The sequence below is a fragment of the Curcuma longa genome, chromosome 2, assembly GCF_044706935.1.
Source record: "Curcuma longa cultivar G26 ecotype Majalengka, Jawa Barat chromosome 2, ITB_CL_G26_1.1, whole genome shotgun sequence".
In the NCBI taxonomy this organism is placed as follows: Eukaryota; Viridiplantae; Streptophyta; class Magnoliopsida; order Zingiberales; family Zingiberaceae; genus Curcuma; species Curcuma longa.
The window spans coordinates 8,786,847-8,847,794 of NC_133862.1; the positions used below are offsets into that span (position 1 = coordinate 8,786,847).

The 60,948-nt window shown below is 37.0% G+C and overlaps 7 protein-coding genes, 1 non-coding gene and 1 pseudogene across 9 annotated transcripts; 4 read left to right on the forward strand and 5 right to left on the reverse strand.

Moving 5' to 3' along the window:
* The first annotated feature begins 6,767 nt into the window (after window positions 1–6,767).
* LOC141820913 (receptor-like serine/threonine-protein kinase SD1-8) lies at window positions 6,768–9,846 on the forward strand. The gene is made up of 7 exons (XM_074708281.1): window positions 6,768–8,103; window positions 8,180–8,296; window positions 8,389–8,528; window positions 8,610–8,820; window positions 9,019–9,256; window positions 9,330–9,480; window positions 9,574–9,846. The coding sequence occupies exons 1-7, from the start codon at window positions 6,768–6,770 to the stop codon at window positions 9,844–9,846; spliced, it is 2,466 nt and encodes an 821-aa protein (XP_074564382.1).
* Window positions 9,847–16,965: 7,119 nt separating this feature from the next.
* Window positions 16,966–20,329, forward strand: LOC141821108 (G-type lectin S-receptor-like serine/threonine-protein kinase At4g27290). Its single transcript, XM_074708479.1, has 7 exons — window positions 16,966–18,268; window positions 18,345–18,461; window positions 18,553–18,707; window positions 18,786–18,984; window positions 19,192–19,429; window positions 19,503–19,653; window positions 19,747–20,329. Exons 1-7 carry the CDS (start codon window positions 16,993–16,995, stop codon window positions 20,044–20,046), a joined length of 2,436 nt encoding a protein of 811 aa, XP_074564580.1. The 5' UTR covers window positions 16,966–16,992; the 3' UTR covers window positions 20,047–20,329.
* A 1,533-nt stretch (window positions 20,330–21,862) lies between these two features.
* On the forward strand, window positions 21,863–24,428 carry LOC141820984 (vesicle-associated protein 4-1-like). Its single transcript, XM_074708358.1, has 7 exons — window positions 21,863–22,233; window positions 22,639–22,709; window positions 22,796–22,877; window positions 22,956–23,074; window positions 23,652–23,729; window positions 23,829–23,948; window positions 24,040–24,428. Exons 1-7 carry the CDS (start codon window positions 21,954–21,956, stop codon window positions 24,097–24,099), a joined length of 810 nt encoding a protein of 269 aa, XP_074564459.1. The 5' UTR covers window positions 21,863–21,953; the 3' UTR covers window positions 24,100–24,428.
* A 953-nt stretch (window positions 24,429–25,381) lies between these two features.
* Window positions 25,382–26,874, reverse strand: LOC141817712 (serpin-Z2B-like). The gene is made up of 2 exons (XM_074705350.1): window positions 26,398–26,874; window positions 25,382–26,215 (listed from the first exon to the last, which is right to left on the reverse strand). Exons 1-2 carry the CDS (start codon window positions 26,872–26,874, stop codon window positions 25,382–25,384), a joined length of 1,311 nt encoding a protein of 436 aa, XP_074561451.1.
* A 3,265-nt stretch (window positions 26,875–30,139) lies between these two features.
* On the reverse strand, window positions 30,140–31,565 carry LOC141817168 (serpin-ZXA-like; annotated as a pseudogene).
* A 1,315-nt stretch (window positions 31,566–32,880) lies between these two features.
* LOC141821541 (ADP-ribosylation factor GTPase-activating protein AGD5-like) lies at window positions 32,881–42,175 on the reverse strand. The gene is made up of 10 exons (XM_074708938.1): window positions 41,901–42,175; window positions 39,165–39,223; window positions 37,878–37,968; window positions 37,710–37,764; window positions 37,525–37,615; window positions 37,082–37,403; window positions 34,776–34,961; window positions 33,971–34,213; window positions 33,842–33,900; window positions 32,881–33,368 (listed from the first exon to the last, which is right to left on the reverse strand). The coding sequence occupies exons 1-10, from the start codon at window positions 41,949–41,951 to the stop codon at window positions 33,230–33,232; spliced, it is 1,296 nt and encodes a 431-aa protein (XP_074565039.1). The 5' UTR covers window positions 41,952–42,175; the 3' UTR covers window positions 32,881–33,229.
* A 640-nt stretch (window positions 42,176–42,815) lies between these two features.
* On the reverse strand, window positions 42,816–49,446 carry LOC141816875 (secretory carrier-associated membrane protein 3-like). Of its 2 annotated transcripts, XM_074704601.1 has the most exons (12): window positions 49,238–49,446; window positions 47,636–47,758; window positions 47,075–47,137; window positions 46,299–46,332; window positions 46,079–46,201; window positions 44,651–44,713; window positions 44,452–44,545; window positions 44,157–44,202; window positions 43,999–44,066; window positions 43,870–43,918; window positions 43,328–43,393; window positions 42,816–43,074 (listed from the first exon to the last, which is right to left on the reverse strand). In XM_074704601.1, the coding sequence occupies exons 1-12, from the start codon at window positions 49,295–49,297 to the stop codon at window positions 42,988–42,990; spliced, it is 876 nt and encodes a 291-aa protein (XP_074560702.1). In that variant the 5' UTR covers window positions 49,298–49,446; the 3' UTR covers window positions 42,816–42,987. The 2 variants fall into 2 exon arrangements, with proteins under 2 accessions (XP_074560702.1, XP_074560708.1); XM_074704607.1 differs by lacking the exon at window positions 47,636–47,758.
* Window positions 49,447–51,643: 2,197 nt separating this feature from the next.
* On the forward strand, window positions 51,644–51,716 carry TRNAR-CCU (transfer RNA arginine (anticodon CCU)). Its single transcript has one exon. It is a non-coding gene; the product is annotated as a tRNA-Arg (tRNA).
* Window positions 51,717–52,478: 762 nt separating this feature from the next.
* LOC141822053 (succinate dehydrogenase [ubiquinone] flavoprotein subunit, mitochondrial) lies at window positions 52,479–60,209 on the reverse strand. The gene is made up of 16 exons (XM_074709470.1): window positions 60,022–60,209; window positions 59,387–59,551; window positions 58,636–58,723; window positions 58,237–58,383; window positions 57,999–58,139; window positions 55,157–55,242; window positions 54,989–55,081; window positions 54,841–54,904; window positions 54,509–54,652; window positions 54,218–54,405; window positions 53,966–54,140; window positions 53,715–53,885; window positions 53,547–53,616; window positions 53,352–53,472; window positions 53,237–53,274; window positions 52,479–52,895 (listed from the first exon to the last, which is right to left on the reverse strand). Exons 1-16 carry the CDS (start codon window positions 60,112–60,114, stop codon window positions 52,793–52,795), a joined length of 1,887 nt encoding a protein of 628 aa, XP_074565571.1. The 5' UTR covers window positions 60,115–60,209; the 3' UTR covers window positions 52,479–52,792.
* Window positions 60,210–60,948: the final 739 nt, after the last annotated feature.

Below are 60,948 nucleotides of genomic sequence, written 5' to 3' on the forward strand. Positions count from 1 at the left end.
GCAAGGAGCTACCGATCGAGTTTCTTCGCCGGCGACGTGCCCAGCCTATCGCGGTGCAACAGGACAAGCGAATCGGGTCGGGAGATTAGGGCGGCGAGCGCGCCGGTCGGGAGATTAGGGCGGCGGGCGAGCTGGTCGGCGAGCGAGCTGGTTGGGAGATTAGGGCAGCGAGAGAATGGGCGGGAGGCGAAGAACGCGGTCGCGAGCGCAAAGAACAGAGGCGAGGCGAGGAACGAAGTGAGGTCGCGGCGAGAACCCTAAGTCGCGACTTAGGAACGAAGTGTGAGAAACCTAAGTCGCGAAAATCGCGAAAAGGCGCATGTAATGGGCGGCAGAGCGAAAATTTTTATCTTTTTTATTATATTTTTAACAGCGTATTCTCTATTCACGCTGTTAATATTATTTTTTTAACCCTCTTTTAACAGCGCAGAATTTTTAAATACTGTAAAAAATACTATTCACAGTGCACGATTATACGCACGCTGTTAATTTTAAAATATAATATATTTTCTACAGCGCACTTAATTATGTGCGCTGTAAAAAGTATTATTAACAGCACGCTATAAATGTGTGTCGTTAATAACGTACTACGGAAAGTCGAGTTTGTTGTAGTGGATGCAAGCTAGAGGTCGAGAGAGGACAGGAGAGGCATGAAAATAGGGCACGCGGGAGAAGACGAGCTAGAGGTGCGAGCGGGAGAGGGACGAAAATGGGGCGGGAGAAGAGAAGATGAGGCGTACGCACGAAGGAAATCGCGGACTCGCCCGATAAAAAACCTGGATATAAACCCTCTAAACCCTCAACGACAACGGTCAACGACAATACTTTTTAAAAGCATTGTCTTTGGCAAAACACCCGCTAAAAGACAACGTTTTTTACAACGGTTTTTTAAAAGTGTTGTGGTTGACCCAAAATCAACACTAATAGACAACGCTTTCTGAACAAACGTTGTCTTTTGGTTTTCAAAGACAACGGTTTTGACTAAAAACGTTGTAAATTGAAAAACCACAACGCTTTTGCTAAAAACCGTTGTCTTTGGGGCGTTGTCTATTAACATTTTTCTAGTAGTGAAAATGTCATAATAATCTTCATAAGATACGAACCAATGGCGTAATTAGGATTTTGAATTGTACTGTGCTAAATTAGTAAGATTTAACTAATTATTTAATTTTTTAAATTTCAATTTAACAAAATAAATAAAAAATTACTGGGCTACACTGGGCTGAGCCCAGTGCAGCCCAGCCACTGGCTACGCCAGTGATACGAACATTATCGACCGACCTCATTACGAGGTCGGCACTTGATAGGATACCTAGGCCGACCTCTTTCTCACCTTGGTCTATATAATCCAATCTCTCACAATCAATGGCAGAGCCAGATTTATACTTGTGTCCGGGCTAAAATGGTTTAACGAAAAATCTACCTGGGCTATAATTGAAATTATTATTACTTTTTTAATTTTTTCACTTGCAACCTCTCTTTCATATAATAGAAATTATTATTCCTACCCGGGCTAAAGCCCGGGTAGGAATATGTGTGGCTCCGTCGTTGCTCACGATAACCTTAGCGTCAAGCTGACTTCATATACCGACCTTATTACGAGAGCATCACGCGCCATAGTACTTAGAACGATGATATATAAACCTCACCCTTGTGCAATAAAGCTCAACCAAGTATAAACATCATAGGCCGGCCTCAGGGCTTGGTCCCGGATTCACACACCGCCTCATAATAGGGTCCAGGCATCCGATGCCGACCTCATGAGTAGGTCCTAACCTCACGAGATTACCTTGCGACGTGGTCCCAGCCTCATAGTTAAGCCATAGGGACACACCGATAAGCTCGGATGCGCATCCAGGGCTACTTGGCTTCAATATCATACAATAATCTCATTCATACACTTCAATCAGATCGGACGCGCATATAAGAGCTCGGACACACACCTAATTCAGCTCATCAACCCCTATAAGCTCATGGCATACCTGCACATCCTGGTCACTCATACAAATCAACCATTACCGACCACCGGTAGCTGGACAGATATCAATGGGCCATCCCGCTGACCTTTTCGTCGGGCTTAGTAATTAACTTATCTACAAAAATCAGGATATGGACCAAGGGCCCTTACTTGGTCCCGGACTATCTTAGCCGTCAAAGGAGGATAACTAACATTGCTAAGTCGTTAGATGTTTGGAACTTATCAAGAGATCGGTTCGCTGATCACGCCTTCACAGCCAATCGCAAACAATGATATCCGGGAATACCGCTCCTGCTATCTCTATATAAACCCCACAGATATGACAATTAACCATCTTGAATGCTAGAGACATACTTCTGCTACAATTTTCTCTATTTCTGACTTGAGCTTCGGAGTGGCCACGTCGGGCATCCCCGACGCCTTGCTAATCCGTGCGTTCAATTCTTGTTTCTTCAGGTCCTTCTCGTCGACGGGTAACCGAAGGTTGACGTGACATTTTGTTGACTGGTGGCCTGACTGTCGTCGGCATCGAGCAAGAACAATATCTAACTTTTAGTGAAAAGTAAACCAAAGGAAACTCTTATATTTGAGAGGTCAAATTACTTCACCTCCATGTTACTCAGATAAATAATTTCATTAATGCAGTGAATACATGTTTATTATTAGTCCGTTTATATGGTGGCCGGGTAGAGTTTACTAATAACATAGGTGAATATTTCTATAATGTAGGAGAATTTGAAAATTTTTATTATTATTTGTGATAATTTTTATATTTAATAATTTCAGGATTTTTGATATTTAAAGTAGTTTTTAAAATTTTTATTTTTTTATATTTGAGAATTTTAAGTTCGTTTAAGATTTCGGGTCTGTTAAAAATTTTTCCTTTCTATTACGATTTCTTTTCTTTCTTTACAAGTTAGGATTTTGGATCTATATAAATATCTTGTTAGTTGATGTTTAAAAAAAAATTAATTTACTAATATGTTTTCTCAGTGTCGTTTATTTCTTTATCTCTCGGTATTCTTCCTATCTCCTAGAATTCTTCAGAATCAACAGATATTTGAAAATTGATTTCCAACGTTCATAGTCGATCAACGAAATTAATATTGTCTGTAGGATAATCGCTATCTCATCCAGTATCAATTGGTATCAAAGCTCTCAGATCGGATAGATCATCGTCATGGTTGTGACAGACAAGTTCCGGCTGAGGAAGTCTCACACCATGATCGTAGCATCTGAGACGAGATATTTGAAGATTTACAGAGACAAGTCACAGAGTTATTCCAATGTCTAGTGGCGTAAGATTTTGAAGATCGTAAGATATATGGTCGAGGTTGTGATACACAGGTTCCGACTGAGGAAGTCTCACACTGTGATCGTAGTATCCGAAATCTTAAAGATCGTAAGTTTTTTCTTTTTTACTTGAATAAATTTTTTTTGAGAAAGATATGGACGACAAGATCGAAATAGTCGATGATCCAATTTATGATGAAGATGAAACAAGTTAATTAGTGAGTCAATATATGACCAAATACTTTATGATGATGATCATGAAACTTTAGTCGTCCGTAAAAATATATTGACTTATAAGGACAATTTGAAAGATGTTGAAGTCTCAAGGACACACCCTTATCAATCATGATGGACACAATTGTTTCTATATTAGATAAAGCACAAAGAAGACGGTTAGCCATGCGTGTTACACCTACTCAAATAAATCAGGGATCAAGTACATTGGCTCCTAGACCCAGGGGCGGAGCCAGGATTTTTACCGAGGGGGGGCCATTTTTTAACCCCGCATTGTCACACTAATAAAACAAATTTTGAACGAACTTAAGAAATAAGTTACATTCAACGCAATTTAAGTTGCGCTCTTCGCTTTTTCATAGACTCAAATTCATCTATGACAGAATTGACATCAAAATTGCGAGCAATATCCTTCTCAATATACATTATCAAATAACTTGATAAGAAATCATCTTCCATTTTGTTCCGCAACCTATTCTTCACAATTTTCATTGCAGAAAATGTACGCTCTGATGTTGCAGTAGAAACTGATAGAGTCAAAATAAGTCGAATCAATTTGTCAATAAGAGAATAACTTTTTAATTTTCCTGTCTTCGATAAAACCTGATACAAAATTATGTGCATATTAGTTAGCAATGACTAACCTTCAATAAAAAAATATTATTTTTTATATAAAAAAACATACCTGGCATAATTCAGAAATAGTTGAGATATCCTTAAAGTTTACATTTTTCTGAATTTCTATTTCAAAAAGCTCCAATTGATATCTTAAACGCATTTTTTCTTGATTTGTAAAATCTTCTGGATAGAACTTTTCAGCTAATCGGCAAATTTCATGAATATCGAATGATTCATAACCATTTTTCGGATGAAGTGTTGAACTGAACTTGAGTAATTCCATCATCTTTCCATTGAATCGGATCTTCATCTCTTGTAATATACTGTCTATTGTGCCAATAAAAATTTCAACCCGATAATAATGCTCTGATGTAACTGAATCAGCCTTTCGTGGACGACCTTTACTCGACAATCGTCGATCATTCATGTCAGGGACATTCACATCATGCTTCTCACAGAATTGCTTTACATTTTCTAACAACTCATTCCAACCTTTTTCTCAAAAATTTTCAAAGTTTTCTTTGGTATTTGCTACTAACTCAGTAGCATTCAAGATCTTATATTGTATCTCACCTCTTGATCTTGTGAGATTGATTTTGAAGAACCTATCCAATGGACCACAGTATTGAGCTTCATCAATCTCTTCTGCAGAAGAAGCTTCATCAATCCCTGCAAAAATAATAGCAAGACAATATAATGGACATAATTATATTATTAGCAAATTAGTATGAGCAGTTGATCACACAACAACAACAACAACAACAAACTCAATAATTATATTAATGCAATGAAACGTCTATCAAACTAAATGATGGGATATAAAATCATAATAGCATACATATAAACTCAAATAATGTAAAATCATTTATCAGCTAGTAATAAATAATTATTATGGGAAAAAGAAATACGGTGAGAATGAAATAGGATCAATGTTTTTCTTTTTTCTACATTTAGTTTGTATTAATTGCCTAAGTAATAAGATTTTTTTTTGAAAATAACAAATCTGCAAAACTGTAATAATAATTACTTGAGTAAAAGGAATAATTATCTTTTTCTTTTTATCAAACTTTGAATGTTTAACTGACTGCTGATTTCAGTTGTACCTTTTGGATAAATACGAATATATGGCACATGAGAAATGTTCGGCCAACCTTGGAAGCGATCCTAATTGTACGCCACTGTTCAGGGGGGCAGGGGGGGCGACCGCCCCCAGGCGCCCCCCCTGTAGCTCCGCCTCTGCCTAGACCTCAATCAACACAATATCTAGGAGATTATACCCTTGGTTATAATCTGTATTCGTCCAACAATAACAACTTCGACATCGATTAGCATAAAAGTCTCATTTTGTATGAAGTCATTTTAGTAAAGAAGATATATATAACAAGAGAAGTATTCTAAGAAACGTGGAAAGACACGAGCTTAGAAGCTAAAGAGCCTCAACATGGAGATTGATGCTATCTCGAATTATATGGAATCGGTGAAGAAGTATTTGAGGGACACAATATGGACAAGAGCAACGCCCACGATATTGTACTCGTTGACGAATCAATGAAGATTTCTAAAGTCCAACAACTACTAGTAGATTTTGCCGAGTTGATGTCAAATAATCTTCCTCATGAACTACCACATGATACTATTCTAAACTCGAGGGCGAGCTCTTTCAACCTGAGACAATTGATATAGGAGGATATGAAGATTTTTATTACTTTTTTGATAATTTTTATATTTAGTAATTTTTAAAATTTTTAATATTTAGAATAGTTTTAAAATTTTTTATTTTTTTATATTTGAGAATTTGAAGTCCATTTAAGATTTTTAGAATTTCGAGTATGTTAAAAAAAATTATTATGATTCTTTACAAGTTAAAGTTAAAATTTTGAATCTATATAAATATCTTATTAATGTTTAAGAAAAAATTTTAGTTTAATAATATTTTTTAATAGTACCGTTTATTTCTTTATCTTTTGATATTTTTTTGAATAATAAATTTTAGAAGATTGGTTGTTGACATTTATAGTTGATCATAAATATAATATTATTTGTAGGATAATTATTATCCCATCTAACATCACTCTCTTTCTTAAACTAATATAGTCGGCCATACTTTATGAACATTCCCCTTTCCATGACTAGTATATCTACGTCAACGAATGGCTGTTTGCTTTCACCAAAACATAGGTGACTAAGATGAGCACCTTTGATGATAAATAACCGACTTTGATATATACCACTGATTAGGTCGACTTGATTCATAACCATGGTACTAAATATCCTATTTTGATCAATTAGAATGGCTTAGAGCATCCGCAATGCTAACATATCATAACACTCTAATTTAATAATTAAAAAATAAAAAATAAAAAAAATTTATGTGGGGTGGGTCAGTCAAGGGCTTGGCTGGCCCACCCATGCCACGTGAAGAACGTGTTCATGTATAAAAAGAATAAAGAAGTGTTAACTAGCGTTGCAAATGCTTTTAGACTCCACAACAATAACAATAATAATAATATAATATTAAAATTACAATCTTCGAAGAAACTTCTTATCTTGAATGACTTAATAGGCATCCAATATTTAATTGTATTAATGATACTTGTGACGTTAATATGAATAGACAAAGAGAAAAGTTATCTACGATGATATCATGAGAAAAGTTATCTTAATACAAATCTCTGTTTTTCTGCCTAAATCATTTGAATCGGCCATGAAAACAAGGATTGTGCCGTTCTGCTCCTTCCTCTTCTTCGTCGTTACAATTCTCTGCTCCCGCTCCAGTGCAAGAGACACCATGACTCTCTCTACTCCTCTCCTTGACGCCGACGGAGCGACCTTGATCTCCGACGGCGGTATATTCGCCCTTGGATTCTTCAGCCCCGTCGGCTCCAGCAATCGCTACATTGGCATATGGTACCACAACATCAACGACAACCAAACCGTGGTATGGGTTGCCAACCGCAAGCATGCTATCACCGGCCGGTCCGGCCGTCTCTCTCTAATCACCGACGGAGGACTCACTGTCACCGATGGAAACTCAACTGCTGTTTGGTCCTCCCTCTCGGCGACGGTTCTCGAGAACCCCGTCGCGCAGCTCCTCGATTCCGGAAACTTCGTGGTCAGCAACGGCAGCTCTGTAGCGTGGCAGAGCTTCGAATTTCCGACGGACACGTTCATCCCGGGCATGAAGATAGGGTGGGACCTGACGACCGGGCGCAACTACAACCTCACAGCATGGACGAGCAAGAGCGACCCGGCGCCGAGTGGCTACACGTTCGGCATCGACCAGAGCGGCGACCCGCAGATGGTTATAACGTACGGCCCGCGACTGCACTGGCGGGGCGGCCCGTGGAACGGCAACCGGTTTAGCGGCATCGAGGCCATGCAACGCGACCGCGCCGCCGGCATCGGCTTCAACTACGTGACCAATCCCCACCAACTCTTCTTCTCCTTGTACCTGATCGACACATCGATCATCGATAGGGTTATGATCAGCACCTTCGGCACCGTGCAGCACTACATCTGGATCGAAGACCGGCAGATGTGGACGCTCTTGGGGTTCGGGCCGCGGGACGAGTGCGACAGCGTGGCCCGATGCGGCCCCAACGGCGTCTGCCACCCGGACGGGTCGAAGATGTGCACGTGCCTGCAGGGATTCGCCGGTCGGAATAACAGCGTCGAATTAGACGGCTGCGTCAGGATCACGGCGTTGGACTGCGTCAACGGCACGGACGGTTTCGTGAATCAGAGCAGCGTGAAGCTGCCGGACACATCGACGGCGACGGTGGACTGGAGCATGGTGAGCCTGGAAGAGTGCAGAGTCCGCTGCTTGAGGAACTGCTCCTGCACCGGCTACGCGCAGGCCAACGTCAGCGGCAGTGGCAACGGATGCGTGCTCTGGTGGACCAATCTACTGGATATCAAGTTCTACGCGGGCGGAACAGGGCAGGATCTCTTCGTGAGAGTAGCAGCAGCCGATCTCCCAAGTGAGTTCGATGCAGATTTCTTCGATTAGATACTGTTTGAATTGTTCCTCCATGAACCTTGTCATTTCTTGGGCAGGCACAGGAGCAAAGCCTGGTCATCGGAGTAGTGTGTTGGCCGTCATTGTGGCCCCTGCTCTGGCTATTTTTCTACTGGCATTCATTGTTTATTGGGTTCGCTGGAGGAAGAAGAAACGTACACCATTAAAATCTTTGCTGATGGCTAACTACTGCTTTTAAAATGAATTTAGCATAATCACTAATACAGCTCCAATCATCGCTTGGCAGATGGCAATTATTTTGATGATGAGACTCAAGAGGATGATTTGGACCTACCAATATACGATCTACACACCATTGCAGAAGCCACCAACAACTTCTCAGAAAGCAACAAGCTTGGACAGGGAGGTTATGGACCTGTATACAAAGTATCCTTTTGGATAAATTTTACTATAGCCGTTGACTAACTAAATTTTAACTGAATTGGAGTTCCAAAATGGTGGTGACAGGGTAAGCTGAGGGATGGACAAGAGATAGCTGTGAAGAGGCTATCTATGACATCGACTCAGGGTGCCCATGAGTTCAAGAACGAGGTAATGGTGATTGCTAAGTTACAACATCGAAATCTTGTTCGACTTCTCGGATGTTGCATCGAAGCAAGGGAAAGGATGCTGATCTACGAGTTCATGCCTAATGGAAGCTTGGATGCTCTTCTATTTGGTTAGTTTGTTTTTGGTGGTGTGCATTTCGGTTGAGCATGCCACAATTCTAACTGTTTCTAAGGCACAAATCTATCGTATTTACAAGGAAAACTTCGACTACTTCAAATCCTTCTTATACATTCTCTTGTAGAGACTCTTCTGCTAACCAACTCTGCAGATGATAATGAGGGTGCTGTTATTTTGATTTTGCAAGCAGATAAAGCAAAAAGTGGATTGTTGGATTGGAAAACACGATACAACATCATAGTTGGGATCGCTAGAGGATTGTTGTATTTGCACTATGACTCTCGGCTAAGAATCATCCATCGAGATATGAAAGCTAGTAATATTCTTCTCGACAAGGACATGAATCCTAAAATATCAGACTTTGGAATGGCGAGGACATTTAGAGGTGACGATGCAGAAGCTAATACAATGAGAGTTGTTGGAACCTAGTAAGTTTTATCTTACGATTGTTCATCATTTTTTATCACACCAAATATTGAGATTTGATTTCCATTAATACAGTGGATACATGTCACCGGAATATATCATGAATGGGACGTTCTCAATGAAATATGATGTATTTAGTTTTGGTATATTGATACTTGAGATCATAAGTGGTAGAAGGAATAGAGGCGTTTATAACTCTCCATTCCACATGAATCTTGTTGGTGATGTAAGTAGAACGGAATTATACAAAACAAATATCATAATTTATTTAGTTTTTTGTTATTTATTCCTCTAATTCATGAAAATTACCTCATTCTAGGTATGGAACTTGTGGAAAGATGGTGAAGCATTGAAGCTTGTCGATGAATCAATTGCACATTCATTTGTAGCAACTGAGGTATTGAGTTGTATAAAATGCGGACTTTTATGTGTTCAAGATCAACCTAAGGATAGACCAACGATGAATACCATACTGAAAATGCTAGACACTGATGTTTCTCTTTTGTCAGAACCAAGTCCATCTCGATTTGTAAATTTTAGAGGCCCTTTGGAGTCTGATTCCTCAACAACAAGCAAATCAAAGACACTATAAGACTTCTCTTGGATTCCCTTTCTTTGTGGTTATTTTCATCTAGTCATAGTTATATGAAACTAGACCAGACAGATTCTAATTTCTCAAATAGTTACCCAGACAACTTAGGACAAGTCTATTCCAATGCCTAGTGATTATTTCTATTTACTAGTGGGCATCAATATACTGTTGGATATTATCTCAATTTAGTGGACTTTCATGTATTTGTGACAAATGAATTTATGCCATTAATATCAAATCTGTTATGTAATCTAATTAATATGGAGGATTTGAGTTATTGGATGTGGGGTCTACAGGTGTAGAACTCGTTAACCTGCACCATTATCATTGATAGACTAATAACGAATTGAGTTCATTATAAATAGGGCATGATCCCCATAAAGTTAGGTATTTTGACAAATCTCCACGCTACCCATTGGTGTGGAGACTTTGACGTTGTCAACATAATCCCTACGGAAGACCAACCCCCTTTTTTACTTTTCTCCGCCTGATCAAATTTGTGGACGATGCATATAAAGACAACAGCTATTCCGCTACATTCAAGTCCATCATCTTATCTTCTATATTTAATTTTTATCGTATAAAATGTGTAATTAGATTTTTATGCCAGATTTGTTTTCCTCTTTTGAGTTCTTATGCTTTGGAATTCATGCAATTACGAAAACATAATTCCTAATAAGTGGCATCAGAACCACGGTTGTTTCATCGATTGATTGTATGGCATTAACGTTTAGATTTTTCATCAATTTTTAATATTTTATGCTAGATTTTGATTTACTAGTTTAATATATGTTTGATCGTCAAAAATTTATAAAACAAAACCTAGGATTTGTGTTGTTATCGAGTTTTTTGCAATTTTTCACAAAGAACAATGGTAACTGTCGTTGTTTTTTTTTATAACCGTCGAATTTGATCTGTTATTAGTGAATAGGATTTTGGTATGACACGACCGTGTTGAAAAACACATTCAGATCATTTGGCGTGCTGGAAGATACATCGGGTCAAACATAACCGTGTTGCCCAACACGACAAGGTCGTGTGGCATTCTGATTGGGCCGAACACTGCCATGTTGGACAACGTGGTAGGGTCATGTGGCATTCTAGCCCGGTCGAACACGACCGTGTTGGACAAAAAAACCAAGTCGTGTGAGGCCAACTTGTCCACCTACAGTGCTGACGCTGGTCGTGTATGGTGATATAGGCAGACCATATTAGGTCCTGAAAACTTTATTATCGCTCCGCTACTTGGCTTCCCACTTGGGACTCTCGGGAACCATTAGCTATAGTGGATTAGTTATGTTCGATCAAGTCTCCTACGATTTTCTTGAGTGTATTTACATGTATATTATTAAATTTAACTAATGTGTCGACACAAAGGAAAACAAGGTTGGTAGGTTTAGTACATTTTGTGTTAATGACATATATCTATGCTGAAAGTAAAATTATTTTTAGGCTAGATATATATTCCATAGTTGTTCAACATTAAGAAACAAATTTCTTATTGAGATCATGCTCATGTCGACTTAAAGAAAGACATATTACGTAACTGATTAAGGTTAGTTATAGACTCATATAGCTCATATAAAGTATCAATTATGCGCATAATGTGTCAGCCCAAAGGAAGGCGCATTATGTGATCAATTAAGGTTTGAGCTATAATAGAGAATAACGCTAAGAAATTACATTTAGTCCAAATATTAAAATGTAATAGTGTATTTGGTATCTCATAAAAAGCTCATTCACATGTATATTTTATTACATAATTTCTTTGGCTTTAATCATGAGCTTACGGTATTTACTCTTTTCAATTCTATTGCTATCAATAAATGCTAATATTAACATCCCCCACATTTATCGAATCAAACTTTGCCCAATGAAAAGAATACGTCATCGTAGTCTTGGGCTGTGACTTGGGCTATGCATTGAGGCAAGATCACCTGACAGCCCTGACTAGTGCTAGCACTGTAGAGTAGATGGTTGAATTTCATAAGTGGGAGCGATCGAATCATATGAGTTTGAGCATCATGAAGATCTCGATTCCAAAGTCGTTAAAGGGCTCAATAACTGAAGAGGATGATATATGAGAACTTTCTTAAAGCAGTTAGCATACCGATTCGTGTCAAACAAAAAGGTTGAAACTGCCACACTTCTCTCGAAGTTGGTGTCCATCCGGTATAATAAAAAGGGTAATATATGGTAGTACATTATGGAGATGTATAATCTCGTTACAAGACTAAATGTATTGAAACTCGAAATGATTGAGTATATGACGTTACACTTAATTTGTCTTGATGTCTCTGTCTGCATAGTTCTCTGCTTTTAAAACATCCTCTAATACTCAAAATGAACAATGAATTAAATGAGTTTATAGCTCAGTGTGCGTAAAAGGAAGAGAAACTAAGGCGTGAGACATCTAAAAGTGTTCACTTCACATTCGTTACTCAAGGTTTAAGCATGAGGAGAAAGAGGACTTATATAATAACAAAATCAAAGGTAGACAAACTACAGATTTTGAGATTTATGGCCATAATGAATAAAAGAAACAAGATAAGGAATCTCCTTGTTTCTTTTGCATGAAGAAAGGTCACAAGACAACCCCAAATACTCCATCTAACATGCTAAAAAATGTACATTTCTTAACTTTGTTAGTTCGGAAGTCAACTTATCAATTGTGCCAAATGACACTCGTGGATAAATATCGATATTACTACTTACATAAATGTCACTATACAGGAGTGTCTCAAGAGTCGGCTGCCCCTTGATAGTGAAAGATATATTTATATAAGGAATGATAAGAGGGTTAAAGTAAAGTGATCCATAGGTGTTTATAGGTTTTATTTAGGAACTAATATTTTTCTGGATTTAGATAATGCATTCGTTGTACCGTCCTTTAGACGGAACCTAATTTTGAACAAATCTGGTTATTCTTGTCCATTTAGAAATAAAATTTATAGCATTTTTAAAAGTTAGTATTGGTTAGCAATGGTTTCTTAATTGATAAACTATATAAATTAAACACTTTAACTTCTACTATTGACAATGAAATAATGCATAGTATAGACACAAAACATAATTTGACTGACAAGAATTTTTCTATGTTGTGACATAGACATTAGGACATATATCCAAACAACGTCTGGAAAGATTAATGTCATATGGAATTCTTGATTCCCTTAATTAACATATCAGACTTTGATGTCTACTTAGAGTGTGTTAAGGAAAAGACGAATGATAAAAAAATAAGGGTGCAAGTTATTATAGTGATATGTTGGAACTAATACATACAAATATTTGTGTATATATCGTTCCCTAAATCATCTTAGAATGGGCGCACATATTTTATTAGTTTCATATACTACTATTCTCAATATAGTTATTTATATCTTATTCATGAGAAATAATAATCTTGGACATGTTCAAAATTTTCAAAATCGAAGTTGAAAATCAACTAGAAAGAAAATTAAGGTCATTAGATCTGATCGTGCATCACGTGATAGTGAATACTATGGTTGGTATGATGAATCAGGTGAACAACATCCTAGACCTTTGTGAATTACCTTACAGAGTGTGAGATCGTACCTCAGTATATCATGTCTAGTACTCCTAGTCAGAATGATATAGTTGAACGACGAACCATATCCTAAAAGACATGGTAAGAAGTATTAATGATTTTTTTTCAGTTTACCTACTTAATAAAATTTCTAGTTAAGATAGTGACCAAAACTCCATACAAGATGTAAACGAGTAAGAAGTCTAGCATTAGACATTTATATGTCTGGGGTTGTCCAATTGAGACTAGGCCTAATGAAAAGAAATTTGACTCAAGAATTATGAGTTGTCATTTTGTGGGGTACCCTGATAAGTCCAAAGGCTATAAATTTTATAACCACTCAAATAGGTCCTTTTTCGAGACGAAAAATATCAAGTTTATTGAGGACAATAGGAGTACTAAGGTGAGGGACATATCTTTTGAAGAAAGTATTGATGATCCTATTGAGGTTATTATTATTGTAATGAGTAATGGTATGGCATCCATACATTACATTATGGATATTGCACGTCCAATTGGAGTAGTGAATTAAGATATTCTCGTGTTATCTCCAATGCAATTGGAGGAATCTTCTATTGAGATTGAGGCATTGTCTCGTATTGATAAGCAACTACCTCAACCATCTAAACCACAAATATCTTTAAGGTCGATCTACAAAGGAATGGAGATTCATGATTTCTTGTGATTATGTTTATCTTCAAAAGCATAATTTTGACATGGGATTTCCTATGATTATTTTTAAGAAGTCAAGCAATGCTTGAGAGATGGATCGAAGTCATGAAGGATGAGTTAAAGTCTACGACAAACAATGATATTTGAGAACTTATCGAATTGCTTAAAAGTAAATAATCCATTGGTTGTAAATGTATATTTAAAATCAAACAGAATTCAAAAGTCAATGTCAAAAAGTATAGATTCGCTTTGTTGCCAAAAAATTTACTCAGAAAGAGAATCTTGATTACAAGAAGATTTTCTCACATGTATCGACGAAAAACTCTCTTAGGGTAATCATAGTACTTGTAGCTCATTTTAATTTGGAGCCACAACATATGAATATAAAGACTGCATTTTTCAATTGTGAAATTGAGAAGACTATATATATGGTACAACTGGAGAATTTTGAGTCTGACAACTCAAAGCATCTAATATTTAAATTAAAGAAGTTCATTTATGGTTTAAAATAGATGTTCCATCAATGGTACCAGAAATTTGATTAGATAATTACTTCATTCGATTTTAAGGAGAACCTCCTTGATCAATGCATATATGTCAAGTTCAGTGTGAGCAATTTTATTACACTTATCATGTATGTGGATGATATATTATTAACAGACAATAATAAAAGTCTGTTGTAAAATTAAATCATTTCTATTATGTAATAAAGTTCGAAATGAAAAATCTTGGTGAAATATCTTTTATTTTAGGCATACAAATATGTCATGATCATTCAAAATGTATTTTTTAACTTTCACAAAAGACTTTTATTAAAAAGGTGTTTATATAGTATGGCATGCAAAATTATACATCTAGTGACACACCCGTGTCTAGAGATGACATATTCAATTTGCATTAGTGTCATGGCTTGAACTTAAAATAAAGGAGATATGACAAATCCCTTATGTGTCATTTGTGGAAAGTCTCATATATGCATAGGTTTGTATGCGCCCAGATATTACATATAGTATGGATATTATGCAGGTATTTGTGTAACCTAGCTAGGTCGGCACATTGGAAACTGATAAAGAGAGTGATGCGGTATTTACAGAAAATTAATTTGGAACATATGCTCATGTATCAAAAATATAATCACTTGAAAGTGATTGGATATTTAAATTATGATTTTATTGGATGCTTGAATAGAAGGTCCACTTTGAATTATATTTTTATATTTATTAGAGGGATTATATTGTGAAAAAAATATCAAATAGATATTAATAATCACTTCTCTATTATCGAGAGTTCCCTTACAAACAATTCGCGCTAAAATTAATCATTGTTCCTATACCCTTCGAACTATTTATGGAGTATTAGGCATCAAAATTTGGATATTTTGGGAGGAGCAATAATAGACTTTTTTGTCTTTCCTTTCTATTAAGTGATAGAACAAAAAATCACAAACTTGTTCATTCTTTTTCCATTAAATCAAACAAAAATGAGCAATTCCAATTCTATAAGGTTGAATAAAAATTCGATTGACCATTTGTTAGAATTGCTATGCTTAGTGTGTGACTCGTTAATTTTTCTTTAGAGTTAAGAGTTGGGATTAAAAAAAAAAGACTGACCCCTACTTAAACTTAATAAGTTACTTAAACTTAACTTAATAAGTATAATAAAAAAACTAATAACTAACTTATTGCTTCGTAGTATCAATATCCCAAGAAACAGTCACTATATGAGATGAGTAAAATTTGCACAACTACACGTGCCTAGACATGACAAATTCAATTTGTAACATGTGGCCATAGCTTAAGGAACATAACCTCACATATCGGAGATCTGATCACTTGTATGTGATTAGATATTCAAATTATGATTTTGCTGGATGGTTGGATCCAATCAGAAAAGAGGACTATATTTTCATACTTGTTGAGGGGTTATCGTGAAACAATATCAAGGCAGACGGGACTAGTTACTTCTACTATGGAGTCAAAGACACGAGCATATTTTTTTTTCAAATAAGGAGCAGTGGCAGAGGTATGGAAGAGGATCATAGCATGACTTCACATGTACCGGAAGATGTCCACGTATGAGAAATGCTCAAAGTCTTAAGAGACATTATAGAAGAAGTTGTAGCTTAATGAAGGCTTGACACTTTGCGATTTCACTCATGATTCATCGTGAGCGTCACCTGAAAACGACCTAGAAGAGTTTACTAGCTCCGGCGATTAGGTCTTACTTTCAGCCAGCACAGGCCTTACTAATAACCTACGTCTGTTCATATTCAATTATTGTTCCTAGAGAAATACTTAGATTCTAAGGACTGAGGAAACAGTCAAAATAATGAGCTTCTCTTGATTAGAAGATCCTCATTCATGCCCCCGGGGCATAAGTTTTTGCAAATTTACGTTCGAGCGAAGCCAGGCAATACCTCGTAACCAACTGCACTTTCTCGATTTACCTCCTCACAGATGGTCGTGGGGCCGAAAGGTGGCGGATCCACCTCTTGCAGAAGAAGGGTGATTTTCGGGATATAGTTGATTACGATGCAACAGAGTTGCAGAAGAGGACATTCGAAACAATACTGCGTCATGATCAACTGCTTTACAGAAACATAGTACAGCAAAATTGGAGTTAAATTACTTCAAAATTGAAAGAGTCAGAAAATAGGAAATGTCACCGTCCCTAGGTGTTTATGAGCAACTCTCATGGCCTATATAAACACCAAAAAATGTCACCGTCACTGCGTCTGCAGCTCCATCACCATCACAAATTAAAGAGGTTGACGAAGACGCGTAGTTTCCATAAGGATTTCCTGTTCCTCTGCTGACTGATATCTAATCTCTGTAAATGCTATAATATCATGGAGAAGGCAACAAAAATTCTGTAAATAGCTGGGCGTTCTCTTTTTTTTTCTGCCTAAATCATTGCAATTGACCATGAAAACAAGGATTGTACCGTTCTGCACCTTCCTCTTCTTCTTCGTTGCAACTCTCTGCTCCCGCTGCAGTGCAAGAGACACCCTGACTCTCTCTACTCCTCTCCTTGACGCCGACGGAGCGACCTTGATCTCCGACGGCGGTAGATTCGCGCTTGGATTCTTCAGCCCCGTCAACTCCCGCAATCGCTACATCGGCATATGGTACCACAACATCAACGACAACCAAACCGTGGTATGGGTTGCCAACCGCAAACATGCTATCACCGGCCGGTCCGGCCGTCTCTCTCTAACCATCGGCGGAGGACTCACCGTCACCGATGGAAACTCAACTGCTGTTTGGTCCTCCCACTCGGCGACGGTTCTCGAGAACCCCGTCGCGCAACTCCTCGATTCCGGAAACTTCGTGGTCAGCAATGGCAGCTCTGTAGCGTGGCAGAGCTTCGAGTTTCCGACGGACACGCAAATCCCGGGCATGAAGATGGGGTGGGACCTGACGACCGGGCGCAACTACAATTTCACGGCATGGACGAGCGAGAGCGACCCGGCGCCGAGTGGCTACACGATGAGCATCGACCAGAGCGGCGATCCGCAGTTGGTTATAACGGACGGCCCGCGACTGCACTGGCGGGGTGGCCCGTGGAACGGCAACCGGTTCAGCGGCGCCCCGGGCATGGAACGCAACCGCGCTGTCGGCATCGGCTTCAACTACACGACCAATCCCCACCAACTCTTCTTCTCCATGTACCTGATCGACACATCGATCATCGATAGGCTTGTGATCAACACCTCCGGCACCGTGCAGCACTACATCTGGATCGAAGGCCGGCAGATGTGGACGTTCCTGGGGTTCGCGCCGCGGGACGAGTGCGACAGCGTGGCCCGATGCGGCCCCAACGGCGTCTGCCACCCGGAAGGGTCGACGATGTGCACGTGCCTGCAGGGCTTCACCCGTCGGAATAACAGCATCGAATTGGACGGATGCGTCAGGATCACGGCGTTGGACTGCGTCAACGGCGCCGATGGGTTCGTGAAGCAGAGCAGCGTGAAGCTGCCGGACACGTCGACGGCGACGGTGGACTGGAGCATGGTGAGCCTCGACGAGTGCAGAGTCCGCTGCCTGAGGAACTGCTCCTGCACCGGCTACGCGCAGGCCAACGTCAGCGGCAGTGGCAACGGATGCGTGCTCTGGTGGACCAATCTACTGGATATCAAGTTCTACGCGGGCGGAACAGGGCAGGATCTCTTCGTGAGAGTAGCAGCAGCCGATCTCCCAAGTGAGTTCGATGCAGATTTCTTCGATTAGATACTGTTTGAATTGTTCCTCCATGGACCTTGACATTTCTTGTTCAGGCACAGGGGCAAAGCCTGGTCATCGGAGTACTGTGTTGGCCGTCATTGTGGCCCCTGCTCTGGCTATTTTTCTACTGGCATTCATTGTTTATTGGGTTCGCTGGAGGAAGAAGAAACGTATGCAATTAAAATATTCTTTGCTGATGGCTAATTTCTGTGCAATGAATTTAGCATAATCACTAATACAGCTCCAATCATCGCTTGGCAGATGGCAGTTATTTTGATGATGAGACTCAAGAGGAGGATTTGGACCTACCAATATACGATCTACACACCATTGCAGAAGCCACCAACAACTTCTCAGAAAGCAACAAGCTTGGACAGGGAGGTTACGGACCAGTATACAAAGTATCCTTTTTGGATAAATTTTACTATAGCCCTTGACTACCTAAATTTTAACTGAATTGAAGTTCCAAAATGGTGGTGACAGGGTAAGTTAAGGATGGACAAGAGATAGCTGTGAAAAGGCTATCTATGACATCGACTCAGGGTGCCCATGAGTTCAAGAACGAGGTAATGGTGATTGCTAAGTTACAACATCGAAATCTTGTTCGACTTCTCGGATGTTGCATCGAAGCAAGGGAAAGGATGCTGATCTACGAGTTCATGCCTAATGGAAGCTTGGATGCCCTTCTATTTGGTTAGTTTGTTTTTGGTGTCTAAGGTACATTTCATTTTGGTTGAGCATTCCACAATTTTAACTGTTTCTAAGGCACAAATCTATCGTATTTATAAGGAAAACTTCGACTACTTCAAAACCTTCTTATACATTCACTTGTAGAGACTCTTCTGCTAACCAATTTTGCAGATGCTAATGAGAGTGCTGTTACTTTGATATTGCAAGCAGATAAAGCAAAAAGTGGATTGTTGGATTGGAAAACACGATACAACATCATAGTTGGGATCGCTCGAGGATTGTTGTATTTGCACTATGACTCTAGGCTAAGAATCATCCATCGAGATATGAAAGCTAGTAATATTCTTCTCGACAAGGACATGAATCCTAAAATATCAGACTTTGGAATGGCGAGGACATTTAGAGGTGACGATGCAGAAGCTAATACAATGAGAGTTGTTGGAACCTAGTAAGTTTTATCTTCAATCGTTCATCATTTTTTGTCACACAAAACATTGAGATTTGATTTCTCATTAATGCAGTGGATATATGTCACCTGAGTATGCTATGAATGGGATGTTCTCAATAAAATCTGATGTATTTAGTTTTGGTATATTAATACTTGAGATCATAAGTGGTAGAAGGAATAGAGGTGTTTATAACTCTCCATTCCACATGAAGCTTGTTGGCGATGTAAGTAGAAGGGAATTATACAAAACAAATATCATAATTTATTTAGTTTTTTATTATTTATTCCTCTAATTCATGGAAATTGCCTCATTCTAGGTATGGAACTTGTGGAAAGATGGTGAAGCATTGAAGCTTGTCGACGAATCAATTGCACATTCATTTGTAGCAACTGAGGTGTTGAGTTGTATAAAATGTGGACTTTTATGTGTTCAAGAGCAACCGATGGATAGACCGACAATGAATACAATACTGAAAATGCTAGATACTGATGTTTGTCTTTTGCCAGAACCAAGTCCACCTAGATTTGTAAATTTAAGAGGTCCTTTGGAGTCTGAATCCTCAGCAACAAGCAATTCATACTTCACAGTGAACACCCTTTCTTCTACAAAAAGGTGAAATCCGCCACTCCAGCGGCCCCACACGGTCGGCCCCACAACCATCTGTGATGAGGTAAATCGAAAAACTACAGTTGGTCACAACGGAGAAGGATATTACTCTGCTTCGCCGAGATTCGAATCCTTACAGTAAACACCTTTTCAAATACAATATGTGAAGGTCGTTGATGGATGCAAAACTAGTTTGGACATCCTTTTACTCCAAATATTTTTGTGAACATTGTTGTTTGATAGTTTGGTAATATGATTTTAAGTTAAGTGTGTATTTGTACTTATTATGTCACTTGGAGTTTTAAATAAATTATAATAAAATTGTGATTGCTTAGGTAGGAATTAAATTATTTGGAGCTTGATTGTTAAAGTAAGTTGTATTTGTAAATTATGTTTCTAAGTTTTTTAATTATAAATTAGTGAATTAATGAATTCTATTATATCAAACTGGTATTTGATTAGAGTTATTAGATGGCTCCATCTGTGACTGAGCGGGGGCAGGACAGATCATCCAAACGGATTCAAAAATTTTCAATCTAGTCCAATCTAACTTAAGATGGATTATGAATTAGACGAATCATTAAAAAAAAATTAATCTCTATCATTTATTAAATTTAATCTTTTCATAACTAAACATTTATAGAAAAATCTACAATTGATTAACTTTTACTAAAAATACATATATCACTATAAATTCATAATCTAATTTTTTTATAAAAAAAATCTTTTTAATCTACGCACTAATCTGAGTCTGTCATAGACCGACCTATCTGACTCACAACATGTATAGGCTGACCCATTTAGGTTATTTTTAAATGGATGATAAAATTTTAATCTAATTTGTTTATATTATTTGATGAAAGAGATCAATATGATGGATTCAACCCAAATTGATAGTTTTATATTTAATAGAGTAATTTTTTTAAAAAAAGTAAGTTATTTTTTACAAAAACTAATTGAATTAAATATATATATCTTTTATTTTAAAAAATAGATATTTTTCTCAACCATGTTGATCTATCAAATGGTTACATGATAATAGGGGTGGTATACCATATGGTATTAAAAATTTTATATCATATCATATCATATTTCATATTTCATATCAAAAATTTTAATATTTAAAAAATATATATCGATACCGTACTAAAATTTCAATATATCGAAGCTTCAATATGGTTAAATTTTATATAGTTCATATCAAAATTATTTAGTATTTCAATATTTTTGATATACGAAATATATAGATATATATATTTGCTCAATTTTCAACATATGTTAGATTTTAAAATACAACACCATATGACATAAACGATATTGAAATAGCATATAAAAAAATTTATTTGATATATGTATATATTGACATACTAAAAAATAATAAATCTATACCGATATCGATATGGAAAAGTTTAATAAAACATAATATTATATCAAAATTTTCAATATGTATGATATATATTGATATAGTACGTACTATATATATATCCAAATTTTTAATATTTTACTCCCCTAACCACTACAACCTTTTTTATATTTAAATTTAAATAATTTATTTTTAGCGTTTATCAGAGAATACTTTAACGGGATTTATTAGTATTTTCAATATATTTATTAAATTCCTAAAACAATTTCTTATACAGAGTGCAAATTAGATTTTTGGTATTATCTCAGATCAACTTATTGGATAGAGTCTGTAAGTCAAACTGTTGACTAAATAATGTTATTTATTTGATTTTGGAAAATTCGCGTGCTGAAAAGTCAAAGTCTTGGACGACTTCATCTCTATATTTTGCGAAACAGATCCCGGACGTCAACTCAATCTCGCCAATGCACTTGAATCTTTCTTTCTCAGGTCCGTCAACTCTTTCTTTCCCTTTTCTTCCTTCTCCATTGTCTCAGTTCAGATAAGCGCCGGCGATGGGATTAGCTGACGGGAGGGCCGAGCCGTCGGACAGTGGCAAGGCATGGAACCTCTTCCGGATGCCCTTCTGGGCAGGCGCCTCCTCCTCCGCGGCGGCGGTGAGTCACCGCCACGTCAGCCACGATCGCGCCGCCCGGGCGGCAGAGGGATCCGACACGCAGTACCCGACCTCCCGCGGCGGAGGCGGCGGAGGATCGGTCTCGTCGGTAGCCAAGTCGCTGCTGCCCGCCCGGCGCCGCCTCCGCCTCGACCCCTCTAGCAAACTTTACTTCCCTTGTGAGTTTAGTTCGATCAATTTCTTTTTTCTCGTCGCGAACAAATTACGGATTTTGGCAGTACTTTCTGTCAAAGGAGGAAGATTTTGATCTTCTCTGGTTCCCCGAATGATCAATCTGCTTAAAAGATTGCATTTTTATGGCGCAATTCGACGTTAAATCTGTAGGACAAAAGTGGCGAATTGACGATTTTCTCTTATTCATTGTTGTTTATGTGATCTTCCTGCAGTGTTTGTTAGAATAGTGCCATGCTTGCTTTCCTACTTTGCAAATAAGTTCCTACATACTCGTTTGGTTTGTGTTTGATCTGATCTTTGTCGCAAAAGTGGAAGTGTAGAATATACAGCTTCTTGATTGGTATAATTTATTCTACCTTGCCCACTGCTACTGTTCTTTAATGCTGAAGATGAACCCGGGAAGCAAGTCAGGAGTGCGATCAGGATCAGGAACACAAGCAAATCAATTGTAGCATTTAAGGTTCTTCCAGCCCTTTAAGATCTTTGTGCTCCAGTTGTGCATTGTTTTCCTTGCATCATATTGCTGATGCCCATTTCTGATATTAGTTTCAAACCACATCGCCGAAGAGCTGCTTCATGCGCCCTCCTGGAGCAATACTTTCTCCAGGCGAAAAAATCATTGCAACTGGTACATTCCTTCACGTTTTAGCTACATGGATGTCAGATGTGTAGCATTTTGGTCTCACCGCAAGCTTCGATTTTGCAGTTTTCAAGTTTGTAGAGCATCCAGAGAACAATGCAAAAGCAGTAGATCAGAAAGCCAAGGTTAAGTTTAAGATTGTAAGTTTGAAAGTCAAAGAACAAATGGAGTATGTGCCTGAATTGGTGAGATCTTGTGAACTAAATCTTTTCTTGACCTTTTGTCATAGTCGTATATTATCAGACAACCAACGATTTCACGGAACCATTGTCGACTTATTATGTTTTGGTAAATTTGTTTCTACACATAAACCATATGCATTAAAGAGTTGGATACCAATTCATGACCATCATAATTGTATCTGTGACCGGAAAACACTGGCAACTACATTGAACAATTTGACTCAGAAGTTTCGGATAGTATTGAGTAAATGTGTCAGTGATTAGAGATTAAAGGGAAATCATCTGTCCTTTAAATCTGAATCTAGTGTTGTAATGAGAAGTTACTTAAAAACTGCCCATGTTTCACTGATCGTCAAGTACCTTTAGTAGGCAGGCAATATGCAAGATTAGCATGGAAGGTTTTAGTTCGTCGAGATAGACTGTTGTTAAGATGCACTTTCATATGTTGGTTACTCGACGCAATGCTTTCCTTGCTCATATTTTTGTCAATGCTTTCTTCACAAATTTTTTTCGAATTCCTGCATGATTGCATCCAACTGGAAGTGATCTTCTAATGTATGGTCATGTTCATGCCCGACAGTTCGATGAGCAGAAAGATCAGGTTTATGTGGAGCAAATCCTAAGGGCTGTATTTCTGAATCCTGAGCGTCCGAGTACTGTAAGTCAATTAAGTTCAATTGTTCTACACAAATCACGTACCCCTCTTTTGTTGAAACTTGCTGCATAATTTGGCTAAACATGTTGATGCACTTTGAAGCAATTGGATAAAATGAAACGGCTGCTAGCCGAGGCTGATGCTGCAGTTGAGGTACGAAAGAAACCACCCGAAGACAGCGGCCCAAAAATTCTCGGTGAAGGCCTCGTTATCGACGAATGGGTAAATTATTTTCCATCAAAAACAACATTATGATCAGATTGCAACCCTCTGGGACAACTTTGTTGGTCATGTAAAACCTTTTGTTTCCCAGAAAGAGCGAAGGGAAAGGTATCTGGTTCGGCAACAGATCGAATTGGTCGACTCCTTGTAGTGTGCTATTCCGGTCGTCCATGACATCTTGGTGGAACATCATCTACTTCGCTCCAACTTAATTTCCCAGCCTGTTGGTGATTGCAGCACGCAAAATAAGTTTCTGCCTGCTTGTCGATAATCAGATTTTGCTCATGAAATAAACTACAAGTGCACGAAATGTTCAGCTTTAGTTCAATGTATAATAATTGTCTTAGAAACTCTAGCAAGTGTTTCTCGTAGCGAAACGATTGCAGCTTCTGCTTGTGGTGCGAAACGATTGCAGTTTCTGCTTGTTTCTCGAAGCGATTTGGTGTTACAGAGTTATTTTCACAGTTTGTGCTTTGATCTTCTCGGTGTGAATTAAATATATCGAGGATATGTGTTTATATTCGGTCAAAATTTTTGTATTATTAGGGCAAATGCTAGAGCAAGAATACAATTTTCCAAGATCTGATCATGGATTAGCCCGTCAGATCCTGAAGAACATACTTTCTACCAATTGGACAAGAACGAAGCCGGTCACAAGCGTTCTCTCCAAAGCGTCTCCTTTATCTTTGTTGCCTCACAATGCATATAAATATGCGATCGATATGCCATAGCAGGACAAGAAGAGTTCTCTGAGAACAGGAGGAAGAGAGCATTAGTCTCCATGGCAAACAATGCATCTACTAGATTTTACATCTTGGCTCTCGTGGTGGCTCTCCTTCTCACGGTCTTCTCGGCGGAGGGACGTTTAGGTAAGGTTCAATTCGAACTCGCCGTTAATACGTCTCTTGTCGCTAATCTCGTGTTTGGTGATCCGAGGTCCAGTCGCATCGCCTGTAACTCCAGCTCCGACATGCGACACCGTCCATGGAGCAGAGGAGGGTGACACATGCTTTGCAGTGGCTCAGGAGTTCAACTTGACACCTGCTCAGTTCAGCGCCATCAACCCAAACATCAACTGTGACGATGTGTTTGTCGGCCAGTGGCTCTGCATCAAGGGGACTGCTTGATGATCTTAGAACACGTATCTGCTTCATTGTGGTTGCGCAAATAAAACTGCACTTTGAAAAGTGCAGGAATCAAAGTTTGTACTTGCAATATGGATTAACCTAAGAATTGATCTAATGTTTAATTTGCGTGTTCTGCTCATGGTCGAATTGAAGTTTTATGAAGTTCATGAGTCTAAATACATTCTTCTTAAAGCTTAAAGTAGATATATTACTTGATTCCATTCACCAGCAGATTAATACGAGATTATTCCAAGTACATATTATCTTGCATCCAAAAACTAGATTCTACGAGTACTTGACTGTTTATTAACAAGCGCCTTGCAAAGGATTAACTACGTGACCCAGGAACAACAAAGTTCCACTCTTCTCGTCCACGATAGCAAAGATGAAGGGATGATCTGCTACAAACTCAGGCAGCACAGGCACAGTGTAAGGGATGGAGACGGCGCCGCCATATTGAAGAAGGCGAGATACACTGGATGCGACTGTGCCAGTCTCGTTAATCCCAATGGTCGATTTGTGAAACATGGCCTTCACATATAAATTATCAACAAGCTTCAGATCAGGACGAGGCAAGTACTTTAGCATGCCCCAGAGGTCTGCATCGCTCTCTGAAAAGGGAAGGATCAGTTCTAACTTCTTCAACGCTTCAGAAGGCTCACAATCGAACGAGAACTTGAACTTAGGAAGCAGCAATCGATGAAGCTCCGACGCCTTGGTTGGAGTATATTGCTTCAGGAAGTCCGGCGTGGAGAGTATTTCATCCATGATTTCGTAGAGCAGATTGCTATCATTGGGAAGAAATATAAGCATAGAGAAGAACGTTTTGGCATCGGGATGTTGCCTGTAGGGTAACTTGAGGATTTTGAAGCGATGAGAGAAGGAAATGTAACACTCTTTCTTTATCTGATAGGAACTCATGAAGGGTACAGTGATGGTGCTTCCATCGAGAAGATAAAACTTTCCATTGTTTGTTTGCCGTTTTTGGAATGGTTCGTCCCATAAAGCTTTGAAGTATAGAGCATTAGCAAGAAGAATGGTAGTTTTCGGATCAAGACTTCCATTAGGAATGATACTGTTTATCAGTCCATGTGTCTTCTCCTTGGCCCAACTATTAATTCCTCTGACTACTTGATCAGCCTGTAGCATCACAGAGTGAAAATAACATGATGAGAGAATCTATAAATGTTTATCATATAAAATTAAGGACTATTAAACTCTAAATTAAATAAATATAAAACTAATTATACAAGTTGAAGAGAAGAAGTGCATGAAGTAGATTAAATTAAGCAAGAGTTTGTTTTTTTTTTTTTTTGCATTACGTTGTTGAGAATGTCCACAGTCTTGACGGAGGCATCGTAGCAAGAGGACACAGCGTGGGCGTAGGCAGGATGCAAGACGATACGCCTCTCGCAGAACCACACGGCGTTGGCGAAGGAGACACAAGGTGGAGTGCCGGGGAGGTCGGTAGCATCTTCCGCCCCTACGACCAAGGGGGTACCAAGCCATTTGGAGAGGTTGAAGGGGTCGCTGGGTTCGGGTGCAGCTTCGTCGGTGGAGATGGAATGGAGGAGGCGGTGGGTGGCGGCGCGAAGGTGGGAGACGTCCGGGGACCCCAAGAATGAGAGGAGCTGCTGCAGCGTCTCGCCGCGTGCGCCTTCGGCGACGAGGGCGAGAGCAGCTTGGATGGACAGCGGGGAGAAGACGAAGTTGGATCCCTCGCCGGCAGCTTTCTTCCCGACGAGCAGGGCCAGCCGGAGGCAAGAAGGCGCGTTGGCGACGGAGTCGGAGGAACTCATGGTGAAGCCTGAAGAGAAGCTTGTTGGTGCAAACTGAAATGTACGTATAACTGTATAAGTTGTGTATTTATATAAGTTTTCGAAGAATTAAAATGTTTAATGAAATTAATTATCGACTCTCGGACTTCTACGTGGTGGGATTAACTGATGCGTTAATGAATACCTTTGACTCTTAGACTTCTACGTGCGGGATTAATTTGATTTAATTACAGGATTTAAGTTAATAGATCTGCCTACTTAAAATATGGAATTGGAATAAATTAAGAAGTGTAGACGTACACATGGCAGCTACAGTTATTTCCTTAAAGAAAATAAGGTACGTGGAAACGAATAGATGTTCAGTGAATTTTTCTAACCAGCTCAAAAAATATTTTATTCATACTTAAAATTATCTCAAATTTAAAATTATAATATTTTATTTAATTATTCATAAATCATTCGGAAACTATTAGAACGAAACTTTATTTATTTTTCCCATAATTTTAATTTTAATGTAAATATACTCAGTCGAACTCGATTTGGTTAAGTAAATATAATTTCAATGTAAATATAATTTTGAATAAAAAATTAAATTATATTTATTATTATATATATATACACACTATTAGTATTGAAAGATTAAGTCTTTGATTGATTAATATGAGTTAAATAATATTGCATATCATTGCGATTAAAAAATAAACTCAGCATGTAATCTAATATATTATGTATATTATAGGGGCATTTGATTAGGGATAATAGTTGATAATCTTAATTATCTATCTAATGTTATCAACGATAATTTTATTTGATTCAGATTATTATCGATTCCCAAATAATGCAATATCATCGCACATTAACAAATAGATTATAACCTGAGAATTTGATTACTTTGGCAGCTTAAGATTTCTACGATTCCGAAAGTTAATGAAATTTTTTCATAATTACCCTCTAATTTTAAAACTGAGTTATGTAGCATGAACCTAATTAAATCGAGTTAATTAATTTAATAAATTTTAATTTAAATATTTTTAAATTTAAAAAAGATAATTTATTTTAAATTTTAAAAAATAAAATTAATGAATTATATTTATTAATTTAATAAATTATTTTATTAAAATAATTATTTTAATGAATTGTTTTATTAAAATATATATATATTTATTTTAAATTTTAAAAAATAAAATTAATAAATTATATTTATTAATTTAATGAATTATTTTATTAATATATATTTTTATTTTAAATTTTTAAAAAATAAAATTAACTAATTATATTTATTAATTTAATAAATTATTTTATTAAAATAATTATTTTAATGAATTATTTTATTAAAAATATATAAATTTATTTTAAATTTAAAAAATTTAAAAAATTATAAATTTTTTATATATTATTAATTTATTATCAGTATTAATATTATTAATTTAATTTAATTTAAAAATAAATTAAATTAAGGGTAATATAGTAAATGTTAAATTAGTTATGTTTTATTCTTTCAAATATATAAGTTGAACCAAATAATATTAGATTATTAGGTTATGATTTATACCTCATAACCCATGTAATCACATAATTAAGGTTATATTTGATAACTTGAACCAAAGGTTCCATGTGTGTTAAGAGATTTAAGTTAGCAGATATAGATTGCATGTGTAGATTTAATAACCTGGTTTGTTAACATTTATGGACTTTTAATAATTTTATGAGTTGTTTGTGTTGAGATCGCCTCTTAGACTCGTCACCGGTCACCTGGCTCACAAGCTGATCTTGCGAGAAGAAGAGAGGATGAAGGGCTCCACAATCCTGTAAAAACCAAGAATATGAGAATGGAGGCCAAGGGTGCCCTGACTCAACCACTTCGATGCTCAAGTTAGCAGATGAGCTGATGAAGGAAGAAAACTAAGCTTAATTGAGGGCAAGTGTGGCGTATGCGTACCTGCATATGTGAGGAGTGGGAGTTATATAGAAGATGGCGAGAGAATAAAGAAAACATGTCTTATCCTAATTAAAGAGAATATTCGGGTATGGGGATTCTGTCAGACGATACGCCCCATCTAGGTGAGGAGAGTGTCTCATCATCACCACAATAGTGAAAAGTCATATCATTCATTATCATAACATATCATCATGCCGCATTAATGGAGGAATAGGTTAACCATCATATCACATTATTGCCCTTATCCTTTTGGTGACGGCACAATTAACTGAGGGAGCGGAGCGAAGCGGAATCGGTTGAGTATTAGATAGGGTACTGATGGAATGAAATCTGATCGGCAAAGGGAGTCCGAGTCAGGATAGGCTGAGGACCAAGTTGGAATATGACCAAGCGGAGCCTTGGAGTTAGAGCTCGGAGTCAGGAGAGAGATCGGTTACTCGATTCTAAGCTGAGCCTACTCGCTGGGTCGAGCGTTGGACTAAACCGGAGTTGCCTTCCATGGTAAATCCGAGTGCCAGAGTTGAGCGGAATGAAGAGCTGAGGTGGCCGAGCTGGGGATCGAACAGAGTGGTCTAGAGCTTGGAGGGGGCTACGGCATAGGGGTTGGTTTATCAAAGGGGTCGGGATTTGGATCCCCACCTAAACTGGGGGATCAGAGAACATGTGATCCCGACTTAATCTAGATGTTGGGTTGAGGTCGTCAGGTCGGGGCGCAGGGTCAAGTCAACCTTCTGTTTGACAAGCTATCTATTTAGACCGGACCTTGACTTTTCCAATCGGATCCAACCAACCCATAACATGAGTTTTATGATGAATGATCTATATAGAATGGACCGATATAAGAAGAGTAAGTCCAAATTCATTTGGACATCACATTGAATTAATTGTCGACTTCCGGCTTCTTCTTCCTTGACTCACCTATTGAGACTAGGTCTCCATTGTTACTTTTTCTTCTTCCTAGCTCGACTCAGCTACGGAGACGAGGTCTCCAGTTGTCATCCAAGTCTGACAGAAAATTCTTCTGCTGCATTTGCAAATACATTCAACGACGACAATCAAGATAATGACATTAGTTTTGGATTAAAATCAGACTTTCACATCATTGTTTCGATATAAATCGTAGCGGTAAAGATTGATGATAACTAGATCACATTCTATGCCTCCTTTGTTTTGCTTCGGTGTATCATAAAGCTAGCATAAATATATAAAATACTATATTTCATTAGTCATCAGAATAATACCAGTGGCAACTTTGGGTTACACAAAATGGGAGACTATTCCAAGCACAGATTATATATAGAGTTGCATCCAAAAACTAGATTCTAAGAGTACTTGACTGTTAGTTTATTAACAAGCGCCTTGCAAAGGATTAACTACGTGACCCAGGAACAACAGAGTTCCACTCTTCTCGTCCACGATAGCAAAGATGAAGGGATGATCTGCTACAAACTCAGGCAGCACAGGCAGAGTGTAAAGGATAGCGCCGCCACGTAGACCAAAGCGAGATACACTGGATGCGACTGTGCCAGTCTCGTTAATCCCAATGGTGGATTTGTGAAACATGGCCTTCACATATAAATTATCAACGGGAGGAGGCAAGTACTTTAGCATGCCCCAGAGGTCTGCATCGCTCTCTGAAAAGGGAAGGATCAGTCCTAACTTCTTCAACGCTTCAGAAGTCTCACAATCGAACGAGAACTTGAACTTAGGAAGCATCAATCGATGAAGCTTCGACGCCTTGGTTGGAGTATATTGCTTCAGGAAGTCCGGCGTGGAGAGTATTTCATCCATGATTTCGTAGAGCTGATCACTATCATTGGGAAGAAATATAAGCATAGAGAAGAATGTTTTGGCATCGGGATCTTGCCTGTAGGGTAACTTGAGGATTTTGAAGCGATGAGAGAAGGAAATGTAACACTGTTTCTTTATCTTATAGGAACTCAGGAAGGGTACAGTGATGGTGCTTCCATCGAGAAGATAAAACTTTCCATCTTTTGTCATCGCCATTTCGAATGGTTCGTCCCATAAAGCTTTGAAGTAGAGAGCATTCGCAAGAAGAATGGTAGTTTTCGGATCAAGACTTCCATTAGGAACGATACTGTTTATCAGTCCATGTGTCTTCTCCTTGGCCCAACTATTAATTCCTCTGACTACTTGATCAGCCTGTAACATCACAGGTTGAAAATAACATGATGAGAGAATTTATAAATATAAAACTAACTATACAAGTTGAAGAGATCGAAGAAGTGCATGAAGTAGATTAAATTAAGCAAGAGTTTGTTTTTTTGCATTACGTTGTTGAGAATGTCCACAGTCTTGACGGAGGCATCGTAGAGAGAGGACACAGCGTGGGCGTAGGCAGGATTCAAGACGATACGCCTCTCGCAGAACCACACGGCGTTGGCGAAGGAGACACAAGGTGGAGTGCCGGGGTGGTCGGTAGCTTCTTCCGCACCTACGATCAAGGGGTACCAAGATATTTGGAGATGTTGACGGGGACGCTGGGTTCGGGTGCAGCTTCGTCGGTGGAGATGGAGTGGAGGAGGCGGTGGGTGGCGGCGCGGAGGTGGTAGACGTCGTCCGGGGACCCCAAGAATGAGAGGAGCTGCTCCAGCGTCTCGCCGCGTGCGCCTTCGGCGACGAGGGCGAGAGCAGCTTGGATGGAGAGCGGGGAGAAGACGAAGTTGGATCCCTCGCCGGCAGCTTTCTTCCCGAGGAGCAGGGCCAGCCGGAGGCAGGAAGGCGCGTTGGCGACGGAGTCGGGGGAACTCATGGTGAAGCCTGAAGAGAAGCTCGTTGGTGCAAACTGAAATGTACGTATAAATTGTGTATTTAAACGAAAGTTTGCGAAATTAATTAATCGGTAATTAAAATGTTTAATGAAATTAATTATCGACTCTCGACCTTCTACGGGGTGGGATTAACTGATGCGTTAATGAATACCTTTGACTCTTAGACTTCTAAGTGCGGGATTAGATTTAATTACAGGATTTAAGTTAATAGATCTGTCTACTTAAAATCGAATTAGAATAAATTAAGAAGCCTAGACACGTATTTAAAATGATCTTCAACGTATTTAAAATGATCTTCATCGTGATCTACAGTTTTAATTTCCATTTTTTACCCTAGATGTACAAGTTCAGAAATAAATGTGGAAAATCTGTTCGTGACTTTTTCTAACCAGCTCAAAAAATATTTTATTCATACTTAAAATTATCTCAAATTTAAAATTATAATATTTTATTTAATTATTCATAAATCATTCGAAAACTATTAGTACGAAACTTTATTTATTTTTTTCCATAATTTTAATTTTAATGTAAATATACTCAGTCGAACTCGATTTGGTTAAGTAAATATAATTTCAATGTAAATATAATTTTAAATAAAAAATTAAATTATATTTATTATTATTATTTAACATAAAGTATCAATAAATATGATTTGAATTATATTTTAGATCGACCAAGTACAATTTATATTTTATATCATTTTTATACCATACATCTACATCCATATAGATCATCATTAATGAAATTGATATTATGATTTTTATTGAATCTTATTATAATTTAGATAATTCCGACTTTTTTAATATTATATTAATAAAATTAATATATCAGATTATTTATAAATTATTTAACTCATAAAATTTCAGCCGATCCATTGTCGTAGTTGCCACCCTCGCCGCACCGTCCAGCCAACTGGCGCATCGGCCGATATCGGATTCCGGCGACGGCAGTCCTTCCTCGATCAATCTCCGGCCGTGATTTGGTCGGAATCCGATTAGGTCTCCGATTGTTACTTTTTCTTCTTCCTTGTCTCACCTACGGAGACGAGGTCTCCGGTTGTCATCCAAGTCTGACAGAAAATTCTTCTGCTGCATTTGCAAATACATTCAACGACGACAATCAAGATAATGACATTAGTTTTGGATTAAAATCAGACTTTCATCATTGTTCCTCTATAAACCGTAGCGGTAAAGATTGATGATAACTAGATCACATTCTATGCCTCCTTTGTTTTGCTTAGATGTATCATATATAAAGCTAGCATAAAGATGGACTTGGAATCAGTAAGCGTAGTCATTAGCAACTCGGAAAAATTATAAGAATTCTAACATAAATGCGTCCTTACTGATGAAAAATGTAATGTATTTACAGACGCTGGCATGCTAGTTCAATAATCTTTAAACACAATGTGTCTTATTAGATGAGCATGTACTCGAATGGGAATAATTTTTGTTGTTGTTGTAGTTGTTGAATCTAATATTTGGCAATGCACACTACAAGAAACATCTGAAATGGGACATAATTCATACAAATGAAAGCTAAGAAGGTGGCAGCAAAATGCTCCTTCAAAGCTTCCAGGCCACCTGGAATTCATCTCGAGTGTAATATAAAAAGATAGCAACCTTGGAACTTCTGAGAATAAACTTCAATGTTTGGAGAACATCCCTTGGGTTAAGGTCGAAAAGTCGTAGTCTTTTCCAGATTTATTAGTCATAGCAGGAGACGAAGATGCAACAGCTTTGGTTACTCCATTCATTGCTGAAGGTCCCCCCGCATTGTGAATCCTGAGGTAGGAAATAGATTGTGATCAGACAATGAATACGACCCGAGCAACTTGAGCTAAAACATGATGTGAATAAAGATATCCCATTAACAACCTATGAAACAGACCGAAAAATTGATCAATCTTCTAGCTTAAGTATCTTGTTTCTGTACGACGATGGTAAAATTGGCACCATTGGCATTACATGGCTTCATAACCACAAGAGAACCAGAGCAGGAAAGAACACTGAAAACAATACCGGTACGAACATCATAATTTGCAATAACCACTAATATCCAACAAAGTAGCCAAGACGCAGGAGTAAGTTTTTGTAATAAATTACAAACCATCCCAGATGATTTGGGTGGGAAACACAAAAAATCACATCAAGGCAAAAAATACTTGCAGAATCAATCAAACCAGGTAATCAACATTCTCAGCCAGAAATAAAAATTGGGAGATAGACTGGAGGGAAAAATGAAGGTGGCCAATTACCCGGGTTTTTGAATATTGTTGTAGTTCGCTGAAGGATGTCTTTGTGCTGCAATCCCAGCCTGCAGAGTAAAAAGGAAGGGTTATAACCAATTATGCGTTGCATTAGCAAATAATGAATCAAGGCACTACCTGAAAATGGTTGGAATTTTTCTGATTGTCTAGTGGGGTTATTCCTGGGGTTTGATAACCTAAGTTTGGCCATTGAGGAATGACATTCATATGAGGTGCACTCAAGCCTGTCATAGCTGATTGATTAGAAATCCCAGATAGTACAGGACGAACACCAGATTTAGCAGCTGCCAGAAGAGCTTGCTGCTGGGAAAGAAATGCAAGCTGTTGCTGATGAATGGAATATGGTGAAACTATATTTGACTGAAAAAAGAAAATAGAGAATATTAGTGAGTGTATATTATTACATATACAATAGAGTAATCATAATCTCTAGTTAAACTTGTAGTGGCAGGAAGATGGCAATCCTCTTTAAATATTTAGGTGGTAAAATTGCCACAAGTTTAGTTCATTGGTATTGAGTGATACAAAGAGTTCTATAACAAAGTACAGTGCATATGCCCTATGATTCACCTTCCCTATAAAAATGACTGAACCATTGAAAGATAAAGACATGGAAAACATCTGAAAACAGTCAACTCAATTTTGTGATTTGCACTTATCTATGGGTACTACACTTTCATGCGCACAGTCAAGCATGGGGATACCTAAACTAAAAGGCATACTGGGCTTTGCAAAGGGTTTGTTGGCCCATGCTTGGCATGCTATTCAGCTCTGTGACAGCGCTTGTGCAACCCATGAACCAGAAGGCTAACAAATTCTTAATTTATACTAGCCTAGATGCATGCAGATGAATGAGAAACTTAAGTATACAAAAACATATGAATAAAATTCGGAAATAATATATGCAGAACACATAAGTAACCTTTTCAAAAAGGCTCATAATGTCACTTTTTACATTCGCCTGAGACTTTGCTGGACTTGAAGATAGTGTCAGAACGGGAGACTCTTTGAATAAGTCTTGAATTCCCACTGCAGGTTTATTTTCCACTGGTTTTGAACTACCTGTTTGGGTCGCAGAAGTTGTCATCGCAGCAGCTGTAGGATACATAGTGCATTAAAACAGTAAATAAACATCAACCAAAAGTACCATCATACAGTTATGAAGAAGCATCTTAAAAGATGAACGGATAAACCATAGGAGCACTAATTCAAAAGAGCTGCAAAGAGTTGATTTGTCACTATTTGTTTATCACAAAGCTGTAGGATCGTGTACGCGCTAGAGGGGGGGTGAATAGCGCGTTTCGCTTTTTTTAGAATTCGTTCGTTAACTATAAAAAGAACTTGCAGCGGAATTAGAAACACAATAAAAGGACTCGCGGATTTACTTGGTTCCTAACCCCCCAGGGTTAGTACGTCCAAGGCCTAATTCGGGAGGCGCCCGTCCACTAGTGGTCTCCTTTCCGAACTACGTTCGGAGGCGGAGCAACCCGTCTTACAGTCCAAGTAATACAACCAATATAAGTATAGAAAGAACAAGTAAAGAAAAATAAACCAAGCACTTGTCGCCGATCTGGAAGTCCGAGCGCCCCGCACTCCTCCTGGATCTTCCCCGGTAGCCTGTGCCTGGTCTCGTTCGCGTTCGGTAGCAGTTCTTGTCGGAAGGAAGACGTATCAAAGTTGTCGTGTCGAAGCTCGGGCTGCCGCAGAAGAAGGACGTTGGTCGAAGATGTTCTGATTCATGCACTGACTGCAGCTTTATATAGACACTATCAAGTTTATCTAGATCTGCAAATGTTTTTAAAAACTGCAAAACTTGATCCACACCTAGCAGTTTATCTTATCTAGGATTAAAAGATAATTTAAATAATATATATATATATATATATATTATTTTTATATGAATAATTTTTATCATTTAATCCAATGGATAATAATAAATAAAATGAATATTCATGCTCTTTAATTTTATCCTTCTTAATTTCAGATTTACAAAATGAGTAATAATTAAGATTAATTTTATTGAGTTTATTTGCAAAATTAATTTAATCCATATATCAAATAAACTCTATAAAATAATATATATTAAAATATAAAATATTCTAAATTAATTAGATCCTGTCAATCCAAACCAGGATCTAACCAGGACTCAACTTAGATCACCCCAGTGGGTCTAAGTTGGACCGCGCCTAAAGTCCAAAATTGGACTCGTCCTCACTGGTTCGCTCTTCCAGTGACTTACCTCACTTACCTCGTGCAGCTCTACTTGACTTCTTAACCCACCAGGACTTCCTGCCAAGGCTCAACCACCCTGGTCTTTCTGCCAAGTCTCAACCAACTTGGTCTTCGGCCAGTTGTCAGGCTCCGCGGACCCAACTGGACTTCCTGCCAGGGCTCAACCACCCTGGACTTCAGCCTGGTGTCTGGTTCTAAGTCTTTCGACCCTGCCAAGACTTCCGCCTGATCCTCCAAATCAGGACTTCCCTTTGCCTAGCCTCACTCACCAGGACTTCCCTTGCCCAATCTTCCAGATTAGGACTTCCACTGTCTAGTCTAACCGACTAGATCTTCTTACTCACTTCCACACATCCAAACATCAAGTCCTGTTTGGATCACCCCTTGGTCAAAACTGACCAGACCTAGGTGTATTGTCAAACATCGAAACTCTAGGCAAGATCTTAGTGCATCTTGCACCAACAAAAGCAGATACCTGTTACTCCATCAAACCATGCCAATCAACATGCTTGTTAGAAAGCTCTCCATAGGTATTGTTTATAACAGGAAGTACCAACAAACAGGCAAGGCAAGTGAAGATAAATTTCTGAAATGAACAAACATAATAGAACAGTTGTAACTCTAACTTAAAAATGATGAGATAGAAAACTGTGTTTAACATAGTAATGCCATGAAGAACACAAGCTAGAGAAGAAGAAAAAAGGAGAGAGAGAAGGCAAATGAGTATCGCCGCCAACCAAGATCCAATCAGAAAATCACTTGTAATGATTCTGATATACTCCTTTTGACTGCTAGGGGATTCTTGAAATAGAAAGAATTAACAAGAAAACAGGCTAACAAACCCAATTCAAACCAAAGCATTATTCATCCAGTCAGTTTAGTGTCCAATTCAGCCATCCTCAATTTTCCTTAATATTTAGAACTAAGAATCACAAAGCCTAAGATTATACAGACTCATTAGGGTGGCAATTGTCACTAGAAGTATCAGGATTATACATGTATGAGAATTAAACAAACACTAATCAATCTATCAAATAAATATTGTACTTGCAAAAGAAGATCCCAAATGTAATAGAATACTTGAACATAAAGCTTCCATAGCTCAAACAATAGTTCAGATAACTTCACCTGACTGGGTAGCTTAGGTGTTGCTGGGGTAGTTTTTTTTGCATTAAGCTGTGCGCTGTTATGTTGCTCCTCTCTGGAACTCAATTTGTTGTCAAAGTGCCTCTGTGGAGATTCAGCTGTCCTCTCTTCTTGTGCATTTGAAGGTGATTTCGATGGTCCATTCCTAGGTACCCATCTTTTATCATCATATCTGGCAATAAGAACATTGTTAATCAAGTACTTTTAGGCAATCAACTAATCTGAGAAAATCATATGACCATTCTTTTATGTAAGCAAATGAACTGAAGTAATAAAGTACATAAATCCCATACTTAGCACGTATAAAATTTTCAATTCCGACTCTGTCGTAGTTTGGAGGAAGCTCTGCTTCCCAGTAGCTGTTTGATTTTTCATTTCCCATAGCTAAAAGAAGATGACAAGTAGGGTTCAATATAAAAATTGTGTTTTCAGTAGTAAAATGTGAATGATGCAAACCATACAGTTAGACAGTAATTACATTGAATAAATGCAACCTGCTCTGGAAGCCATGTATCAAGCGTAGCAGATCTGACCTGTAAAAGAATCATGATCCAATCAAAAGTCTTAGCACAAACAAATCTCAATATTATAGGAAGTAATGTTTTAAAAAAGTTAATCAAGTCATGTGAAAGAAACTGCACAAGACCTTTGATATGTGTACTCCCAAACTTCTATGTATTCCAGAACACTGCATGCATATAAAGATTCCAAGATTAACACTAGCCCATCTAGGACCTCTGCAAGATAACAAACCAAAATCAGAGCAGCAGAAAGGTTTAAAAGTTTAATAATAATATTTTTAAAAAAAACAAAAAGGCAGGATTGGAACATAATTGGCTGATGGATATCTAAACCTGTTGCAAAATGTACACAAAAACAAAACACACACAGACAACCAAAAAAAGGGGGGAAAACAGGATTTCATCTATTGATGCTTAACACTACAATAAATGTCAGGCAATGAATGGAACCAAAAAACCTGAAAAATAAGACTGATGGCTTCAAAAAATATGGTGGCATGATCCCATTTTAAATTCTTTCCATGGTTTTAAACAAATATATTTGTTGCAATTGGTCTCAAATGGCATGGGTCCTACAACAAATTTACAAAAGCAAAACATAGGCTGGAACTAATTGGAATGAAGACCACTAAAACACACATCAGTATCAATGGCAATCATGGCACATCTCACAGCTGTCCGTTTCAATAAGTTTATGTGACAAGGGTAAGGTTTATTTCATGCAACATATTAACTGAATGAAGTTGTCACCACTAGGAAAAACATTAACTACAAATAGAAAAATGTAAAAATATGAACACAGAAGAAAGCACTATAGACAATAACCAAATGAACAAGTTGATTCATTCTACATTTGGATTCTCCAATTTGTAGATAGTATTAACATTAGTATCCCAGAACATGAGAGGATTAGAGCTGCTCTTGTCCAGAAATTTCAAATTGAAAAGTTAACCTGAATATGCATATTGCATGCAAATAGATAGGAAAAACAAGTTAAATTGGAGAAGTTAACTATAGAAATAGCTTAATAAATTCTATGACATTTTTTACACAACAAGGAATAACAAATTGAAATGTTATTTTAAAATTACAAGAAGAATGTAGCATATAAACCAAGCACTCAATTGCTACTGTCGACACTGATGAAGAGCCATGCTAGTAAATATGTGGCAATTTCTTATGCTTATCAGGTCACAACAAATGTCTCTAACATGTAGAGTTTTCTATATTTTTTTTCATATGATACTAGCACTGAATAATCATGAAACAATCTATATATCAATTGTGTGTTAAATTGTAATCGCCCACAAGAAGTTAAGAAGGTGGTCTTCCACAACCACTGTAACTACTGAGATCATTGCTCTATGATTAAGCAACAAAAACATGAAGGTTTTGTCTTCCCCGCTACTTACTTAGCTTTACAATCAGCACATTCCCTGTTTTCTGGCAACTTCATAAGTCCCTCAAGTATCTGAAATTACATGAAAACAAAAAACAGGAAAAAAATGCCCTTTAGCAAATCTAGAAGTGTGATATCAAAAGTTATATAATCATTGAGTTCTAGAACAGTAGTTCCGTGAAATTGAACTATAATAGAAGCGAAAAAATTGGGAAAACTCTGAGAAACCTTATGAATAATAAGATAAATATGAACTACATACAACCGAACATCAGAGCTATCTAACCCTCTTAAGATTATTGAGGTGGAGCCAACTTGAACTATCCACAAGTCCCCAAAATGCATATACTACAAAAGTTTGCCTTCACCACTAACTCACTAAGCTTTATCCAAGCAAGACAAATACTATTCAACGACTAAATATTACTGGAAGATTGCATTCCAAAGGAAAATGAAATAACGAACCACATCAACAGAAATTATAAACAAGAGGACAATTAATTGTAACAGTGTCTAACCATTATCATGAACCAAAGATATGCAATGAGTTACCATCTCAGAGAAGACCAGACTCAAAGCAGGACCACACAAGAAATATAATTGTATTGTATTCTTTTTGACTGCCAATATATTTGCAAGTATAAATGTTCTCTCCCCATACATCCCCAACATCCTAGATGTAATGACCTTCAAAATTACTGGTATGTTTATGAGAATTTTTGTCAAGTTGCAGTAGCAGCATAGAGATTGAGGGATCACACGCAACCATAAGGTCATATGGCATAACAAGCACTAGAAAATTTATCCTATAATTCATATCAGAATGACTAATGCTAAGAAAGGGAATTTCATCCTCATCTTTTCTTATGGGTGTTGAACTTCTTGCGATCTATTTTTTCTAATCCATCATTGGAGAAATGAGACTTGTGAGTTTGACTTATCAATATTCTATGCTATATCTACCCTTATAAGTTCGATTACTTAAATCCAGAAAAGTTGTAAAGACAAAATCGCCCAAAATGGCTGAAGTATCTTGATTGTGGATACTTCATCAACTTCTACCAATAATCAAATTTTGGGAGAGAAATATAGAATTGACAAATTCAAGGAAGTACTCTGATACTATTAACTATGTAAGAAATTATTAAAAAATAATAAAATAATTCTCTTATTTGCACTTTGCATCTAAAAATGATAATCCCAGTTAGTCGTATTGACTCAATCCCTGAAAGTGACCGGCCCGGTCCCACGGAAGTTTCCCACCGGTCACCAGGGTAAATCGGGAAGCGCACGCAGCGGCCAACCCAGATGCCCAGCATCCTTTGATTGCGATCCTCATTTGGAGGAAAATTCCAACAATACGCCGTAGCTGGGGATCGAACCACGGGTGTCTGGGTAACAACCTGGATATCCTACCGCGGCACCATGGCCCCGGGGACTGCACTTTGCATCTAGCATGCACTGCATCTGTCATCAACTTGTTATCAAATTAGTAATCTATTGTTGTAGAACTTCACAAAATCCCCTTGTAGCTCGCCATTTCATTGTTGGCATATGGAAAACAGTTGCATACCTAGAAACTACCTTGAATAGTTCAATCTTGTATAGGACTAAACGTCAGAATGTCAACTTGTCAGCTTATCAAGGATTAAATCAGTTATATATTGTTTTTTGTCCAATTTTTCATACCCACCAAAATTCCCATCTAGCTATGAAACATCATCCACACAGAATTAGGTGATATTCTTAACTCCTTCAGCATGGATTACCCTATAGCCGTTACTGATGGCAGAATGATTAAAACATTAACCTACAAGAACTTTTTAAAAACTAAGATCTTCTTTAAATAATAATTTATGTTCAAAGTTATAATCCTACATTTGATTCACAATCAACCAATTAACAAAATATATTCATTTCCTATTTCATGTTGTTCATTTCCTATTTGTTTCCACTCATTTCAATTACCTCATCTAAATCTGAAAGTCAAGTTCTATGCCCTGTTATGGTCATATATATTTTCGGAGAATTTCACAATACGAGTTAGCATAAATTTGTCTAAACAATGTATTTTCAGTTTGTGTGACTATATATTATTTTATAACCAAACAAATGGAGATCTAAATATCCTTTTATATTAGCAAGTTCTTTATACATTGGCTCTTTCAGATGAGTGAATAAGACAATAACATATATCCTTAATCCTTTTTCAGCACTAAACCTAAACTTACCAAGTATGTTGCACCAATGAGATATTTTTATGGGAATTAATTTCACAAACAGAAGCATCAGAAGGGTAAATTATCCAAAAACGCACCACTGAGTTATTCCTTAAACCCACAAGATTATCTACCCCCGGACTATAGGTCAAATCCAGAATTCGTGAAAAATCTTTAAATCAACAGTGAGATCAGACCATCAAATCCACCAAGAGAAGTACAAAGACACATCTTTTTCCTCGACAATATCAGGAGCACATAGCACCGTCAAAATAGTAGAGCACTAAAAGTGGAAACCAAAGAACACCGAAGAAATACCCATCTGACAGCTCACAGATCTCCAGCAACAACGAGCACCAAAAGGAGCACAGAAATGACATCCACAATCGCGGATCTCACAATTTCCGTTTTCCAAAAATCAGGGCGTCAAATCGATCCAATTTTTCTTAAAATCAACACCTTTATACTCCAAAAACACAAAACATAAAGTGAGAAACAAGACAAGGCATGATCTGAAGAAAAATACTGACCTTCTTGTGCTTGGCATTGAGCTCTTTGGAAACTGAGGCCTTCTCGTTCATCGTTCCGACCAGAATTCCTCAACAAAGCGCCGTATATCCACCGATATATTAGCACCAAAATCAAAGATAGGGCAAACAAAGAGAAATCAGATAGTGAAGAAACAGATTAAAGTTCTTGTTGCTATCGCCCCCTTCCCTCCGCCTTCCTTCCAGTAGATAGACGTGAGTCCACGGAAGGAGAGAGGCAAGAGGAAGAAGGGAAGTAAAAGAGGAGGAGACGAAGCAACGACGATCGTCCAGTTCTTGACCTTCTTTTTATCGATTAATTAATTAATTGCCTTTTGTGTATTTTATTGCGTTTATTATTTTATTTTAGTGCTTTGCCTCGTCGTACACACGGAATTGGGGGCCTGACCTCACGTGCAGTGCACGTGTCCGACCAACGCCGCGTTACTTACGTTTCATTTATTCACTAACCTTCGATTCAATGGAGTAATTATCATTTCCCCCCCTTTAATAATGAAAATTTTGAGCACGCCCCTCGAGTTTTACCTTTTTTTAATAAAGTGCCAGTAATCTCTAGAAATATAAGTCCATCCACAATTTCCTTTTAATTTATCATCCAAATTACGTTATAACAATTACCAAATAACTATTACACTACAATGACATTGAAAATAAAATATATATTAATGTCTCCGGGACAATGGTTGCAGTAGAACATTCAAGTTGTCACCTAGGCACCTACGATTCGATCCCCAATACGACGTATTTGTAGAAATTTTTTTCAAATGGAAAGCGCAATCAAAAGATACTGGACGTCTGGACTGACTAACTAAAATTGGACATAATCAATAGGACTAACTAAGATTTATCATTTTTTTAAAAAAAATATATTAATAGATAAAATAAAGTCATTGAGAATAAACAAAAAAACAAGATTAATGATAGAATAAACTTCTTGGCACAATACTTCCTATGGCTCAAGTGTACCGACGAGTAAACAAACAATGAAATATGCAAGAACATTTAGAAGAAGAAAAAAAGGAAGAAAAAAAAAGTTGCTATCGAAATCCTGGAGAGGAAGACTTTTAAATCATATTGCAGCTCTCAGAGCTCCTCGTGCAGCCTCCCTTTTCAACTCTGCTTCTTTCCCACTGCCTCGGAAGTACATGTATACTTGCTGAAAACAAAACGAACAGGTAAGAAAATCTAAATTGGTGGAAAATGGGGAACAAGTTCTTATGATTGTCGAGATTTCACAGATTGATAAGAAATAGGAACTGATAAATATCATTTCAAAACTTTCTTTGCAAAGGAGCATAGATAAATATAGCCTAGAGAGCATTGAACCCTGGTTGCATTTTAGTGTTTCATTTAATATGAAACAAGAATGAACGTCCAATAAAACATATAAGGACTAGCTGAGGATGAACCTGAATGACCCAGACGCTGAGAAGTGATTCAAGGCAAAACATACCGAATCCAATGAAATAGAAGATCTGTAAGCAAAGCAAGCCTCAAGTTAGACAATCCTACATAATGCCCAACAGAAGAGCTACTAGTAAATACAGATTTGGTTATTAGCATTAAATAAACAAGTTCTGTTTCCTTATCGTAGACCAACTATCAAACTCCAACAAAGCTTAAACAAGTATTTCATTTTACTCAGTAGATCAGAAGAGATAGCACACATCTTCAAATGGTGCCTTGCTGATAACTACTATAAATAGGTCTTCTGATAACACACTAAACATAAATTGAATTTTTGCATAATATTTTCAACAGGAAAATAATTAGCACATCTCTCGCTAGCACGCCAATGTGACAGCACTAGCACATAGTGTGGGTGATTCTCATAGTTTAGCATAACTAGTTTAGCAAACAGGTTCTTCATAGTTTGTCATACTATGCCTTCCAGCAAATTTTCTAATAAATATAGCTATTAATTGTATATTCCAAGTAACACAGAGCATACCCCAACCAGGGCATGGTCACCCATTATATCGATTGCTGGCAAAATTCCTCTGCCAAAGAAACACAGGAGAAAGGTCATTACAACATAAACAAATTTTATGGAAGAAAATATCTTAAAAGTGTCGCTTACGTCAATGATTTTCCCTTGAAAATAATCGGAGGAGCCACGGCAGAATAGATAACAAAACCTATATGAAGCTGGGAAGAGGTGGTTCACAATCAATCTCTTTGCCAGTAATGATGACACAGAAATGGTAAAGTACAAAATTAAATAAACAAAAAACTTACCAGGTAGAATAGGAAAAACCAACCAAAGTTCAATGCACTTTCAGTCCTACAAAAATAAACAAAATGTTTGTTAGCTCAATAACAATCAACATGTTACCATACTGGGCCTTCCAGAAACACAGTACCGGTCAAGATTGGCCAGTATGAACCACCTTAAACTCAACAAAATTGTTAAGTAGCTAACAAGAATGAATGTGTCGTGGAATATGTTACAAGTGACGTTATTCACAGATGTGAAACTATAATACAAGGGGAAAAAAAATACTTGAGAAGCAAATATGTTAAAGGATAGTACCTCATAGCACGATATAGAGGTCTATACCACAATACATAAGCTCCAGGTACACCTGAAATGAAGTAGATGATTGCAAGGAACCAGATTGTAGCACCTAACCAGAAGTCAAACAAAATCAGCAACATTGATGTATAACAAAGATTCACTACACAAATCAACAATGTCAATCATAGGAAAAAAAACCAAATTTCATCAACACCTTCTCCCTTAATCCAAGCTGCTGTGACAGCTATAAAATTCCAAAAGAGACATGCAGTTAAACCTGCAAGAAAAGAAAATTGCTGAGCAACAAACTTTTTCAAGAACATAGAGACAAAAATACATTGGCATTATACTCAGTAGTAAAAGATTAACCTGTCAACATGAATTTTCATTCAAGGAGCAACTTCACTAAATATCTAAGTGTACTAGACAGTATATAAAATTTGAGTAACTTACATCAAAAGAAGAATTCAAAACCAGGGATTAACCACAAATAAAGAGAATCCTGAAACAGAAAGGACATAGCAAAGCATACCAATTTGCGGTGGAGGCTTAAGCTGACATGAACAAAAATAGGCATTCTGCTCATGTTAAATGTAATTGCTAGGTTAATTAAAAAGATAGGAATTGAACAATAATATTGCAAATAATAAATTGACAATCATAGTGGGTGTGACCTAGTAGTAAATTCTGAGTTGACAATCTAGCGGGCATTACCAGACTAGGTCATTCTACCCAGTTACATTGTTGATTTCATTTGCATTTCATATCAATCAAGTAGTTGTATAGGATATGATTTCCTGTGACTTCAGCATTTAACCAGTTAAATAACTGTAGACTTTCCTGAATGCATGCATGCTGAGAGTTAAGATAATAATATTTTCACATATATAGCAGTCCATTTTCCATAGCATGCTATCTGCATCATAGTAGAGGTCCAAAATGCAACTCTCTTTATTTGTGGCCTAATCAGGCCTTCCTAATTCCAAGATTCTTTCCAGTATCCATACAGAAATTTGAGCAATTTCACTTTCCTAAAATTTCCATTCCTTCACCCAGGCCAAACATCATAGAAACAATATAAGATATGGTTGCACAATAAGCTTCAGAGAGGAAACAATCAGATGTGTATGTGCTTGCAAGAATCACAAGTTTGATTTGTCAAAAAACTTGGTGGCCATTAAGTTGCAGCTTCCAAATGAAAAATAGCACAAGAAAGTGAACAGATCTAAACTAAAAAACGTGCATAGAGCATAGAGCAAAAAATTGCATCGAGAAAATTTGGATATTCTTCACTAGAACGCATACACAATCTGCCAAGCAGGCAAGCAGTCTGCAGTATTGTGTCATCAATTCACAATTAGATTTCATTCCAACCACTTTAGGTAGTTGATGATAGGCATATGTTAAAATGTTAAATTACTATCAATCATTCCCTAAGTGAACAAGGCTTGCTACGTAGCACAATTCTGAGGTGAAAAAAAAATCAAAACTCATGAACAGAAAAGAAGAAAAATGAATATTATACCATGATGGTATCAGACTTATTTCTTGCTCTGTAATAATAGCTTTGCAGCATAAGTGAAGCCAGATGATGCCTAAAGCATCTCATAGAACATATCAAAGAGTAGAACCCAAAGCATACCTAGCAAGGATGCAAACGCAAAATACTGCAATCTATGCAAGTGGATAGGTATCTCATTTGCAATATCATGATGAATAATGGGAAAGAATGGTGGCCAATTTTTTTCCTCTATAGTGATACCAGCTGCCAATGAAAAAGATCACCTCATATTTATTAAAATGTGGTTTAAAATAAAATATAAAAACCAATCCATCAGAAAACAGGACGACAAAAGTGTTACCTCGTGCTGCAGCATCTTCTCTACGTTTAAGTTCCTACATGGCAGAAAAAAATGAGAATAGGAGAAAGTTGTGATGCAAAATTATGATAAAACAGCAATCATCAAAGAGTAGAACTACAGATTTTCCCAATCTTGATCAACAATAATCTACATTAATTAATCTCAACAAGTAATCAGGTATAATGTGTTAAGATTTGACTAGGTGATTACTTACAAAGCTTTTGTTAGGAAGGAACCTAATTTTAGATTTATGGATTAATCTCACCCTCGCTGTAAAATTGGACTAAACTTAAATCATGGGACTACTTTGGAAAAAGTCCAAGCCAAAAAATACAAAAGATTTGCATAAACAATCCCAAGATGAGTGATTAAACAAGAGAAAATATTATAAGAATAATAGGGCAAGTAGCATTTTGACTTATGTCAAATGTTATGTTAAGAATACTGATGATAATATATCCTAAAAGCTTAAGTTGTTAAAAAAGGGGGCTTAATTTTTAGATTTGTAATTCAACAAGTAGTATCAACGAAATTAGTGAAAAATAAAACCACCCATCAAAAACATAGCATGATAATATAAGAGCACATATAGAAATTAAAATAAAGGATAAAATTAAGAGCGTGATGGAAAATTTTTGTTGGATCATAACATATTTCATATTTACGTTTAGAATTGACTATAAAAAGACAGAATGAGAAAGGAAGGCATTAGGCAAACTAAGTTTGACGAGTATTTACATATATAGTATGTAGAAGCATTTCAGTCAAGGATGTACCTTTTCCCTCCTATTTAGCTCTTCTTCCTTGGCCTGCAGTTCCCTCTCCCTTTTCTTGAGATCCTACATCATACGATAGAGGCAGGAATATTACATAACTAAAATTCCACAGAAGCTCCAGAATACAATAACCAATATGAATTATAATACCAACAAAGTTACTTTCCTTATAGCATAGGTTACTATGCTGATAATGCAATCAAGTCTAATTTGTATTTCTTTTGCTATCTCTCTTTGCAATTTAAAATGGAAACGTCAAAGATCTATTTGTTTTCTCTCAAAACCTATAATGATGTAAAATGCTCTATATAAAGAGTTGCAACTAAGCAAGCAAATGCAATCTGGCAAAAACCACCAGCAATGTACATGCGGTGTTGTCTTGGATGAGGTAACTCCTCGCAGACACACATACAAGAGTCTGTTTGAAAATTTGAAAGGCAAACAAGTTTATGTCAAGGAGCTCGATAACTTGTCCCTTATGAACAAACCCACAAGTAACAATGGATTAGTTTGATCTCATTGTTAATATGACTCAACGAAAATTACATCATCTCTTTGTACCTTTGTTGTATCCATAGGAATATCGATTGTTGCACCAAGGCCACGGTCATTGTAGAAACCAGCAGGTTCAGGAGAGAGTGGTGTTAACCTTGAATTTAATGCAGGAGGAACACTTGCTGAATTCTGGAGAGTTGAATATTAAATTAGTGAATGAGAATAACTTGAAAATAATAAAAATAATAATAATAGTAAAAAAAATTTACCAAAACTAAGTTGGTGCCATTGAGAAGATAGACTCTTCATTTGTGATTCCAATAATTAAACTATATCGAAGTACATAAAGGATATCTTGATCATAGTAATTTTAGTTTAGCATGAACCATCACTAAAATTACTAGAAGTTTTCAAGCTATGATCACACTGACTTTCAAGGTGAAATTCAGATAGTTATCTCTATGTTAGTGTTTCACTTCAAATTGGTTGAGTCAAATAGCAATTTGAAGAATTTTTATAGAACCAACCAGAATATTCACCAAATCAGTGTTCTTCCCGCAAATAAAAAATTTGTTAAGTTTGATTTAGTTTTTTTTCCCCTCTAAATTGGGCTCCTTCGCCTATGAATGGAGATTGGACTTCATTGAATCTTTTTAAAGTCTGTGTCTTTTGAGTGTTTGGCCTGTAATTTGTTTATTTTCTCTATAATAGTACTATCCTATTGTGCTATTGACCAGTGATTTGTTTATTTTCTTTTATAGTGGTAATATCCTACTGTGCTACCTTATAACACCTATGCATTCAATGCCATTTTCATTAGAAAATTAATCAGTGAATACACAAACACATGCAAACATATGTATGCAGTTGCAAAAATGGAGAAGATAACTGAATCTAGCTAAAATGCCTGACAATATGCATTTAACAATGTATGATTTACATCACTGCCAGACAGATCCCAGTGAACAAAGCTTCACTGAGAAGTGCTCTCTCCTGAAAGAGAAATTGTATAATGTCAATTATGAAGATAAACTGTTCCAGACGAAATTCAATGTCATTTTAACTAGAAAATTAATGATTAGGCATATAACCTGCATCAATAGAAAATTGTTGGATCTTGCGATAGCCTAATACAGCATTTAGTTAGCGCTTTACTATCTAGATAGTTGGCAGTAATAATAATTCTTTTCTGCAGCAACTGATGCGGTAAATCAATGAGTATAGACTGTAGACCGTCCAAGGTCACGAGGTAAAAGCCAATAAATTAGCATCTGCGCTGATCTACGTATTATAAAAGCACTTAAATTGGAGTCAAGCATTACGATTCAAACAAATTATTCATCGTACATTACGAATCTTATAGCGCTAGCACTAAATCGAGCTCAAAAATCATACATGGCGCATTTCACAGAACTAAAAAATCGTTGCACTGAAATAGACGATAACAACAAAAAAAACTAACTTTTGACTTAACAGAAACCCTAGATAGAGAAATCAAGGGATTCGAAAACACCCTCAGAACTAACTAATCACGAGAATCAACAAGGGAAAGCAAACAGCCCAAACAAAACAAAGGCAACAGTGGCATCAGATCCAGCAACTCATCAAACAATAAAATTCGTAGCAGAAGTTAGATGAGAAGGAACGATGGAAACAAAACCGACTCACTGAGAAAGGATTGACGTCCTCCTCCTCGTCGAACGGGTTGCTGTCGTAACGCCTCGCCATGAGTCAGGGGGCGGCGAACTCCACCGGATCCAGCAGTAGAGAAGGAGAGGAAGCGAGGGATGATGCGATCTCCGAAGCTTGTCGAACAGAGGAGTCGAGGCAACTGGAAAGGAAGAAGTAGAAGAATTGGCACCGACGAAGAGGGCGACGACGACTTTCTACTGTGTTTTAAATTAAAAGAATTCGTTCAATGTATTTTCTTTTTTATTAAAAAAAGAAATTTAACTAATTTTATGGCTGTCATTCAACTAATTAAGATTAACAAATTAAAATCGATGAGCTAACGAAATTGATCTATAAACCAACCATTAATGGAATATTGATTAGGCATCCAACTCTTCAAATGATAAATCAGGTGAATCTTATAAAAATTTCATATGAATCATCAAGGTAAATTTAAAAAGTATAAATGATGATCACCTGACAATTAACGTTCCAAAATTATTTTTTTATTAAAAAAATTAATTTTGTAATATGTCGTAAGTTAGAAAGTGCTTTAACGTTACATCGTAACCCTGGATATATTTCTCATCCATAATGGATACTCTAAAGGGGTGTTATAACATTCCATTAGTATTAAACACTATTATGAAGAGGTGTTATAACACTTTTATAGTTGAACGTGTTCAATTAAAAATGAAGGAGATCAGTCAGAAAGTTGACCCACTCCATATGTATTTTTTTATTTTTTAATTATTTTATTAAAATAATTAATTTTAATGGTTATTTTAAAATTGAATAAAATTTTATTAACATTTAGTTTTAATTTTTATTAAAAAGTTATAAATTTTAAAATTAAAAATTGAATAAAATGATTAGTTTTTTAACGGCTAGTTTAAGATTTTATCTATAAATATCCATCAATGTATTTAAAATGTATTAATGAGTGTTAAAAAATTTTATTTAATAGTTATAATTTTTAAAATATATTTATTTAATATGATATAATTTTAAAATGATTGAGTAGACGGTGGAATCTATAAATAATGAGTGTTAATGTAAAAAAAATATTGGTGAAAAAAATATGTTATTATAACAAGTATGTGACAATGAATATCATGATAAATCTTAGTCAGTCTCATAGACTCAATCCTTAGGGGTGGTCGGTCCGATCCCACGGAAGTTTCCCATAGACGTAGCTTGAAATCGAATCGCGAGTCCCTAGGTCACAATTCAGATGTCCTAACGTTGCACCATTGCTTCGGGAATATGTGACAATGAATACCATGCTTTTTAATGAGGTGGAGGATGTTATGATGGATGGAGTAGATGATGAAGGATTAAATGGACAACATTGCCCCGTCATAAAAAAAAATAAGAATTTGTATAGGAAATTTTTTGTTTTCTAGTCAGTTTAGTCTTTGAAGTTTGTGAAATTCTTTGCGGCTAAATAATTAAGCTAAATTGGAATTTAATGTGCATGCCATTTTTCTTAAGTCTCATGGACTCAATCTCTCTGGGGTGATCGATCCGGTCCTACGAAAGTTTCCGACTGACCACCAGAGTAAATCGGGAAGTGCATACGGCGACCAATCCAAATGCCCAACATCTTTTGATTGCGTTCCTCATTTGAAGGAAAATTTTTACAAATACGCCGTAGCTGAGGATCGAACCGTGGATCCATAGGTCACAATCCGGATGTCCTACCGTTGCACCATTGCCCCAGGGACATGATGTAAATAAAAAGTAAATGTTAGGTACCTTCACTGTCCTTTAATTAAAAATTCATATCTATCCATGGAGAGTTTGGCATAGAGAAATGTGGTATCTTGTTTAACTCGAACTTATATATATTTTAATCCTATAAACAATTAATTATAAATATCCAACATTAATTAACAAACGTGTCTCTCTTTCAAGAGCAATCCGATGATCCATGTAAATAATTAGTTGATTAATTACACTAAGGATTACGCCACCTGTAAGATAATTAATATCATGGTTAAGGTCAAACTAACCATGCCAAATTAATCTCGTGAACTCCCTCGGCTCCACTGCAAAAAAATCATAGAAATAAAAAAAAAAGAACACAGCAATTCTCTTGGATATCAAATTATAAAGTATAAAATATCTATGTAAATTTGTTTGACTGATCTTTGATCACAACCAACATCAATAATATAAGTTGGGGTTATATTTTACTTAAACATTCAGCTACAGAGATAAATGTGATAAATATACACGTTAGGTCAAGGCTCCTGCTGTAGGTCTGCTGCCATATAAATAATTAATGAATCTCGTTTACACTAATAATAAAGTATACAGATCCTAAAATGCCCAACTTTATTAGTTCAATTAATAGTTCTATTATATGATATTAAATATTTCGCTATATTAATAACAAGAGCGCCTGTAGCTCAGTGGATAGAGCGTCTGTTTCCTAAGCAGAAAGTCGTAGGTTCGATCCCTACCTGGCGCGCAATACTAATTTTTTACAAGAAATAACAAAAATAATTCCACAAAAAATCCACTTATGTCCGTTTTCTTGTTGACGTGTAATGGGAAACCAAACATTTTTTAATTTAATAAATAGTTATTATTGTTTTAAACTATTTTAATTTATTTCTCAGAACATCCACAATAATATTTTATAATTCCCACATCTACATTATCAATCCACGATATTAAATATTTTTTTTTAATATTTATAATGCTCACATTCACATCATCAACCAAATATCTTTATAAATCCCACCTATCAAATATTTTATTTTTAAATTTCATAATTAAATTTCTCACCAATCAAATATTTATGGATCACACTATCATTTTATTAATTTATATTTAAATAAAATTATTTATAATTTTTAAATTATAATTTAATATTTAATTTTTTATAATATAATAACTAAAAATCACCTGATAAAATTTTTTATCCGATATTTCTAATGCCTTGATAAATATCCGCTCCAATAGAGGATATTTGACATTTAGAAATATTTCTTCAAATATTCTCATCAAATATTTCCATTGAGATGCCGTCAAAAAATATATATATAAATTAAAAGTAATAAAATAAACTTTAAAAGAAGCCAATCTATTACAAGATACACCCGTAAATTACCATACCTAAAATAACCACCTGATTGGATGGAAGGCAAATTTCTTCGACCACAAGCAATTGCATCTAAAATTCTATTGAAATTTAATGCGAGCTCAATCTTGAAACTAGAAAACAAGAAGAAGAAAAGGGTGCATTGTTACACTAGCAAAACCCTATGCCCATCTTACAATTCATGCAGTTCAAGAAATGATACAAGGCTCAGAGAAGAACATAACGAGAATCAAAACTGTGCTGCATTACAAGTCCATCCTTATTCGAGGCAAAGAGATAGCTCGGCTACAAAGTCCATGCATTTCAGGATTTCTCTGACACATCAGACAAATTATATCAGCATTTTCCACTGATATATTTAACACTGTTTTCCAGAGATTGTTTCATTATTAAAACCCAATTATCACCCTTTCGGATTTCCAGAAAAATTCCATTCGAGCTTAGTAAACGCGTGCTTTTGGTGGGAAGGTCTCCACTTGATCATCCAAGGTGTTCATGTGGACGGGCCTATACGCCAACCTCACCTTTTCGTTCTCCCAATACCTGTGAAATAAGGAACTAGGATTACCATTGATCAAAGTGAACTAGATCCGATTAATTGGTTCCTTTGAGTTATTTTGTAGAAAATAGTTGATAATGGAAGAGTCCAATGACTAGAAGAAGCAACATAATCAAGTTTTTTATATAATCAAGCAATATAATCTCTCTTCTTTCCTCACCTCCCCACTTGGGAAAACAGATTGAATCTGAGTTTTGTTCTTGGTTTCCTCACCACTCAAATGGCAACTCATCAAGGTTATGCATATACATGTTTAATGGGCTCAGATAGGGCATCATATTTGAAGTTTGAGAAGCAATTAACATGAAAGAGCTTGAATACTCACCCTAACGTGTGTTTCATCCAGTTCTCATCGTCTCTTTTCTGCAAGAACACACTATGTTACAATCAAGAAATTAGAACACTAGTGAAACAAATATTCAGCAGATAGAGAGACTGACGGTAAAATCTTCGCGTGCATGAGCCCCTCGGCTTTCCTTTCTTGCCTCAGCTGAGTGCATGGTTATGGATGCATTAATCAAAAGATTTTCTAGCTCAATGGTCTCAATTAAGTCAGAATTCCTGCACCCACAAGTAGGCATTAGGAACCAGAAAGGTCATTGAAAACTTCATCATTTGAAGCGCAAGGAAACAACCATATCAAACTCCGATCGCTGACTTTGACGTCATGGAAGCTTTCCCATGTTTTGTCAATCAATTGGCAACCTAAAAGAAATTCAGGTAACAGTACATCACAAATCTCAAACAAAACATAAAATAGAATTAATATGTTGAATTTGACTATTATATAGTACACAAACAACCTTCTGCAAGTGTTTCTTGTGTTCGAAAAACAGCAGCATTATTCTGCATTACCCGTTGCATGTTTAGGCGTATTTTTGATGTTGGCAATGAACCACTAGCATTCCTTAGTTTATCCAACCAAGCAATGGTCCTTTCTCCAGCATCATTTTCAAGAGGTTTCTGCTTCTGGCCTGTCCATTCAAGAGGATGATTCTACTTGCAAAAGGCATTCACTAAGTTCTAGCTTACATGGAGATGAGTTAAAGAATACCTGGTTTGCAGATTTCAGCAACTCTGTTTGCACATGCTCTTCCAAAAACCACTATATCAAGGAGTGAATTTGCACCGAGCCGGTTTGCTCCATGAACAGATGCACAAGCAGCCTCTCCAGCAGCCATCAGACCAGGAATCACTGCATCTGGATCATCACCCTTTATATGAACTACCTGAGGAACCAATCACATAAATCAGTAGAGAGCTCAAGGTACTCTCGGAATCAGTACCATAACCACAACCTAATTACCTCCCCATGGTAGTTTGTTGGTATTCCACCCATATTATAGTGCACAGTGGGCAAAACAGGGATGGGCTCTTTAGTGACATCAACACCAGCAAAAATAGCAGCAGTTTCAGATATGCCAGGAAGCCTTTCCTTGAGAACATCCGGAGGTAAATGATTTAAATGAAGGTAAATGTGATCCTTGAGTGGTCCTATAGTATATCCAAAAGAACAAAATATCGATAACATGTTCTTGAGTCCATATAAAAATCAGCATTAAAAAAATGAACCAGCAAGCAATCATTCAGTTCATACCTACACCGCGTCCTTCACGTATCTCCATTGTCATAGATCTAGAAACCACATCACGTGATGCAAGATCCTTGGCAGTAGGAGCATACCGTTCCATAAACCGTTCACCTTCACTATTCCTAAGAATACCACCCTCTCCTCGAGATCCTAAATTTTGCAATTAAAATGATCAAACAATCACATAGAAATATGGATAACAAATCTAACATGCATTGAATGTCAAATTTGAAAAGAAAGCAATCTCTTTTAAGTGTGTGTAGTGAAGGTTGAGAATCAAAATTGGGACATCTTTGACTCATGGACTACTTAAAATTAAGTGATAAACAGGGTAATACCTTCAGTAATTAAGCAACCAGCGCCATATATGCCAGTAGGATGGAACTGGACAAACTCAAGATCCTACAGGAAGGATAAAAATTAAGCACAAGCACCAGATGTGCTAGACATAGAATAGTACTAGAATAGAATAGTCATCATACTAACCTCAAGGGGTAAACCAGCTCGTGCAACCATGGCATTGCCATCTCCAGTACATGTGTGAGCTGATGTTGCAGAGAAGTAGGTTCTACCATAACCCTAAGTCAAGAAATTTATAATTGGATTCAGTGAGCAGAAAATGACAATTTTGGGCACAAAATCAACTATCAGTACCCCAGTGGCCAAAATGGTGTTTGCTGCACGGAAGCGATGAAGTGTCCCATCCTCCATATTAAGGGCAATCACTCCCTGACAAGTCCCTACACCATTGATAGCAACCATATGTATAAGAATTAATTACATATCTAATAAATTGCATGAATCAGAAAAGAACATAATAATGACGCCAAGAAGTCAAACAAGCCTTGGCTCCGAACTGTTTGGGATCAATCAGAAAGGAATATATAGTAAACAACAACAGTGTTACTAAGGAGGTGACAATTTGATGAACCAAAGGAAAACTGATACACGAGTTCCCTGATTTCAGATAAGCAAGTACATCAAGACAACTATATCTCACTATTTACAGATAACAAGACCTAAGAAAAGTAGATTGTTATGCTCATGTGTTAAAGCAACCAGGTCAATTTTACATCAGATTGAGTTAGTAGAACCAAATATCAAAATCAGTCCATGTAGATATCATTAATCTACAACTCAAAATTTTCATAGTTAACTAACCTACACCAGAAAAATTCTTCCTAGATTTGAAAATAATTTGACAAGAGTTAATTACAAAATCATAGCAAGCATATGAGAGCATCAAATCAAGCGCAATTAGCACTACACATGCTGTGAAGTAGGCACCAGTTAACTAATAATGCTGCAGATGAAATTGCTAGCCTTAGAGTTCAACAAGTTTAAGATTTTGATTCCACTATTTGTTTAGACCTATGAAACAAGTCATATTTTCAATTATTCACTAGTAAATTTGTTCTATTCTTTAAATTTCAAATAACTAGTTTTTTCCTTTTTTGCACAAGACTATAGAAAAGTGCATTAATGAAAGAATATATTTACATGGATAGATATCAGCTCCGTAAATGCAAAATAAAACTCTCAACCTTACTCCATCTCCAAAACCAAACAAAATTGGCCAAACTATTACTTGAGTACAGTATAATCTGACAAAAATTCCCAAAGAAAATTGCACCAAGTAAAACTTTTGCTCATTTCTTCAACTGTATCAACACTTTTGCATCAAGTAGAGATACAAGTTCATATTCAACAGAAACAACAAATGTGCAACTGGATCAGGTTGAAGCATGCCAAGTTACACCTTAATGAAGCTAACACCCAGCAAACATTAGCAGCAAATACTCTTATTCTCCAAGCCAAAATTCCAGATAAGCAACATCCTAACAACATTTACAAATCTGAAATAATAAGCTTTGTTCAACCACTGTAGCTCAAACTCAAGTTCCAAGTCTGAGAAATAGTGAGCAATAACCAGTCATGACACATGAAGCATAACTTGTTTACTATTGCATCTCTATGACACAAGACATCACAACCATCAGTCAAACACATTCCCGAGAAAAATAATGCAGAAGCAACTCTTCAAAACATATTCAATTCAGAAAAAATGAGCCCATCAACCAAACCTAGAAATTAGGAATAAATTAAAATAAATCTTCTAGAGATACATATTCCTCTGCCAAGATCTGAGAATTAGAACTTAATTCTGAATGTATAAGGGGCCATCCTCTAAGAGCTTTCTGCATATACTCATCCACAGCAAATGTCACCTACTCTAAGTCTTAATCACTTGAAATGCAGGCATGGATCCTAAAAAATCCACAAGTGAGAACTTCCAAGGTGCTTCACCTTCCAACAACTCTTATCCGAAAAGTTAAACATTTTCCATTTACACAGCTAGGAACCAATGCTTAATTACTCTATGCCACAAGCACTATATTCAATCTCTCCTGTGCTTGAAACTGGAATTCACTGAATCCTCTTCCTGTGACAAATCCTTAAATTGATAACCTATTGTGCTGTTCATTTTAACATTTCCTTGACGAGAAATTCCAGTGGATGAGCCAATGGTAGCAAGATTACCGGGATTCCTCGTACACATCAAACTATAAGAGATATACATGGAATTCATTCTCCATAAGATCCAACACCAAATCCAGCAAGGAGTCGGAATTATGATCCCCAACCAATTTTGTTACTTGTGTTTGCTAATTATTCTTGAAGCCATAAAACAGTTGTCTTACTAGACCTTTAACAAGCAAAGGAAATTTTAACTAGTCCTTAGCTTGCATGAGAAACTTGAAGGCCTCAGTTTACAGGGTTGGTAAAAGAGCTGTTTCCAAGATCCTTGGTTCAATATATGCCTTAACCAAAATGAAGGCTTGCTTCTAATACATTATCCAAAAAGAAATTGCATGAGAAACTCTGACATTTTAGTGGCCAATTTAAATAATCAAGACATTAAGAGCAAATGACCAAATCTTCAATGGATGTTGTTTGCATGTCGACCAAAATAAAGAGAGTTCAATCATTCAGTTTTGAAAATTTTACTATCTCCTTCCTGCTCTGCTTACTTTGGTTATTTAAAAATCATTATCCCAAACTACATTGAAAATCTTTATATAACACCCAAATAGCTGGGACTTTATGGCCAGCATGTTGTATTCCAAACACGAATTTGGAAGAAAATATAAGTATGTGTAGGAAGAGTCATTCACTACAGTTCATCACAGTTTTAAGGCAGAATTCAGACCTGCATTAATATGCATTCCTTTTCCTTCATAATTTCACCTTTCTGGCCTTTATGCATAACTTCAATTAGAAGTACACCAGTTAACATGCTCAGATTTGAGTTTTATAATATCTCCTTACATAAAGGAATCGATCAATGACCAAAATTAATGTTAACAAAAGTTCCCAAACAAAAGTACAAACAGAGCATGGAAAATGTCTACCAATTGTAAAGAACTAAAAAGTGAAGATCTCCAAATTAATTTATTTTAGAAGAATCTCAAAAAAAGATTAAAAAAATACTTACCATCCTTGCCCATCAAAAGATCCAGAGCAAAGTATTCAACAAAAAACTGAGTATTATGCTTCATTGCTTGACCATATAGTGTGTGCAACAGGGCATGACCAGTTCGATCAGCAGCACATGCGCAACGATATGCCTGACCACCTATTGATATGCCCACCAATCGAAATGGTATATTAGTGATTAAACACTAGAAACCTGCAGAACTTTTCACCATGATCATGTGGATTAAGTTACAAACCTTTTCCAAAATTCAAACTTTGACCTCCAAAAGCCCGTTGATAGATTTTCCCATCTTCTGTCCGAGAGAAAGGTAGTCCATAGTTTTCCAGTTCAATTACTGCCTTTGGTGCTTCTCTGCACATATACTGAATGGCGTCTTGATCACCTGATGGAAGTCAACAAGCAACACGTTGGCATGGTACAGAGATGTAGGAGTGAGCAAACCAAAAGACAAAAGAGTGATAGCATCTCACTATCCACCAAATTACACTAAAGGAAAAAAAGTCTAGGCTCATCTAGCAATGAAGATTTATTATTTTCTATTTAATCTACTAAAGCAAAGTAGAAAATTCAGAAAATATCAGAGCATGCTATGAGATTAAATAAAATAGAAAGATCCCTCTAGTAAGTTAGTTACCTAGCCAGTCACTTCCTTTGACAGTATCATACATATGCCACCTCCAATCATCTTCTGTCATATTACCCAAAGCTGCATTTATACCACCCTGTATATGATTTATTACCATGATTCAGTGTATTCTCCAAACTAATAGCAAGAGTAAAGCTGATTAAAAACCCATATTCAAGTACAAGCAACCAATACTATTAGAAAAATAATAAGGATGATGCCTTCACAATTGGAATCTCATCTGATTTTGGGTATAGATAAAAGAACTGGTAACTCTTAACCATTAAGTCATTAGTAGCTCAAAGTTGTTTTAGTTTGTCCAAAGCCAACAAAATGGATTACACAGGAATTGTTGCATTCGATAACTGAAATAATTTCAGGAGCAAAGATATCATATAATCTCAAACCACATCATTAGTTCCTTTCTACATTTAGAATATAACAAAATCTGATAAGTTGAAAAAAAAAAATGTTGTGTCAGACCTGCATCTACATATTTAGCTAATTCACTTTTATTGTCTCAATACCCCTTACCATCTTACAAATTGGCAATGTAACTTACTAACAAGGACCTAATCACTGACCAAACCAATGATATTAAGATATGCTGGAGCTATTTAGCAAGGATTTGAATGTAGTTATTCATATGTACAACTACAAATACATGCATAAAATGTAACAGCATGTAAGATTGAACATAGTGGACAAATTCTGAATTACAAATTAAGAAAAATAACGATGAAGTACTAGCTTTAAGCACCTGTGCAGCCACTGTATGAGAGCGAGTTGGAAAGAGCTTGGTAATGCAAGCTGTGTTAAAGCCATGCTCCGAGAGGCCAATGGCTGCTCTTAGGCCAGCACCTCCAGCACCCACAACGACTGCATCATATGTGTGATCTACGATAGTGTACGAAGAACCCCCAACCTTTCATCAAAAGCCAACCATTCAGTATTACTAAGAAAACGAATATTCATTCCATAAATTGTTAACAAATATTGGTGCTAGGAAAACCAGTTAACAAGATTAACGAACAGAGCTTGAATGTAAAGGCAAAAAAATGATTAAAATAAAGATTCGGAGAAATATACTGTAAAATTATTTTATCAAAAATTCATGAACAGATCCCTAATCAGTGGCTCGAGGTGGCAAATTGCGGCGTCTAATTCCCGGATCGGTGAGCATAGATCGAATAAGAAATCACAGCATTAGTGAGAGTCAGTCCTTTGAGATGATAAAACACCAAACCAAGACATCGACTCGTAGGCCGAAACTCACTAAAACGCGATAAAAAAACACACATTTTTTTTCTTCAGGACGAGCCGTGCAAAGCGGATGGTCTGAGATCCGGAATCAGAATGATGGATCAAAAGGAAGGCAGATCGAGAGAGGAATACCGAGTTGGTGGAGAGGAATCTGGACGTCGCCCCGATCGACGACGATGCCTTCTTTGAGAAGAGGGAGCTCCGCGGAAGGAAGCGGCGCCACATCTCCGACGAGCCTTGAGCGGATCACGGGCAAGAACACGGAGGACGACGGCGACGAGCGGAGCAGCAGGAACGAAACACTCAGGACGAAAAGAAACTCCGACTCGATCGGAATCAGAGTGCGCGACGAAGCTGCGGGCAACCCTTTCAATTGGGTTCCCGTAAATTTAGTCCCTGTAGTAGCATCATATTTACAGGTTTGCCACCGAGATAGTAAATGGGCCACTTATAATTTGTTAGTGGGCTTACTCATTTTATGCTCATCTAATAATATATATATATATATATTCCGACCCAATCAGAGCAGACGCGCCGGTGGCCGATTTCGCCGGAATCCGGTCGGATTCCGACCGAAATACCGCCAGACGCTGGCGGCCGATTTCGGCCAGAATCCGGCCGGATTCCGGCCGAATCGGGGCCGGACTCCGGCACCCACCGGACCGCCGGTGAGTTGCGGTTCCAACGGGTCCGGTCCGGCGGCAATCGGTGGTCGGACGGCGATGAACGGACGTCGGGAAGCGGCGAAGGTCCGAGGAGAAATACTGTGCAATCGCGATTTTTGGACGGCTGCTGTTGATCGCGATCGGGCGTGGACGGCGTGGATCGGTCACGCACGGGTCGCGTTTTTTTCGTCGCGCAATATATCAAATCTATATATATATATATATATATATATATATAGAAATAAATATGTTTAAACTACTAAATTTATTTATTAAGTTATATAGAATTTAATTATAAATCTATTTTCCAACTTTTTAGTTAGATGGATAAAAATATATACTAATGTATAAATTTTTATCATTTTAAATCATTTCTAATAGGTTAAAAATAAAA

Excerpts from the sequence above, each read along its gene's own strand:
- LOC141822053 (XM_074709470.1), bottom strand. The coding sequence starts at position 60,114 with ATGTGGCGCCGCTTCCTTCCGCGGAGCTCCCTCTTCTCAAAGAAGGCA. Across the intron at positions 55,082-55,156 it reads ACACCATTTTGGCCACTGGG|GGTTATGGTAGAACCTACTT; the intron begins GTACTGATAGTT and ends TTCTTGACTTAG. Across the intron at positions 53,886-53,965 it reads TGCTGAAATCTGCAAACCAG|GCCAGAAGCAGAAACCTCTT; the intron begins GTATTCTTTAAC and ends TTGAATGGACAG.
- LOC141821108 (XM_074708479.1), top strand. The coding sequence starts at position 16,993 with ATGAAAACAAGGATTGTACCGTTCTGCACCTTCCTCTTCTTCTTCGTT. Across the intron at positions 18,708-18,785 it reads ACAAAGTATCCTTTTTGGAT|GATGGACAAGAGATAGCTGT; the intron begins AAATTTTACTAT and ends GGGTAAGTTAAG. Across the intron at positions 19,430-19,502 it reads ATGAGAGTTGTTGGAACCTA|TGGATATATGTCACCTGAGT; the intron begins GTAAGTTTTATC and ends TCATTAATGCAG.
- LOC141821541 (XM_074708938.1), bottom strand. The coding sequence starts at position 41,951 with ATGAACGAGAAGGCCTCAGTTTCCAAAGAGCTCAATGCCAAGCACAAG. Across the intron at positions 39,224-41,900 it reads TCAATGCCAAGCACAAGAAG|ATACTTGAGGGACTTATGAA; the intron begins GTCAGTATTTTT and ends ATGTAATTTCAG. Across the intron at positions 37,404-37,524 it reads GAAAATTTTATACGTGCTAA|ATATGATGATAAAAGATGGG; the intron begins GTATGGGATTTA and ends TCTTATTGCCAG.
- LOC141820913 (XM_074708281.1), top strand. The coding sequence starts at position 6,768 with ATGAGAAAAGTTATCTTAATACAAATCTCTGTTTTTCTGCCTAAATCA. Across the intron at positions 8,104-8,179 it reads AGCAGCAGCCGATCTCCCAA|GCACAGGAGCAAAGCCTGGT; the intron begins GTGAGTTCGATG and ends TTTCTTGGGCAG. Across the intron at positions 9,481-9,573 it reads ACATGAATCTTGTTGGTGAT|GTATGGAACTTGTGGAAAGA; the intron begins GTAAGTAGAACG and ends ACCTCATTCTAG.
- LOC141816875 (XM_074704601.1), bottom strand. The coding sequence starts at position 49,297 with ATGGCGAGGCGTTACGACAGCAACCCGTTCGACGAGGAGGAGGACGTC. Across the intron at positions 46,333-47,074 it reads AGCTAAATAGGAGGGAAAAG|GAACTTAAACGTAGAGAAGA; the intron begins GTACATCCTTGA and ends TCTGCCATGTAG. Across the intron at positions 43,394-43,869 it reads GTGACCATGCCCTGGTTGGG|ATCTTCTATTTCATTGGATT; the intron begins GTATGCTCTGTG and ends CTTTGCTTACAG.
- LOC141820984 (XM_074708358.1), top strand. The coding sequence starts at position 21,954 with ATGGGATTAGCTGACGGGAGGGCCGAGCCGTCGGACAGTGGCAAGGCA. Across the intron at positions 22,710-22,795 it reads AATCAATTGTAGCATTTAAG|TTTCAAACCACATCGCCGAA; the intron begins GTTCTTCCAGCC and ends TTCTGATATTAG. Across the intron at positions 23,730-23,828 it reads ATCCTGAGCGTCCGAGTACT|CAATTGGATAAAATGAAACG; the intron begins GTAAGTCAATTA and ends TGCACTTTGAAG.
- LOC141817712 (XM_074705350.1), bottom strand. The coding sequence starts at position 26,874 with ATGAGTTCCTCCGACTCCGTCGCCAACGCGCCTTCTTGCCTCCGGCTG. Across the intron at positions 26,216-26,397 it reads CTGTGGACATTCTCAACAAC|GCTGATCAAGTAGTCAGAGG; the intron begins GTAATGCAAAAA and ends GTGATGCTACAG.